The sequence below is a fragment of the Schistocerca gregaria genome, chromosome 10 (assembly GCF_023897955.1).
Source record: "Schistocerca gregaria isolate iqSchGreg1 chromosome 10, iqSchGreg1.2, whole genome shotgun sequence".
Taxonomy (NCBI): Eukaryota; Metazoa; Arthropoda; class Insecta; order Orthoptera; family Acrididae; genus Schistocerca; species Schistocerca gregaria.
The window spans coordinates 1,339,779-1,411,867 of record NC_064929.1 but is presented as its reverse complement, the minus strand read 5'-3'; positions in this window follow the sequence as shown (position 1 = coordinate 1,411,867).

Below are 72,089 nucleotides of genomic sequence, written 5' to 3'. Positions count from 1 at the left end.
CCCATGGAGAAAAGTCCGCATGGTGCATATTGTGTTCAATTCCGATGCAATTTTTGTATTTCATCAACACTCTGAAGGTCCACAGATTACTGAATGCATCCAGATGTGCTTCGGAAACTAGTACTATCTTCCAGGGTACGATCAAAGCGGAGACATTTTATGACATTACTGACATGGAGAAAAGTGTGCATGGTGCTTATTGTGTTCAATGCAGATGCAATTTTTGTGTTTCATCATCACTCTGAAGGTCCACAGATTACAGAATGCATCCAGATGTGCTTCGGAAACTACTACTATCTTCCAGTGTACGATCAAAGCGGAGACATTTGAAGACATTACTCCCATGGAGAAAAGTCCGCATGGTGCTTATTGTGTTCAATGCCGATGCAATATTTGTGTTTCATCAACACTCTGAAGGTCCACAGGTTACAGAATGCATCCAGATGTGCTTCAGAAACTACTACTAGTCTTCCAACGTACAATCAAAGTGTAGACATTTTAAGACATTACTCCCATGGAGAAAGGCCGCATGGTGCTTATTGTGTTCAATGCCGATGCAATGTTTGTGTCTCATCATCACTCTGAAGGGGCAAAGATTACAGAATGCCTCCAAATGTGCTTCGGAAACTACTACTAGTCTTCCAGTGTACGACCAAAGCGTAGACAGTTATGACATTACTCCCATGGAGAGAAGTCCACATGGTGCTTAATGTGTTCAATGCCGATGCAATTTTTGTGTTTCATCATCACTCTGAATGTCCATAGATTACAGAATGCATCCAGATGTGCTTCGGAAACTACTACTAGTCTTCCACTGTACGATCAAAGCGTACACAGTTTAAGACATTACTCCCATATAGAGAAATCCGCATGTTGCTTATTGTGTTCAATGCCCATGCAATTTTTGTGTTTCATCAACACTATGAAGGTCCACAGATTACAGAATGCCTCCAGATGTGCTTCGGAAACTACTACTAGTCTTCCAGTGTACGACCAAAGCGTAGACAGTTTAAGACTTTACTCCCATGGAGAAAAGTCCGCATGGTCCATATTGTGTTCAATGCCGATGCAATTTTTGTGTTTCATCAACACTCTGAAGGTCCACAGATTACAGAATGACTCCAGATGTGCTTCGGAAACTACTACTAGTCTTCCAGTGTACGATCAAAGCGTAGACATTTTAAGACATTACTCCCATGAGGAAAAGTCTGCATGGTCCTTATTGTGTTCAATGCGGATGCAATTTTTGTGTTTCATCAACACTCTGAAGGTCCACAGATAACAGAATGCCTCCAGATGTTCTTCAGAAACTACTACTAGTCGTCCAGTGTACGATCAAAGCATAGACAGTTTAAGACATTCCTCCCATGGGGAGAAGTCCGCATGGCCAATATTGTGTTGAATGCCGATGCAATATTTGTGTTTCATTAACACTCTGAAGGTTCACAGATTACAGAATGCTACCAGATGTGCTTCGGAAACTACTATCAGTCTTCCAGTGTACGTCCAAAAACGTAGACAGTTTAAGACATTACTCCCATGGAGAGAAGTCCGCATGGCCCTTATTGTGTTCAATGCCGATGCAATATTTGTGTTTCATCAACACTCTGAAGGTCCATAGATTACAGAATGCCTCCAGATGTGCTTCGGAAACTACTACTAGTCTTCCAGTGTACGATCAAAGCGTAAACAGTTTAAGACATTACTCCCATGGAGAAGAGTCCGAATTGGAGCTTATTGTGTTCTATGCCGATGCAATTTTTGTGTTTCATCAACACTCTGAAGGTCCACAGAATACAGACTGCCTCAAGATGTACTTCGGAAACTACTACTAGTCTTCCAGGGAACGATCAAAGCGTAGACAGTTTAAGACATTACTCCCATGGAGAAAAGTCCGCATGGTGCTTATTGGGTTCAATGCCGATGCAATATTTGTGTTTCATCAACACTCTGAAGGTCCACAGATTACAGAATGCATCCAGATGTGCTTCAGAAACTACTACTAGTCTTCCAGTGTACAATCAAAGCGTAGACAGATTAAGACATTACTCCCATGGAAAAAAGTCCGCATGGTGCTTATTGTGTTCAATGCCGATGCAATGTTTGTGTCTCATCATCACTCTGAAAGTGCAAAGATTACAGAATGCCTCCAAATATGATTCGGAAACTACTACTAGTCTTCCAGTGTACGATCAAAGCGTAGACAGTTTAATACATTTCACCCATGGAGAAAAGTCCACATGGTGCTTATTGTGTTCAATGCCGATGCAATTCTTGTGTTTCATCAACACTACGAAGGTCCACAGACTACAGAATGCATCCAGATGTGCCATGGAAACTACTACTAGTCTTCCAGTGTACGACCAAAGCGTAGACAGTTTAAGACATTACTCCCATGGAGAGAAGTCCGCATGGTGCTTATTGTGTTAATTGCGGATGGAATTTTTGTGTTTTATCAACACTCTGAAGGTTCACAGATTGCAGAATGAATCCAGATGTGCTTCGGAAACTACTACTAGTTTCCATTGTACAATCAAAGCGTAGACAGTTTAAGACATTACTACCATGGAGAAAATTCCGCATGGTGCTTATTGTGTTCAATGCCGATGCAATTTTTGTGTTTCATCAACACTCTGAATGTTCACAGATTACAGTTGCATCCATATGTGCTTCGGAAACTACGACTAGTCTTCCAGTGTACGATCAAAGCGTAGACAGTTTAAGACATTACTCCCATGGAGAAAAGTCCACATGTTGCATATTGTGTTCAATGCCGATGCAATTTTTGTGTTTCACACACACTCTGCAGGTCCACAGATTACAGAATGCCTCCAGATGTGCTTCGGAAACTACTACTAGTCTTCCGGTGTACGATGAAAGCGTAGACAGTTTAAGACATTACTCACATGGAGAAAAGTCCACATGGTGCTTATTGTGTTCAATGCCGATGCAATTTTTGTGTTTCATCAACACTCTGAAGGTCCACAGATTACAGAATGCTTCCAAATATGCTTCGGAAATTACTGCTAATCTTGCAGTGTACGATCAAAGCGTAGACAGTTTAAGACATTACTCCCAAAGAGAAAAGTCCGCATGGTGCTTAATGTGATCAATGCCGATGCAATTTTTGTGTTTCATCAACACTCTGAAGTTCCACAGATTGCAGAATGCCTCCAGATGTGTTTCGAAAACTACTGCTAGCCTTCCGGTGTACGATCAAAGCGTAGACAGTTTAAGACATTACTCCCATGGAGAAAAGTCCACATGGTGCTTAATGTGTTCAATGCCGATGCAATTTTTGTGTTTCATCATCACTCTGAATGTCCACAGATTACAGAATGCATCCAGATGTGCTTCGGAAACTACTACTAGTTTTCCACTGTACGATCAAAGCGTACACAGTTTAACACACTACTCCCATGGTGAAAAGTCCGCATGGTGCTTATTGTGTCCAATGCCGAAGCAATTTTTGTGTTTCATCAACACTCTGAAGGTCCACAGATTACAAAATGCCTCCAGATGTGCTTCGGAAACTACTACTAGTCTTCCAGTGTACGACCAAAGCGTAGACAGTTTAAGACTTTACTCCCATTGAGAAAAGTCCGCATGGTCCATATTGTGTTCAATGCCGATGCAATTTTTGTGTTTCATCAACACTTTGAAGGACCACAGATTACAGAATGGTTCCAGATGTGCTTCGGAAGCTACTGCTACTCTTCCAGAGTATGATCAAAGCGTAGACAGTTTAAGACACTACTCCCATGGTGAAAAGTCCGCATGGTGCTTATTGTGTCAAATGCCGATGCAATTTTTGTGTTTCGTCAACACTCTGAAGGTCCACAGATTACAAAATGCCTCCAGATGTGCTTCGGAAACTACTACTAGTCTTCCAGTGTACGACCAAAGCGTAGACAGTTTAAGACTTTACTCCCATGGAGAAAAGTCCGCATGGTCCATATTGTGTTCAATGCCGATGCAATTTTTGTGTTTCATCAACACTCTGAAGGTCCACAGATTACAGAATGCCTCCAGATGTGCTTGGGAAACTACTACTAGTCTTCCAGTGTACGATCGAAGCGTAGACAGTTTAAGACATTAGTCCCATGGAGAGAAATCCGCATGGTGCTTATTGTGTTCAATGCCGATGCAATTTTTGTGTTTCATCAACACTTTGAAGGTTCACAGATTACAGAATGGTCCAGATGTGCTTCGGAAACTACCACTAGTCTTCCAGTGTACGATCAAAGCGTAGACAGTTTAAGACATTACTCCCATGGGGAGAAGTCCGCATGGCCATTATTGTGTTCAATGCCGATGCAATATTTGTGTTTCATTAACACTCTGAAGGTCCACAGATTACAGAATGCCTCCAGAAGTGCTTCGGAAACTAATAATAGTCTTTCAGTGTACGACCAAAGACGTAGACAGTTTAAGACATTACTAACAAAGAGAAAAGTCGGCATGGCCCTTATTGTGTTCAATGCCGATGCAATATTTGTGTTTCATCAACACTCTGAATGTCCACGGATTACAGAATGCATCCAGATGTGCTTCGGAAACTACTACTAGCCTTCCAGTGTCCGATCAAAGTGTAGACAGTTTAAGACATTAGTCCCATGGAGAGAAATCCGCAAGGTGCTTATTGTGTTCAATGCCGATGCAATTTTTGTGTTTCATCAACACTATGAAGGTCCACAGAGTACAGTATGCCTCCAGATGTGCTTCGGAAACTACTACTAGTCTTCCAGTGTACGACCAAAGCGTAGACAGTTTAAGACTTTACTCCCATGGAGAAATGTCCGCGTGGAGCTTATTGTGTTCAATGCCGATGAAATTCTTGTGTTTCATCAACACTCTGAAGTTCCACAGATTGCAGAATGCCTCCAGATGTGTTTCGGAAACTACTGCTAGCCTTCCGGTGTACGATCAAAGCGTAGACAGTTTAAGACATTACTCCCATGGAGAAAAGTCCACATGGTGCTTAATGTGTTCAATGCCGATGCAATTTTTGTGTTTCATCATCACTCTGAATGTCCACAGATTACAGAATGCATCCAGATGTGCTTCGGAAACTACTACTAGTCTTCCACTGTACGATCAAAGCGTACACAGTTTAAGACACTACTCCCATGGTGAAAAGTCCGCATGGTGCTTATTGTGTCCAATGCCGATGCAATTTTTGTGTTTCATCAACACTCTGAAGGTCCACAGATTACAAAATGCCTCCAGATGTGCTTCGGAAACTACTACTAGTCTTCCAGTGTACGACCAAAGCGTAGACAGTTTAAGACTTTACTCCCATTGAGAAAAGTCCGCATGGTCCATATTGTGTTCAATGCCGATGCAATTTTTGTGTTTCATCAACACTTTGAAGGACCACAGATTACAGAATGGTTCCAGATGTGCTTCGTAAGCTACTGCTACTCTTCCAGAGTATGATCAAAGCGTAGACAGTTTAAGACACTACTCCCATGGAGAAAAGTCCGCATGGTGCTTATTGTGTCCAATGCCGATGCAATTTTTGTGTTTCATCAACACTCTGAAGGTCCACAGATTACAAAATGCCTCCAGATGTGCTTCGGAAACTACTACTAGTCTTCCAGTGTCCGATCAAAGCGTAGACAGTTTAAGACATTACTCCCAAAGAGAAAAGTCCGCATGGTGCTTAATGTGATCAATGCCGATGCAATTTTTGTGTTTCATCAACACTCTGAAGTTCCACAGATTGCAGAATGCCTCCAGATGTGTTTCGAAAACTACTGCTAGCCTTCCGGTGTACGATCAAAGCGTAGACAGTTTAAGACATTACTCCCATGGAGAAAAGTCCACATGGTGCTTAATGTGTTCAATGCCGATGCAATTTTTGTGTTTCATCATCACTCTGAATGTCCACAGATTACAGAATGCATCCAGATGTGCTTCGGAAACTACTACTAGTTTTCCACTGTACGATCAAAGCGTACACAGTTTAAGAAACTACTCCCATGGTGAAAAGTCCGCATGGTGCTTATTGTGTCCAATGCCGAAGCAATTTTTGTGTTTCATCAACACTCTGAAGGTCCACAGATTACAAAATGCCTCCAGATGTGCTTCGGAAACTACTACTAGTCTTCCAGTGTACGACCAAAGCGTAGACAGTTTAAGACTTTACTCCCATTGAGAAAAGTCCGCATGGTCCATATTGTGTTCAATGCCGATGCAATTTTTGTGTTTCATCAACACTTTGAAGGACCACAGATTACAGAATGGTTCCAGATGTGCTTCGGAAGCTACTGCTACTCTTCCAGAGTATGATCAAAGCGTAGACAGTTTAAGACACTACTCCCATGGTGAAAAGTCCGCATGGTGCTTATTGTGTCAAATGCCGATGCAATTTTTGTGTTTCATCAACACTCTGAAGGTCCACAGATTACAAAATGCCTCCAGATGTGCTTCGGAAACTACTACTAGTCTTCCAGTGTACGACCAAAGCGTAGATAGTTTAAGACTTTACTCCCATGGAGAAAAGTCCGCATGGTCCATATTGTGTTCAATGCCGATGCAATTTTTGTGTTTCATCATCACTCTGAATGTCCACAGATTACAAAATGCCTCCAGATGTGCTTCGGAAACTACTACTAGTCTTCCAGTGTACGACCAAAGCGTAGACAGTTTAAGACTTTACTCCCATTGAGAAAAGTCCGCATGGTCCATATTGTGTTCAATGCCGATGCAATTTTTGTGTTTCATCAACACTTTGAAGGACCACAGATTACAGAATGGTTCCAGATGTGCTTCGGAAGCTACTGCTACTCTTCCAGAGTATGATCAAAGCGTAGACAGTTTAAGACACTACTCCCATGGTGAAAAGTCCGCATGGTGCTTATTGTGTCCAATGCCGATGCAATTTTTGTGTTTCATCAACACTCTGAAGGTCCACAGATTACAAAATGCCTCCAGATGTGCTTCGGAAACTACTACTAGTCTTCCAGTGTACGACCAAAGCGTAGACAGTTTAAGACTTTACTCCCATGGAGAAAAGTCCGCATGGTCCATATTGTGTTCAATGCCGATGCAATTTTTGTGTTTCATCAACACTCTGAAGGTCCACAGATTACAGAATGCCTCCAGATGTGCTTGGGAAACTACTACTAGTCTTCCAGTGTACGATCGAAGCGTAGACAGTTTAAGACATTAGTCCCATGGAGAGAAATCCGCATGGTGCTTATTGTGTTCAATGCCGATGCAATTTTTGTGTTTCATCAACACTTTGAAGGTTCACAGATTACAGAATGGTCCAGATGTGCTTCGGAAACTACCACTAGTCTTCCAGTGTACGATCAAAGCGTAGACAGTTTAAGACATTACTCCCATGGGGAGAAGTCCGCATGGCCATTATTGTGTTCAATGCCGATGCAATATTTGTGTTTCATCAACACTCTGAAGGTCCACAGATTACAGAATGCCTCCAGAAGTGCTTCGGAAACTAATAATAGTCTTTCAGTGTACGACCAAAGACGTAGACAGTTTAAGACATTACTAACAAAGAGAAAAGTCGGCATGGCCCTTATTGTGTTCAATGCCGATGCAATATTTGTGTTTCATCAACACTCTGAATGTCCACGGATTACAGAATGCATCCAGATGTGCTTCGGAAACTACTACTAGCCTTCCAGTGTCCGATCAAAGTGTAGACAGTTTAAGACATTAGTCCCATGGAGAGAAATCCGCAAGGTGCTTATTGTGTTCAATGCCGATGCAATTTTTGTGTTTCATCAACACTATGAAGGTCCACAGAGTACAGTATGCCTCCAGATGTGCTTCGGAAACTACTACTAGTCTTCCAGTGTACGACCAAAGCGTAGACAGTTTAAGACTTTACTCCCATGGAGAAATGTCCGCGTGGTGCTTATTGTGTTCAATGCCGATGAAATTCTTGTGTTTCATCAACACTCTGAAGTTCCACAGATTGCAGAATGCCTCCAGATGTGTTTCGGAAACTACTGCTAGCCTTCCGGTGTACGATCAAAGCGTAGACAGTTTAAGACATTACTCCCATGGAGAAAAGTCCACATGGTGCTTAATGTGTTCAATGCCGATGCAATTTTTGTGTTTCATCATCACTCTGAATGTCCACAGATTACAGAATGCATCCAGATGTGCTTCGGAAACTACTACTAGTCTTCCACTGTACGATCAAAGCGTACACAGTTTAAGACACTACTCCCATGGTGAAAAGTCCGCATGGTGCTTATTGTGTCCAATGCCGATGCAATTTTTGTGTTTCATCAACACTCTGAAGGTCCACAGATTACAAAATGCCTCCAGATGTGCTTCGGAAACTACTACTAGTCTTCCAGTGTACGACCAAAGCGTAGACAGTTTAAGACTTTACTCCCATTGAGAAAAGTCCGCATGGTCCATATTGTGTTCAATGCCGATGCAATTTTTGTGTTTCATCAACACTTTGAAGGACCACAGATTACAGAATGGTTCCAGATGTGCTTCGTAAGCTACTGCTACTCTTCCAGAGTATGATCAAAGCGTAGACAGTTTAAGACACTACTCCCATGGAGAAAAGTCCGCATGGTGCTTATTGTGTCCAATGCCGATGCAATTTTTGTGTTTCATCAACACTCTGAAGGTCCACAGATTACAAAATGCCTCCAGATGTGCTTCGGAAACTACTACTAGTCTTCCAGTGTACGACCAAAGCGTAGACAGTTTAAGACTTTACTCCCATGGAGAAAAGTCCGCATGGTCCATATTGTGTTCAATGCCGATGCAATATTTGTGTTTCATCAACACTCTGAATGTCCACGGATTACAGAATGCATCCAGATGTGCTTCGGAAACTACTACTAGCCTTCCAGTGTCCGATCAAAGTGTAGACAGTTTAAGACATTAGTCCCATGGAGAGAAATCCGCATGGTGCTTATTGTGTTCAATGCCGATGCAATTTTTGTGTTTCATCAACACTATGAAGGTCCACAGAGTACAGTAAGCCTCCAGATGTGCTTCGGAAACTACTACTAGTCTTCCAGTGTACGACCAAAGCGTAGACAGTTTAAGACTTTACTCCCATGGAGAAATGTCCGCGTGGTGCTTATTGTGTTCAATGCCGATGCAATTCTTGTGTTTCATCAACACTCTGAAGGTCCACAGATTACAGAATGCTTCCAACTGTGCTTTGGAAACTACTGCTAGTCTTGCAGTGTACGATCAAAGCGTAGACAGTTTAAGACATTACTCCCAAAGAGAAAAGTCCGCATGGTGCTTATTGTGTTCAATGCCGATGCAATTTTTGTGTTTCATCAACACTCTGAAGGTTCGCAGATTACAGTTGCATCCAGATGTGCTTCAGAAACTACTACCGGTCTTCCTGTGTACGATCAATGCGTAGACAGTTTAAGACTTTACTCCCATGGAGAAAAGTCCGCATGGTGCATATTGTGTTCAATTCCGATGCAATTTTTGTATTTCATCAACACTCTGAAGGTCCACAGATTACTGAATGCATCCAGATGTGCTTCGGAAACTAGTACTATCTTCCAGGGTACGATCAAAGCGGAGACAGTTTAAGACATTACTCCCATGGAGAAAATTCCACATGGTGCTTATTGTGTTCAATGCCGATGCAATTTTTGTGTTTCATCATCACTCTGAAGGTCCACAGATTACAGAATGCATCCAGATGTGCTTCGGAAACTACTACTATCTTCCAGTGTACGATCAAAGCGGAGACATTTGAAGACATTACTCCCATGGAGAAAAGTCCGCATGCTGCTTATTGTGTTCAATGCGGATGCAATTTTTGTGTTTCATCAACACTCTGAAGGTCCACAGATAACAGAATGCCTCCAGATGTGCTTCGGAAACTACTACTAGTCTTACAGTGTACGATCAAATCGTAGAAAGTTTAAGACATTACTCCCATGGAGAAGAGTACGCATGGAGCTTATTGTGTTCTATGCCGATGCAATTTTTGTGTTTCATCAACACTCTGAAGGTCCACAGAATACAGATTGCCTCCAGATGTGCTTCGGAAACTACTACTAGTCTTCCAGGGAACGATCAAAGCGTAGACAGTTTAAGACATTACTCCCATGGAGAAAAGTCCGCATGGTGCTTATTGGGTTCAATGCCGATGCAATATTTGTGTTTCATCAACACTCTGAAGGTCCACAGGTTACAGAATGCATCCAGTTGTGCTTCAGAAACTACTACTAGTCTTCCAGTGTACAATCAAAGCGTAGACATTTTAAAACATTACTCCGATGGCGAAAAGTCCGCATGGTGCTTATTGTGTTCAATGCCGATGCAATGTTTGTGTCTCATCATCACTCTGAAGGTGCAAAGATTACAGAATGCCTCCAAATGTGCTTCGGAAACTACTACTAGTCTTCCAGTGTACGACCAAAGCGTAGACAGTTTAAGACATTACTCCCATGGAGAAAAGTCCGCATGGTGCTTATTGTGTTCAATGCCGATGCAATATTTGTGTTTCATCAACACTCTGAAGGTCCACAGGTTACAGAATGCATCCAGTTGTGCTTCAGAAACTACTACTAGTCTTCCAGTGTACAATCAAAGCGTAGACATTTTAAGACATTACTCCGATGGCGAAAAGTCCACATGGTGCTTATTGTGTTCAATGCCGATGCAATGTTTGTGTCTCATCATCACTCTGAAGGTGCAAAGATAACAGAATGCCTCCAAATGTGCATCGGAAACTACTACTAGTCTTCCAGTGTACGACCAAAGCGTAGACAGTTTAAGACATTACTCCCATGGAGAAAAGTCCGCATGGTGCTTATTGTGTTCAATGCCGATGCAATTTTTGTGTTTCATCATCACTCTGAATGTCCACAGATTACAGAATGCATCCAGATGTGCTTCGGAAACTAGTACTATCTTCCAGGGTACGATCAAAGCGGAGACATTTTATGACATTACTGACATGGAGAAAAGTGTGCATGGTGTATATTGTGTTCAATGCAGATTCAATTTTTGTGTTTCATCATCACTCTGAAGGTCCACAGATTACAGAATGCATCCAGATGTGCTTCGGAAACTACTACTATCTTCCAGTGTACGATCAAAGCGGAGACATTTGAAGACATTACTCCCATGGAGAAAAGTCCGCATGGTGCTTATTGTGTTCAATGCCGATGCAATATTTGTGTTTCATCAACACTCTGAAGGTCCACAGGTTACAGAATGCATCCAGATGTGCTTCAGAAACTACTACTAGTCTTCCAACGTACAATCAAAGTGTAGACATTTTAAGACATTACTCCCATGGAGAAAAGTCCGCATGGTGCTTATTGTGTTCAATGCCGATGCAATGTTTGTGTCTCATCATCACTCTGAAGGTGCAAAGATTACAGAATGCCTCCAAATGTGCTTCGGAAACTACTACTAGTCTTCCAGTGTACGACCAAAGCGTAGACAGTTATGACATTACTCCCTTGGAGAGAAGTCCACATGGTGCTTAATGTGTTCAATGCCGATGCAATTTTTGTGTTTCATCATCACTCTGAATGTCCATAGATTACAGAATGCATCCAGATGTGCTTCGGAAACTACTACTAGTCTTCCACTGTACGATCAAAGCGTACACAGTTTAAGACATTACTCCCATATAGAGAAATCCGCATGTTGCTTATTGTGTTCAATGCCCATGCAATTTTTGTGTTTCATCAACACTATGAAGGTCCACAGATTACAGTATGCCTCCAGATGTGCTTCGGAAACTACTACTAGTCTTCCAGTGTACGACCAAAGCGTAGACAGTTTAAGACTTTACTCCCATGGAGAAAAGTCCGCATGGTCCATATTGTGTTCAATGCCGATGCAATTTTTGTGTTTCATCAACACTCTGAAGGTCCACAGATTACAGAATGATTCCAGATGTGCTTCGGAAACTACTACTAGTCTTCCAGTGTACGATCAAAGCGTAGACATTTTAAGACATTACTCCCATGAGGAAAAGTCTGCATGGTCCTTATTGTGTTCAATGCGGATGCAATTTTTGTGTTTCATCAACACTCTGAAGGTCCACAGATTACAGAATGCCTCCAGATATTCTTCAGAAACTACTACTAGTCGTCCAGTGTACGATCAAAGCATAGACAGTTTAAGACATTCCTCCCATGGGGAGAAGTCCGCATGGCCAATATTGTGTTGAATGCCGATGCAATATTTGTGTTTCATTAACACTCTGAAGGTTCACAGATTACAGAATGCTACCAGATGTGCTTCGGAAACTACTATCAGTCTTCCAGTGTACGTCCAAAAACGTAGACAGCTTAAGACATTACTCCCATGGAGAGAAGTCCGCATGGCCCTTATTGTGTTCAATGCCGATGCAATATTTGTGTTTCATCAACACTCTGAAGGTCCATAGATTACAGAATGCCTCCAGATGTGCTTCGGAAACTACTACTAGTCTTCCAGTGTACGATCAAAGCGTAAACAGTTTAAGACATTACTCCCATGGAGAAGAGTCCGAATTGGAGCTTATTGTGTTCTATGCCGATGCAATTTTTGTGTTTCATCAACACTCTGAAGGTCCACAGAATACAGACTGCCTCAAGATGTACTTCGGAAACTACTACTAGTCTTCCAGGGAACGATCAAAGCGTAGACAGTTTAAGACATTACTCCCATGGAGAAAAGTCCGCATGGTGCTTATTGTGTTCAATGCCGATGCAATGTTTGTGTCTCATCATCACTCTGAAAGTGCAAAGATTACAGAATGCCTCCAAATATGATTCGGAAACTACTACTAGTCTTCCAGTGTACGATCAAAGCGTAGACAGTTTAATACATTTCACCCATGGAGAAAAGTCCACATGGTGCTTATTGTGTTCAATGCCGATGCAATTCTTGTGTTTCATCAACACTACGAAGGTCCACAGGCTACAGAATGCATCCAGATGTGCCATGGAAACTACTACTAGTCTTCCAGTGTACGACCAAAGCGTAGACAGTTTAAGACATTACTCCCATGGAGAGAAGTCCGCATGGTGCTTATTGTGTTAATTGCGGATGGAATTTTTGTGTTTCATCAACACTCTGAAGGTTCACAGATTGCAGAATGAATCCAGATGTGCTTCGGAAACTACTACTAGTTTCCATTGTACAATCAAAGCGTAGACAGTTTAAGACATTACTACCATGGAGAAAATTCCGCATGGTGCTTATTGTGTTCAATGCCGATGCAATTTTTGTGTTTCATCAACACTCTGAATGTTCACAGATTACAGTTGCATCCATATGTGCTTCGGAAACTACGACTAGTCTTCCAGTGTACGATCAAAGCGTAGACAGTTTAAGACATTACTCCCATGGAGAAAAGTCCACATGTTGCATATGGTGTTCAATGCCGATGCAATTTTTGTGTTTCACACACACTCTGCAGGTCCACAGATTACAGAATGCCTCCAGATGTGCTTCGGAAACTACTACTAGTCTTCCGGTGTACGATGAAAGCGTAGACAGTTTAAGACATTACTCACATGGAGAAAAGTCCACATGGTGCTTATTGTGTTCAATGCCGATGCAATTTTTGTGTTTCATCAACACTCTGAAGGTCCACAGATTACAGAATGCTTCCAAATATGCTTCGGAAATTACTGCTAATCTTGCAGTGTACGATCAAAGCGTAGACAGTTTAAGACATTACTCCCAAAGAGAAAAGTCCGCATGGTGCTTAATGTGATCAATGCCGATGCAATTTTTGTGTTTCATCAACACTCTGAAGTTCCACAGATTGCAGAATGCCTCCAGATGTGTTTCGGAAACTACTGCTAGCCTTCCGGTGTACGATCAAAGCGTAGACAGTTTAAGACATTACTCCCATGGAGAAAAGTCCACATGGTGCTTAATGTGTTCAATGCCGATGCAATTTTTGTGTTTCATCATCACTCTGAATGTCCACAGATTACAGAATGCATCCAGATGTGCTTCGGAAACTACTACTAGTTTTCCACTGTACGATCAAAGCGTACACAGTTTAAGACACTACTCCCATGGTGAAAAGTCCGCATGGTGCTTATTGTGTCCAATGCCGAAGCAATTTTTGTGTTTCATCAACACTCTGAAGGTCCACAGATTACAAAATGCCTCCAGATGTGCTTCGGAAACTACTACTAGTCTTCCAGTGTACGACCAAAGCGTAGACAGTTTAAGACTTTACTCCCATTGAGAAAAGTCCGCATGGTCCATATTGTGTTCAATGCCGATGCAATTTTTGTGTTTCATCAACACTTTGAAGGACCACAGATTACAGAATGGTTCCAGATGTGCTTCGGAAGCTACTGCTACTCTTCCAGAGTATGATCAAAGCGTAGACAGTTTAAGACACTACTCCCATGGTGAAAAGTCCACATGGTGCTTATTGTGTCAAATGCCGATGCAATTTTTGTGTTTCATCAACACTCTGAAGGTCCACAGATTACAAAATGCCTCCAGATGTGCTTCGGAAACTACTACTAGTCTTCCAGTGTACGACCAAAGCGTAGATAGTTTAAGACTTTACTCCCATGGAGAAAAGTCCGCATGGTCCATATTGTGTTCAATGCCGATGCAATTTTTGTGATTCATCATCACTCTGAATGTCCACAGATTACAAAATGCCTCCAGATGTGCTTCGGAAACTACTACTAGTCTTCCAGTGTACGACCAAAGCGTAGACAGTTTAAGACTTTACTCCCATTGAGAAAAGTCCGCATGGTCCATATTGTGTTCAATGCCGATGCAATTTTTGTGTTTCATCAACACTTTGAAGGACCACAGATTACAGAATGGTTCCAGATGTGCTTCGGAAGCTACTGCTACTCTTCCAGAGTATGATCAAAGCGTAGACAGTTTAAGACACTACTCCCATGGTGAAAAGTCCGCATGGTGCTTATTGTGTCCAATGCCGATGCAATTTTTGTGTTTCATCAACACTCTGAAGGTCCACAGATTACAAAATGCCTCCAGATGTGCTTCGGAAACTACTACTAGTCTTCCAGTGTACGACCAAAGCGTAGACAGTTTAAGACTTTACTCCCATGGAGAAAAGTCCGCATGGTCCATATTGTGTTCAATGCCGATGCAATTTTTGTGTTTCATCAACACTCTGAAGGTCCACAGATTACAGAATGCCTCCAGATGTGCTTGGGAAACTACTACTAGTCTTCCAGTGTACGATCGAAGCGTAGACAGTTTAAGACATTAGTCCCATGGAGAGAAATCCGCATGGTGCTTATTGTGTTCAATGCCGATGCAATTTTTGTGTTTCATCAACACTTTGAAGGTTCACAGATTACAGAATGGTCCAGATGTGCTTCGGAAACTACCACTAGTCTTCCAGTGTACGATCAAAGCGTAGACAGTTTAAGACATTACTCCCATGGGGAGAAGTCCGCATGGCCATTATTGTGTTCAATGCCGATGCAATATTTGTGTTTCATTAACACTCTGAAGGTCCACAGATTACAGAATGCCTCCGGAAGTGCTTCGGAAACTAATAATAGTCTTTCAGTGTACGACCAAAGACGTAGACAGTTTAAGACATTACTAACAAAGAGAAAAGTCGGCATGGCCCTTATTGTGTTCAATGCCGATGCAATATTTGTGTTTCATCAACACTCTGAATGTCCACGGATTACAGAATGCATCCAGATGTGCTTCGGAAACTACTACTAGCCTTCCAGTGTCCGATCAAAGTGTAGACAGTTTAAGACATTAGTCCCATGGAGAGAAATCCGCAAGGTGCTTATTGTGTTCAATGCCGATGCAATTTTTGTGTTTCATCAACACTATGAAGGTCCACAGAGTACAGTATGCCTCCAGATGTGCTTCGGAAACTACTACTAGTCTTCCAGTGTACGACCAAAGCGTAGACAGTTTAAGACTTTACTCCCATGGAGAAATGTCCGCGTGGTGCTTATTGTGTTCAATGCCGATGAAATTCTTGTGTTTCATCAACACTCTGAAGTTCCACAGATTGCAGAATGCCTCCAGATGTGTTTCGGAAACTACTGCTAGCCTTCCGGTGTACGATCAAAGCGTAGACAGTTTAAGACATTACTCCCATGGAGAAAAGTCCACATGGTGCTTAATGTGTTCAATGCCGATGCAATTTTTGTGTTTCATCATCACTCTGAATGTCCACAGATTACAGAATGCATCCAGATGTGCTTCGGAAACTACTACTAGTCTTCCACTGTACGATCAAAGCGTACACAGTTTAAGACACTACTCCCATGGTGAAAAGTCCGCATGGTGCTTATTGTGTCAAATGCCGATGCAATTTTTGTGTTTCATCAACACTCTGAAGGTCCACAGATTACAAAATGCCTCCAGATGTGCTTCGGAAACTACTACTAGTCTTCCAGTGTACGACCAAAGCGTAGACAGTTTAAGACTTTACTCCCATTGAGAAAAGTCCGCATGGTCCATATTGTGTTCAATGCCGATGCAATTTTTGTGTTTCATCAACACTTTGAAGGACCACAGATTACAGAATGGTTCCAGATGTGCTTCGGAAGCTACTGCTACTCTTCCAGAGTATGATCAAAGCGTAGACAGTTTAAGACACTACTCTCATGGAGAAAAGTCCGCATGGTGCTTATTGTGTCCAATGCCGATGCAATTTTTGTGTTTCATCAACACTCTGAAGGTCCACAGATTACAAAATGCCTCCAGATGTGCTTCGGAAACTACTACTAGTCTTCCAGTGTACGACCAAAGCGTAGACAGTTTAAGACTTTACTCCCATGGAGAAAAGTCCGCATGGTCCATATTGTGTTCAATGCCGATGCAATATTTGTGTTTCATTAACACTCTGAAGGTCCACAGATTACAGAATGCCTCCAGAAGTGCTTCGGAAACTACTAATAGTCTTTCAGTGTACGACCAAAGACGTAGACAGTTTAAGACATTACTAACAAAGAGAAAAGTCGGCATGGCCCTTATTGTGTTCAATGCCGATGCAATATTTGTGTTTCATCAACACTCTGAATGTCCACGGATTACAGAATGCATCCAGATGTGCTTCGGAAACTACTACTAGCCTTCCAGTGTCCGATCAAAGTGTAGACAGTTTAAGACATTAGTCCCATGGAGAGAAATCCGCATGGTGCTTATTGTGTTCAATGCCGATGCAATTTTTGTGTTTCATCAACACTAAGAAGGTCCACAGAGTACAGTACGCCTCCAGATGTGCTTCGGAAACTACTACTAGTCTTCCAGTGTACGACCAAAGCGTAGACAGTTTAAGACTTTACTCCCATGGAGAAATGTCCGCGTGGTGCTTATTGTGTTCAATGCCGATGCAATTCTTGTGTTTCATCAACACTCTGAAGGTCCACAGATTACAGAATGCTTCCAACTGTGCTTTGGAAACTACTGCTAGTCTTGCAGTGTACGATCAAAGCGTAGACAGTTTAAGACATTACTCCCAAAGAGAAAAGTCCGCATGGTGCTTATTGTGTTCAATGCCGATGCAATTTTTGTGTTTCATCAACACTCTGAAGGTTCGCAGATTACAGTTGCATCCAGATGTGCTTCAGAAACTACTACCGGTCTTCCTGTGTACGATCAATGCGTAGACAGTTTAAGACTTTACTCCCATGGAGAAAAGTCCGCATGGTGCATATTGTGTTCAATTCCGATGCAATTTTTGTATTTCATCAACACTCTGAAGGTCCACAGATTACTGAATGCATCCAGATGTGCTTCGGAAACTAGTACTATCTTCCAGGGTACGATCAAAGCGGAGACAGTTTAAGACATTACTCCCATGGAGAAAAGTCCACATGGTGCTTATTGTGTTCAATGCCGATGCAATTTTTGTGTTTCATCATCACTCTGAAGGTCCACAGATTACAGAATGCATCCAGATGTGCTTCGGAAACTACTACTATCTTCCAGTGTACGATCAAAGCGGAGACATTTGAAGACATTACTCCCATGGAGAAAAGTCCGCATGCTGCTTATTGTGTTCAATGCGGATGCAATTTTTGTGTTTCATCAACACTCTGAAGGTCCACAGATAACAGAATGCCTCCAGATGTGCTTCGGAAACTACTACTAGTCTTACAGTGTACGATCAAATCGTAGAAAGTTTAAGACATTACCCCCATGGAGAAGAGTACGCATGGAGCTTATTGTGTTCTATGCCGATGCAATTTTTGTGTTTCATCAACACTCTGAAGGTCCACAGAATACAGATTGCCTCCAGATGTGCTTCGGAAACTACTACTAGTCTTCCAGGGAACGATCAAAGCATAGACAGTTTAAGACATTACTCCCATGGAGAAAAGTCCGCATGGTGCTTATTGGGTTCAATGCCGATGCAATATTTGTGTTTCATCAACACTCTGAAGGTCCACAGGTTACAGAATGCATCCAGTTGTGCTTCAGAAACTACTACTAGTCTTCCAGTGTACAATCAAAGCGTAGACATTTTAAGACATTACTCCGATGGCGAAAAGTCCGCATGGTGCTTATTGTGTTCAATGCCGATGCAATGTTTGTGTCTCATCATCACTCTGAAGGTGCAAAGATTACAGAATGCCTCCAAATGTGCTTCGGAAACTACTACTAGTCTTCCAGTGTACGACCAAAGCGTAGACAGTTTAAGACATTACTCCCATGGAGAAAAGTCCGCATGGTGCTTATTGTGTTCAATGCCGATGCAATATTTGTGTTTCATCAACACTCTGAAGGTCCACAGGTTACAGAATGCATCCAGTTGTGCTTCAGAAACTACTACTAGTCTTCCAGTGTACAATCAAAGCGTAGACATTTTAAGACATTACTCCGATGGCGAAAAGTCCGCATGGTGCTTATTGTGTTCAATGCCGATGCAATGTTTGTGTCTCATCATCACTCTGAAGGTGCAAAGATTACAGAATGCCTCCAAATGTGCATCGGAAACTACTACTAGTCTTCCAGTGTACGACCAAAGCGTAGACAGTTTAAGACATTACTCCCATGGAGAAAAGTCCGCATGGTGCTTATTGTGTTCAATGCCGATGCAATTTTTGTGTTTCATCATCACTCTGAATGTCCACAGATTACAGAATGCATCCAGATGTGCTTCGGAAACTACTACTAGTCTTCCACTGTACGATCAAAGCGTACACAGTTTAAGACATTACTCCCATATAGAGAAATCCGCATGTTGCTTAATGTGTTCAATGCCCATGCAATTTTTGTGTTTCATCAACACTATGAAGGTCCACAGATTACAGTATGCCTCCAGATGTGCTTCGGAAACTACTACTAGTCTTCCAGTGTACGACCAAAGCGTAGACAGTTTGAAACTTTACTCCCATGGAGAAAAGTCCGCATGGTCCATATTGTGTTCAATGCCGATGCAATTTTTGTGTTTCATCAACACTCTGAAGGTCCACAGATTACAGAATGGTTCCAGATGTGCTTCGGAAACTACTACTAGTCTTCCAGTGTACGATCAAAGCGTAGACATTTTAAGACATTACTCCCATGAGGAAAAGTCTGCATGGTCCTTATTGTGTTCAATGCGGATGCAATTTTTGTGATTCATCAACACTCTGAAGGTTCACAGATTACAGAATGCTACCAGATGTGCTTCGGAAACTACTATCAGTCTTCCAGTGTACGTCCAAAAACGTAGACAGTTTAAGACATTACTCCCATGGAGAGAAGTCCGCATGGCCCTTATTGTGTTCAATGCCGATGCAATATTTGTGTTTCATCAACACTCTGAAGGTCCATAGATTACAGAATGCCTCCAGATGTGCTTCGGAAACTACTACTAGTCTTCCAGTGTACGATCAAAGCGTAAACAGTTTAAGACATTACTCCCATGGAGAAGAGTCCGAATTGGAGCTTATTGTGTTCTATGCCGATGCAATTTTTGTGTTTCATCAACACTCTGAAGGTCCACAGAATACAGACTGCCTCAAGATGTACTTCGGAAACTACTACTAGTCTTCCAGGGAACGATCAAAGCGTAGACAGTTTAAGACATTACTCCCATGGAGAAAAGTTCGCATGGTGCTTATTGGGTTCAATGCCGATGCAATATTTGTGTTTCATCAACACTCTGAAGTTCCACAGATTACAAAATGCCTCCAGATGTGCTTCGGAAACTACTACTAGTCTTCCAGTGTACGACCAAAGCGTAGACAGTTTAAGACTTTACTCCCATTGAGAAAAGTCCGCATGGTCCATATTGTGTTCAATGCCGATGCAATTTTTGTGTTTCATCAACACTTTGAAGGACCACAGATTACAGAATGCCTCCAGAAGTGCTTCGGAAACTACTAATAGTCTTTCAGTGTACGACCAAAGACGTAGACAGTTTAAGACATTACTAACAAAGAGAAAAGTCGGCATGGCCCTTATTGTGTTCAATGCCGATGCAATATTTGTGTTTCATCAACACTCTGAATGTCCACGGATTACAGAATGCATCCAGATGTGCTTCGGAAACTACTACTAGCCTTCCAGTGTCCGATCAAAGTGTAGACAGTTTAAGACATTAGTCCCATGGAGAGAAATCCGCATGGTGCTTATTGTGTTCAATGCCGATGCAATTTTTGTGTTTCATCAACACTATGAAGGGCCACAGAGTACAGTATGCCTCCAGATGTGCTTCGGAAACTACTACTAGTCTTCCAGTGTACGACCAAAGCGTAGACAGTTTAAGACATTACTCCCATGGAGAAAAGTCCGCATGGTGCTTATTGTGTTCAATGCCGATGCAATATTTGTGTTTCATCAACACTCTGAAGGTCCACAGGTTACAGAATGCATCCAGTTGTGCTTCAGAAACTACTACTAGTCTTCCAGTGTACAATCAAAGCGTAGACATTTTAAGACATTACTCCGATGGCGAAAAGTCCGCATGGTGCTTATTGTGTTCAATGCCGATGCAATGTTTGTGTCTCATCATCACTCTGAAGGTGCAAAGATTACAGAATGCCTCCAAATGTGCTTCGGAAACTACTACTAGTCTTCCAGTGTACGACCAAAGCGTAGACAGTTTAAGACATTACTCCCATGGAGAAAAGTCCGCATGGTGCTTATTGTGTTCAATGCCGATGCAATATTTGTGTTTCATCAACACTCTGAAGGTCCACAGGTTACAGAATGCATCCAGTTGTGCTTCAGAAACTACTACTAGTCTTCCAGTGTACAATCAAAGCGTAGACATTTTAAGACATTACTCCGATGGCGAAGAGTCCGCATGGTGCTTATTGTGTTCAATGCCGATGCAATGTTTGTGTCTCATCATCACTCTGAAGGTGCAAAGATTACAGAATGCCTCCAAATGTGCTTCGGAAACTACTACTAGTCTTCCAGTGTACGACCAAAGCGTAGACAGTTTAAGGCATTACTCCCATGGAGAAAAGTCCGCATGGTGCTTATTGTGTTCAATGCCGATGCAATTTTTGTGTTTCATCATCACTCTGAATGTCCACAGATTACAGAATGCATCCAGATGTGCTTCGGAAACTACTACTAGTCTTCCACTGTACGATCAAAGCGTACACAGTTTAAGACATTACTCCCATATAGAGAAATCCGCATGTTGCTTATTGTGTTCAATGCCCATGCAATTTTTGTGTTTCATCAACACTATGAAGGTCCACAGATTACAGTATGCCTCCAGATGTGCTTCGGAAACTACTACTAGTCTTCCAGTGTACGACCAAAGCGTAGACAGTTTAAGACTTTACTCCCATGGAGAAAAGTCCGCATGGTCCATATTGTGTTCAATGCCGATGCAATTTTTGTGTTTCATCAACACTCTGAAGGTCCACAGATTACAGAATGGTTCCAGATGTGCTTCGGAAACTACTACTAGTCTTCCAGTGTACGATCAAAGCGTAGACATTTTAAGACATTACTCCCATGAGGAAAAGTCTGCATGGTCCTTATTGTGTTCAATGCGGATGCAATTTTTGTGATTCATCAACACTCTGAAGGTCCACAGATTACAGAATGCCTCCAGATGTTCTTCAGAAACTACTACTAGTCGTCTAGTGTACGATCAAAGCATAGACAGTTTAAGACATTCCTCCCATGGGGAGAAGTCCGCATGGCCAATATTGTGTTCAATGCCGATGCAATATTTGTGTTTCATTAACACTCTGAAGGTTCACAGATTACAGAATGCTACCAGATGTGCTTCGGAAACTACTATCAGTCTTCCAGTGTACGTCCAAAAACGTAGACAGTTTAAGACATTACTCCCATGGAGAGAAGTCCGCATGGCCCTTATTGTGTTCAATGCCGATGCAATATTTGTGTTTCATCAACACTCTGAAGGTCCATAGATTACAGAATGCCTCCAGATGTGCTTCGGAAACTACTACTAGTCTTCCAGTGTACGATCAAAGCGTAAACAGTTTAAGACATTACTCCCATGGAGAAGAGTCCGAATTGGAGCTTATTGTGTTCTATGCCGATGCAATTTTTGTGTTTCATCAACACTCTGAAGGTCCACAGAATACAGACTGCCTCAAGATGTACTTCGGAAACTACTACTAGTCTTCCAGGGAACGATCAAAGCGTAGACAGTTTAAGACATTACTCCCATGGAGAAAAGTCCGCATGGTGCTTATTGGGTTCAATGCCGATGCAATATTTGTGTTTCATCAACACTCTGAAGGTCCACAGATTACAGAATGCAACCAGATGTGCTTCAGAAACTACTACTAGTCTTCCAGTGTACAATCAAAGCGTAGACAGATTAAGACATTACTCCCATGGAAAAAAGTCCGCATGGTGCTTATTGTGTTCAATGCCGATGCAATGTTTGTGTCTCATCATCACTCTGAAAGTGCAAAGATTACAGAATGCCTCCAAATATGATTCGGAAACTACTACTAGTCTTCCAGTGTACGATCAAAGCGTAGACAGTTTAATACATTTCACCCATGGAGAAAAGTCCACATGGTACTTATTGTGTTCAATGCCGATGCAATTGTTGTGCTTCATCAACACTACGAAGGTCCACAGACTACAGAATGCATCCAGATGTGCCTTGGAAACTACTACTAGTCTTCCAGTGTACGACCAAAGCGTAGACAGTTTAAGACATTACTCCCATGGAGAGAAGTCCTCATGGTGCTTATTGTGTTAATTGCGGATGCAATTTTTGTGTTTCATCAACACTCTGAATGTTCACAGATTACAGTTGCATCCATATGTGCTTCGGAAACTACGACTAGTCTTCCAGTGTACGATCAAAGCGGAGACAGTTTAAGACATTACTCCCATGGAGAAAAGTCCACATGGTGCTTAATGTGTTCAATGCCGATGCAATTTTTGTGTTTCATCATCACTCTGAATGTCCACAGATTACAGAATGCATCCAGATGTGCTTCGGAAACTACTACTAGTCTTCCACTGTACGATCAAAGCGTACACAGTTTAAGACACTACTCCCATGGTGAAAAGTCCGCATGGTGCTTATTGTGTCCAATGCCGATGCAATTTTTGTGTTTCATCAACACTCTGAAGGTCCACAGATTACAAAATGCCTCCAGATGTGCTTCGGAAACTACTACTAGTCTTCCAGTGTACGACCAAAGCGTAGACAGTTTAAGACTTTACTCCCATTGAGAAAAGTCCGCATGGTCCATATTGTGTTCAATGCCGATGCAATTTTTGTGTTTCATCAACACTTTAAAGGACCACAGATTACAGAATGGTTCCAGATGTGCTTCGGAAGCTACTGCTACTCTTCCAGAGTATGATCAAGGCGTAGACAGTTTAAGACACTACTCCCATGGTGAAAGGTCCGCATGGTGCTTATTGTGTCCAATGCCGATGCAATTTTTGTGTTTCATCAAAACTCTGAAGGTCCACAGATTACAAAATGCCTCCAGATGTGCTTCGGAAACTACTACTAGTCTTCCAGTGTACGACCAAAGCGTAGCCAGTTTAAGACTTTACTCCCATGGAGAAAAGTCCGCATGGTCCATATTGTGTTCAATGCCGATGCAATTTTTGTGTTTCATCAACACTCTGAAGGTCCACAGATTACAGAATGCCTCCAGATGTGCTTGGGAAACTACTACTAGTCTTCCAGTGTACAATCGAAGCGTAGACAGTTTAAGACATTAGTCCCATGGAGAGAAATCCGCATGGTGCTTATTGTGTTCAATGCCGATGCAATTTTTGTGTTTCATCAAAACTTTGAAGGTTCACAGATTACAGAATGGTCCAGATGTGCTCCGGAAACTACCACTAGTCTTCCAGTGTACGATCAAAGCGTAGACAGTTTAAGACATTACTCCCATGGGGAGAAGTCCGCATGGCCATTATTGTGTTCAATGCCGATGCAATATTTGTGTTTCATTAACACTCTGAAGGTCCACAGATTACAGAATGCCTCCAGAAGTGCTTCAGAAACTACTAATAGTCTTTCAGTGTACGACCAAAGACGTAGACAGTTTAAGACATTACTAACAAAGAGAAAAGTCGGCATGGCCCTTATTGTGTTCAATGCCGATGCAATATTTGTGTTTCATCAACACTCTGAATGTCCACGGATTACAGAATGCATCCAGATGTGCTTCGGAAACTACTACTAGCCTTCCAGTGTCCGATCAAAGTGTAGACAGTTTAAGACATTAGTCCCATGGAGAGAAATCCGCATGGTGCTTATTGTGTTCAATGCCGATGCAATTTTTGTGTTTCATCAACACTATGAAGGGCCACAGAGTACAGTATGCCTCCAGATGCGCTTCGGAAACTACTACTAGTCTTCCAGTGTACGACCAAAGCGTAGACAGTTTAAGACTTTACTCCCATGGAGAAATGTCCGCGTGGTGCTTATTGTGTTCAATGCCGATGCAATTCTTGTGTTTCATCAACACTCTGAAGGTCGACAGATTACAGAATGCTTCCAACTGTGCTTTGGAAACTACTGCTAGTCTTGCAGTGTACGATCAAAGCGTAGACAGTTTAAGACATTACTCCCAAAGAGAAAAGTCCGCATGGTGCTTATTGTGTTCAATGCCGATGCAATTTTTGTGTTTCATCAACACTCTGAAGGTCCGCAGATTACAGTTGCATCCAGATGTGCTTCAGAAACTACTACCGGTCTTCCTGTGTACGATCAATGCGTAGACAGTTTAAGACATTACTGACATGGAGAAAAGTGTGCATGGTGCTTATTGTGTTCAATGCCGATGCAATTTCTGTGTTTCTTCAACACTCTGAAGGTCCACAGATTACAGAATGCCTCCAGATGTGCTTCGGAAACTACTACTAGTCTTACAGTATACGATCAAATCGTAGAAAGTTTAAGACATTACTCCCATGGAGAAGAGTACGCATGGAGCTTATTGTGTTCTATGCCGATGCAATTTTTGTGTTTCATCAACACTCTGAAGGTCCACAGAATACAGATTGCCTCCAGATGTGCTTCAGAAACTACTACTAGTCTTCCAGTGTACAATCAAAGCGTAGACATTTTAAGACATTACTCCGATGGCGAAAAGTCCGCATGGTGCTTATTGTGTTCAATGCCGATGCAAAGTTTGTGTCTCATCATCACTCTGAAGCTGCAAAGATTACAGAATGCCTCCAAATGTGCTTCGGAAACTACTACTAGTCTTCCAGTGTACGACCAAAGCGTAGACAGTTTAAGACATTACTCCCATGGAGAAAAGTCCGCATGGTGCTTATTGTGTTCAATGCCGATGCAATATTTGTGTTTCATCAACACTCTGAAGGTCCACAGGTTACAGAATGCATCCAGATGTGCTTCAGAAACTACTACTAGTCTTCCAGTGTACAATCAAAGTGTAGACATTTTAAGACATTACTCCCATGGAGAAAAGTCCGCATGGTGCTTATTGTGTTCAATGCCGATGCAATGTTTGTGTCTCATCATCACTCTGAAGGTGCAAAGATTACAGAGTGCCTCCAAATGTGCTTCGGAAACTACTACTAGTCTTCCAGTGTACGACCAAAGCGTAGACAGTTTAAGACATTACTCCCATGGAGAAAAGTCCACATGGTGCTTAATGTGTTCAATGCCGATGCAATTTTTGTGTTTCATCATCACTCTGAATGTCCACAGATTACAGAATGCATCCAGATGTGCTTCGGAAACTACTACTAGTCTTCCACTGTACGATCAAAGCGTACACAGTTTAAGACATCACTCCCATATAGAGAAATCCGCATGTTGCTTATTGTGTTCAATGCCCATGCAATTTTTGTGTTTCATCAACACTATGAAGGTCCACAGATTACAGTATGCCTCCAGATGTTCTTCAGAAACTACTACTAGTCGTCCAGTGTACGATCAAAGCGTAGACAGTTTAAGACATTCCTCCCATGGGGAGAAGTCCGCATGGCCAATATTGTGTTCAATGCCGATTCAATATTTGTGTTTCATTAACACTCTGAACTTTCACAGATTACAGAATGCTTCCAGATGTGCTTCGGAAACTACTAACAGTCTTCCAGTGTACGTCCAAAAACGTAGACAGTTTAAGACATTACTCCCATGGAGAGAAGTCCGCATGGCCCTTATTGTGTTCAATGCCGATGCAATATTTGTGTTTCATCAACACTCTGAAGGTCCATAGATTACAGAATGCCTCCAGATGTGCTTCGGAAACTACTACTAGTCTTCCAGTGTACGATCAAAGCGTAAACAGTTTAAGACATTACTCCCATGGAGAAGAGTCCGAATTGGAGCTTATTGTGTTCTATGCCGATGCAATTTTTGTGTTTCATCAACACTCTGAAGGTCCACAGAATACAGACTGCCTCAAGATGTACTTCGGAAACTACTACTAGTCTTCCAGGGAACGATCAAAGCGTAGACAGTTTAAGACATTACTCCCATGGAGAAAAGTCCGCATGGTGCTTATTGGGTTCAATGCCGATGCAATATTTGTGTTTCATCAACACTCTGAAGGTCCACAGATTACAGAATGCATCCAGATGTGCTTCAGAAACTACTACTAGTCTTCCAGTGTACAATCAAAGCGTAGACAGATTAAGACATTACTCCCATGGAAAAAAGTCCGCATGGTGCTTATTGTGTTCAATGCCGATGCAATGTTTGTGTCTCATCATCACTCTGAAAGTGCAAAGATTACAGAATGCCTCCAAATATGATTCGGAAACTACCACTAGTCTTCCAGTGTACGATCAAAGCGTAGACAGTTTAATACATTTCACCCATGGAGAAAAGTCCACATGGTGCTTATTGTGTTCAATGCCGATGCAATTGTTGTGTTTCATCAACACTATGAAGGTCCACAGACTACAGAATGCCTCCAGATGTGCTTTGGAAACTACTACTAGTCTTCCAGTGTACGACCAAAGCGTAGACAGTTTAAGACATTACTCCCATGGAGAGAAGTCCGCATGGTGCTTATTGTGTTAATTGCGGATGGAATTTTTGTGTTTCATCAACACTTTGAAGTTCCACAGATTGCAGAATGCCTCCAGATGTGTTTCGGAAACTACTGCTAGCCTTCCGGTGTACGATCAAAGCGTAGACAGTTTAAGACATTACTCCCATGGAGAAAAGTCCACATGGTGCTTAATGTGTTCAATGCCGATGCAATTTTTGTGTTTCATTATCACTCTGAATGTCCACATATTACAGAATGCATCCAGATGTGCTTCGGAAACTACTACTAGTCTTCCACTGTACGATCAAAGCGTACACAGTTTAAGACACTACTCCCTTGCTGAAAAGTCCGCATGGTGCTTATTGTGTCCAATGCCGATGCAATTTTTGGGTTTCATCAACACTCTGAAGGTCCACAGATTACAAAATACCTCCAGATGTGCTTCGGAAACTACTACTAGTCTTCCGGTGTACGATGAAAGCGTAGACAGTTTAAGACATTACTCACATGGAGAAAAGTCCACATGGTGCTTATTGTGTTCAATGCCGATGCAATTTTTGGGTTTCATCAAGATTCTGAAGGTCCACAGATTACAGAAGGTCTCCAGATGTGCTTCGGAAACTACTACTAGTCTTCCAGTGTTCGTCAAAGCGTAGACAGTTTAAGACATTACTCCAATCGAGAAAAGTCCGCATGGTGCTTATTGTGTTCAATGCCGATGCAATTTTTGTGTTTCATCAACACTCTGAAGGTCCACAGAATACAGATTGCCTCCAGATGTGCTTCGGAAACTACTACTAGTCTTCCAGGGAACGATCAAAGCGTAAACATTTTAAGACATTACTCCCATGGAGAAAAGTCCGCATGGTGCTTATTGGGTTCAATGCCGATGCAATATTTGTGTTTCATCAACACTCTGAAGGTCCACAGATTACAGAATGCATCCAGATGTGCTTCAGAAACTACTACTAGTCTTCCAGTGTACAATCAAAGCGTAGACATTTTAAGACATTACTCCCATGGAGAAAAGTCCGCATGGTGCTTATTGTGTTCAATGCCGATGCAATGTTTGTGTCTCATCATCACTCTGAAGGCGCAAAGATTACAGAATGCCTCCAGATGTGCTTCGGAAACTACTACTAGACTTCCAGTGTACCACCAAAGCGTAGACAGTTTAAGACATTACTCCCATGGAGAAAAGTCCGCATGGTGCTTATTGTGTTCAATGCCGATGCAATTTTTGTGTTTCATCAACACTCTGAAGGTCCACAGATTACAGAATGCTTCCAAATATGCTTCGGAAATTACTGCTAATCTTGCAGTGTACGATCAAAGCGTAGACAGTTTAAGACATTACTCCCAAAGAGAAAAGTCCGCATGGTGCTTAATGTGTTCAATGCCGATGCAATTTTTGTGTTTCATCAACACTTTGAAGTTCCACAGATTGCAGAATGCCTCCAGATGTGTTTCGGAAACTACTGCTAGCCTTCCGGTGTACGATCAAAGCGTAGACAGTTTAAGACATTACTCCCATGGAGAAAAGTCCACATGGTGCTTAATGTGTTCAATGCCGATGCAATTTTTGTGTTTCATCATCACTCTGAATGTCCACATATTACAGAATGCATCCAGATGTGCTTCGGAAACTACTACTAGTCTTCCACTGTACGATCAAAGCGTACACAGTTTAAGACACTACTCCCATGCTGAAAAGTCCGCATGGTGCTTATTGTGTCCAATGCCGATGCAATTTTTGGGTTTCATCAACACTCTGAAGGTCCACAGATTACAAAATACCTCCAGATGTGCTTCGGAAACTACTACTAGTCTTCCAGTGTACGACCAAAGCGTAGACAGTTTAAGACTTTACTCCCATGGAGAAAAGTCCGCATGGTCCATATTGTGTTCAATGCCGATGAAATTTTTGTGTTTCATCAACACTTTGAAGGACCACAGATTACAGAATGGTTCCAGATGTGCTTCGGAAGCTACTGCTACTCTTCCAGAGTATGATCAAAGCGTAGACAGTTTAAGACACTACTCCCATGGTGAAAAGTCCGCATGGTGCTTATTGTGTCCAATGCCGATGCAATTTTTGTGTTTCATCAACACTCTGAAGGTCCACAGATTACAAAATGCCTCCAGATGTGCTTCGGAAACTACTACTAGTCTTCCAGTGTACGACCAAAGCGTAGACAGTTTAAGACTTTACTCCCATGGAGAAAAGTCCGCATGGTCCATATTGTGTTCAATGCCGATGCAATTTTTGTGTTTCATCAACACTCTGAAGGTTCACAGATTACAGTTGCATCCAGATGTGCATCGGAAACTACTACTAGTCTTCCAGTGTACGATCAAAGCGTAGACAGTTTAAGACATTACTCCCATGAGGAAAAGTCTGCATGGTCCTTATTTTGTTCAATGCGGATGCAATTTTTGTGCTTCATCAACACTCTGAAGTTCCACAGATTACAGAATGCCTCCAGATGTTCTTCAGAAACTACTACTAGTCTTCCAGTGTACGATCAATGCGTAGACAGTTTAAGACATTCCTCCCATGGGGAGAAGTCCGCATGGCCAATATTGTGTTCAATGCCGATGCAATATTTGTGTTTCATTAACACTCTGAAGGTTCACAGATTGCAGAATGCTTCCAGATGTGCTTCGGAAACTACTAACAGTCTTCCAGTGTATGACCAAAAACGTAGACAGTTTAAGACATTACTCCCGTGGAGAAAAGTCCGCATGGTGCTTATTGGGTTCAATGCCGATGCAATATTTGTGTTTCATCAACACTCTGAAGGTCCACAGATTACAGAATGCATCCAGATGTGCTTCAGAAACTACTACTAGTCTTCCAGTGTACAATCAAAGCGTAGACAGATTAAGACATTACTCCCATGGAGAAAAGTCCGCATGGTGCTTATTGTGTTCAATGCCGATGCAATTTTTGTGTTTCATCAACACTCTGAAGGTTTACAGATTACAGTTGCATCCAGATGTGCTTCGGAAACTACGACTAGTCTTCCGGTGTACGATGAAAGCGTAGACAGTTTAAGACATTACTCACATGGAGAAAAGTCCACATGGTGCTTATTGTGTTCAATGCCGATGCAATTTTTGGGTTTCATCAACACTCTGAAGGTCCACAGATTACAGAAGGTCTCCAGGTGTGCTTCGGAAACTACTACAAGTCTTCCAGTGTACGTCAATGCGTAGACAGTTTAAGACATTACTCCAATGGAGAAAAATCTGCATGGTGCTTATTGTGTTCAATGCCGATGCAATTTTTGTGTTTCATCAACACTCTGAAGGTCCAAAGATTACAGAATGCATCCAGTTGTGCTTCAGAAACTACTACTAGTCTTCCAGTGTACGATCAAAGCGTAGACAGTTTAAGACCTTACTCCCATGGAGAAAAATCCACATGGTGCTTATTGTGTTCAATGCCGATGCAATTTTGGTGTTTCACCAACACTCTGAAGGTCCACAGATTACAGAATGCCTCCAGTTGTGCTTTGGAAACTACTACTAGTCTTCCAATGTACGATCAAGGCGTAGACAGTTTAAGACATTACTCCCATGGTAAAAAGTCCGCATGGTGCTTATTGTGTTCAATGCCGATGCAATTTTTGCGTTTCATCAACACTCTGAAGGTCTACAGATTACAGAATGCCTCCAGATGTGCTTCGGAAACTACTACTAGTCTTCCAGTGTACGATCAAAGCGTAGACAGTTTAAGACATTACTCCCATGGAGAGAAGTCCGCATGGTGCTTATTGTGTTCAATGCCGATGCAATTTTTGTGTTTTATCAACACTCTAAAGGTCAACAGATTTCAGAATGCCTCCAGATGTGCTTCGGATACTACTACTAGGCTTCAAAGGAACGATCAAAGCATAGACAGTTTGAGACATTACTCTCATTGAGAAAAGTCCGTATGGGGCTTATTGTGTTCAATGCCGATGCATGTTTTCTGTTTCATCAACACTCTGAAAGTCAACAGATTACAGAATGAAACCAGATGTGCTTCGGAAATACTACTAGTCTTACAGTGTACGATCAAATCGTAGACAGTTCAAGACATTACTCCCATGGAGAAAAGTCCACATGGTGCTTAATGTGTTCAATGCCGATGCAATTTTTGTGTTTCATCATCACTCTGAATGTCCACATATTACAGAATGCATCCAGATGTGCTTCGGAAACTACTACTAGTCTTCCACTGTACGATCAAAGCGTACACAGTTTAAGACACTACTCCCATGCTGAAAAGTCCGCATGGTGCTTATTGTGTCCAATGCCGATGCAATATTTGTGTTTCATCAACACTCTGAAGGTCCACAGATTACAGAATGCATCCAGATGTGCTTCAGAAACTACTACTAGTCTTCCAGTGTACAATCAAAGCGTAGACAGATTAAGACATTACTCCCATGGAAAAAAGTCCGCATGGTGCTTATTGTGTTCAATGCCGATACAATGTTTGTGTCTCATAACCACTCTGAAAGTGCAAAGATTACAGAATGCCTCCAAATGTGATTCGGAAACTACTACTAGTCTTCCAGTGTACGATCAAAGCGTAGACAGTTTAAGACATTACCCCCATGGAGAAAAGTCCGCATGGTGCTTATTGTGTTCAATGCCGATGCAATTTTTGTGTTTCATCAACACTCTGAAGGTTTACAGATTACAGTTGCATCCAGATGTGCTTCGGAAACTACGACTAGTCTTCCGGTGTACGATGAAAGCGTAGACAGTTTAAGACATTACTCACATGGAGAAAAGTCCACATGGTGCTTATTGTGTTCAATGCCGATGCAATTTTTGGGTTTCATCAACACTCTGAAGGTCCACAGATTACAGAAGGTCTCCAGGTGTGCTTCGGAAACTACTACAAGTCTTCCAGTGTACGTCAATGCGTAGACAGTTTAAGACATTACTCCAATGGAGAAAAATCTGCATGGTGCTTATTGTGTTCAATGCCGATGCAATTTTTGTGTTTCATCAACACTCTGAAGGTCCAAAGATTACAGAATGCATCCAGTTGTGCTTCAGAAACTACTACTAGTCTTCCAGTGTACGATCAAAGCGTAGACAGTTTAAGACCTTACTCCCATGGAGAAAAATCCACATGGTGCTTATTGTGTTCAATGCCGATGCAATTTTGGTGTTTTACCAACACTCTGAAGGTCCACAGATTACAGAATGCCTCCAGTTGTGCTTTGGAAACTACTACTAGTCTTCCAATGTACGATCAAGGCGTAGACAGTTTAAGACATTACTCCCATGGTAAAAAGTCTGCATGGTGCTTATTGTGTTCAATGCCGATGCAATTTTTGCGTTTCATCAACACTCTGAAGGTCTACAGATTACAGAATGCCTCCAGATGTGCTTCGGAAACTACTACTAGTCTTCCAGTGTACGATCAAAGCGTAGACAGTTTAAGACATTACTCCCATGGAGAGAAGTCCGCATGGTGCTTATTGTGTTCAATGCCGATGCAATTTTTGTGTTTTATCAACACTCTAAAGGTCAACAGATTTCAGAATGCCTCCAGATGTGCTTCGGATACTACTACTAGGCTTCAAAGGAACGATCAAAGCATAGACAGTTTGAGACATTACTCTCATTGAGAAAAGTCCGCATGGTGCTCATTGTGTTCATTGCCGATGCATGTTTTCTGTTTCATCAACACTCTGAAGGTCCACAGATTACAGAATGCCTCCAGATGTGCTTCGGAAACTACTACTAGTCTTCCAGTGTACGACCAAAGCGTAGACAGTTTAAGACATTACTCCCATGGAGAAAAGCCCGCATGGTGCTTATTGTGTTCATTGCCGATGCAATTCTTGTGTTTCATCAACACTCTGAAAGTCCACAGATGCAGAATGCCTCCAGATGTGTTTCGGAAACTACTACTAGTCTTCCAGTGTACGATCAAAGCGTAGACAGTTTAAGACATTACTCCCATGGAGAAAAGTCCACATGGTGCTTAATGTGTTCAATGCCGATGCAATTTTTGTGTTTCATCATCACTCTGAATGTCCACATATTACAGAATGCATCCAGATGTGCTTCGGAAACTACTACTAGTCTTCCACTGTACGATCAAAGCGTACACAGTTTAAGACACTACTCCCATGCTGAAAAGTCCGCATGGTGCTTATTGTGTCCAATGCCGATGCAATTTTTGGGTTTCATCAACACTCTGAAGGTCCACAGATTACAAAATGCCTCCAGATGTGCTTCGGAAACTACTACTAGTCTTCCAGTGTACGACCAAAGCGTAGACAGTTTAAGACTTTACTCCCATGGAGAAAAGTCCGCATGGTCCATATTGTGTTCAATGCCGATGAAATTTTTGTGTTTCATCAACACTTTGAAGGACCACAGATTACAGAATGGTTCCAGATGTGCTTCGGAAGCTACTGCTACTCTTCCAGAGTATGATCAAAGCGTAGACAGTTTAAGACACTACTCCCATGGTGAAAAGTCCGCATGGTGCTTATTGTGTCCAATGCCGATGCAATTTTTGTGTTTCATCAACACTCTGAAGGTCCACAGATTACAAAATGCCTCCAGATGTGCTTCGGAAACTACTACTAGTCATCCAGTGTACGACCAAAGCGTAGACAGTTTAAGACTTTACTCCCATGGAGAAAAGTCCGCATGGTCCATATTGTGTTCAATGCCGATGCAATTTTTGTGTTTCATCAACACTCTGAAGGTTCACAGATTACAGTTGCATCCAGATGTGCATCGGAAACTACTACTAGTCTTCCAGTGTACGATCAAAGCGTAGACAGTTTAAGACATTACTCCCATGAGGAAAAGTCTGCATGGTCCTTATTTTGTTCAATGCGGATGCAATTTTTGTGCTTCATCAACACTCTGAAGTTCCACAGATTACAGAATGCCTCCAGATGTTCTTCAGAAACTACTACTAGTCTTCCAGTGTACGATCAAAGCGTAGACAGTTTAAGACATTCCTCCCATGGGGAGAAGTCCGCATGGCCAATATTGTGTTCAATGCCGATGCAATATTTGTGTTTCATTAACACTCTGAAGGTTCACAGATTGCAGAATGCTTCCAGATGTGCTTCGGAAACTACTAACAGTCTTCCAGTGTATGACCAAAAACGTAGACAGTTTAAGACATTACTCCCGTGGAGAAAAGTCCGCATGGTGCTTATTGGGTTCAATGCCGATGCAATATTTGTGTTTCATCAACACTCTGAAGGTCCACAGATTACAGAATGCATCCAGATGTGCTTCAGAAACTACTACTAGTCTTCCAGTGTACAATCAAAGCGTAGACAGATTAAGACATTACTCCCATGGAAAAAAGTCCGCATGGTGCTTATTGTGTTCAATGCCGATACAATGTTTGTGTCTCATAACCACTCTGAAAGTGCAAAGATTACAGAATGCCTCCAAATGTGATTCGGAAACTACTACTAGTCTTCCAGTGTACGATCAAAGCGTAGACAGTTTAAGACATTACCCCCATGGAGAAAAGTCCGCATGGTGCTTATTGTGTTCAATGCCGATGCAATTTTTGTGTTTCATCAACACTCTGAAGGTTTACAGATTACAGTTGCATCCAGATGTGCTTCGGAAACTACGACTAGTCTTCCGGTGTACGATGAAAGCGTAGACAGTTTAAGACATTACTCACATGGAGAAAGGTCCACATGGTGCTTATTGTGTTCAATGCCGATGCAATTTTTGGGTTTCATCAACACTCTGAAGGTCCACAGATTACAGAAGGTCTCCAGGTGTGCTTCGGAAACTACTACAAGTCTTCCAGTGTACGTCAATGCGTAGACAGTTTAAGACATTACTCCAATGGAGAAAAATCTGCATGGTGCTTATTGTGTTCAATGCGGATGCAATTTTTGTGTTTCATCAACACTCTGAAGGTCCAAAGATTACAGAATGCATCCAGTTGTGCTTCAGAAACTACTACTAGTCTTCCAGTGTACGATCAAAGCGTAGACAGTTTAAGACCTTACTCCCATGGAGAAAAATCCACATGGTGCTTATTGTGTTCAATGCCGATGCAATTTTGGTGTTTCACCAACACTCTGAAGGTCCACAGATTACAGAATGCCTCCAGTTGTGCTTTGGAAACTACTACTAGTCTTCCAATGTACGATCAAGGCGTAGACAGTTTAAGACATTACTCCCATGGTAAAAAGTCCGCATGGTGCTTATCGTGTTCAATGCCGATGCAATTTTTGCGTTTCATCAACACTCTGAAGGTCTACAGATTACAGAATGCCTCCAGATGTGCTTCGGAAACTACTACTAGTCTTCCAGTGTACGATCAAAGCGTAGACAGTTTAAGACATTACTCCCATGGAGAGAAGTCCGCATGGTGCTTATTGTGTTCAATGCCGATGCAATTTTTGTGTTTTATCAACACTCTAAAGGTCAACAGATTTCAGAATGCCTCCAGATGTGCTTCGGATACTACTACTAGGCTTCAAAGGAACGATCAAAGCATAGACAGTTTGAGACATTACTCTCATTGAGAAAAGTCCGCATGGTGCTCATTGTGTTCAATGCCGATGCATGTTTTCTGTTTCATCAACACTCTGAAGGTCCACAGATTACAGAATGCCTCCAGATGTGCTTCGGAAACTACTACTAGTCTTCCAGTGTACGACCAAAGCGTAGACAGTTTAAGACATTACTCCCATGGAGAAAAGCCCGCATGGTGCTTATTGTGTTCATTGCCGATGCAATTTTTGTGTTTCATCAACACTCTGAAAGTCCACAGATGCAGAATGCCTCCAGATGTGTTTCGGAAACTACTACTAGTCTTCCAGTGTACGATCAAAGCGTAGACAGTTTAAGACATTACTCCCATGGTGAAGAGTCTGCATGGTGCTTATTGTGTTCAATGCCGATGCAATTTTTGTGGTTCATCAACACTCTGAAGGTCCACAGATTACTGAATGCCTCCAGATGTGCTTCGGAAACTACTACTAGTCATCCAGTGTACGATCGAAGCGTAGACAGTTTAAGACATTACTCCCATATAGAGAAATCCGCATGGTGCTTATTGTGTTCAATGCCCATGCAATTTTTGTGTTTCATCAACACTATGAAGGTCCACAGATTACAGTATGCCTCCAGATGTGCTTCGGAAACTACTACTAGCCTTCCAGTGTACGACCAAACGTAGACAGTTTAAGACTTTACTCCCATGTAGAAAAGTCCGCATAGTCCATATTGTGTTCAATGCCGATGCAATTTTTGTGTTTCATCAACACTCTGAAGGTCCACAGATTACAGAATGGTTCCAGATGTGCTTCGGAAGCTACTGCTACTCTTCCAGAGTATGATCATAGCGTAGACAGTTTAAGACATTACTCCCATGGAGAAAAGTCTACAAGGTGCTTATTGTGTTCAATGCCGATGCAATTTTTGTGTTTCATCAACACTCTGAAGGTCCACAGATTTCAGAATGCATCCAGATGTGCATCGGAAACTACTACTAGTCTTCCAGTGTACGATCAAAGCGTAGACAGTTTAAGACATTACTCCCGTGAGGAAAGGTCTGCATGGTTCTTATTGTGTTCAATGCAGATGCAATTTTTGTGTTTCATCAACACTCTGAAGGTCCACAGATTACAGGATGCCTCCAGATGTTCTTCAGAAACTACTACTTGTCTTCCAGTGTACGATCAAAGCGTAGACAGTTTAAGACATTCCTCCCATGGGGAGAAGTCCGCATGGCCAATATTGTGTTCAATGCCGATGCAATATTTGTGTTTCATTAATACTCGGAATGTTCACAGATTACAGAATGCTTCCAGATGTGATTCGGAAACTACTAACAGTCTTCCAGTGTACGACCAAAAACGTAGACAATTTAAGACATTACTCCCATGGAGAGAAGTCGGCATGGCCCTTATTTTGTTCAATGTCGATGCAATACTTGTGTTTCATCAACACTCTGAAGGTCCATAGATTACAGAATGCCTCCAGATGTGCTTCGGAAACTACTACTAGTCTTCCAGTGTACGATCAAAGCGTAAACAGTTTGAGACATTACTCCCATGGAGAAGAGTCCAAATTGGAGCTTATTGTGTTCTATGCCGATGCAATTTTTGTGTTTCATCAACACTCTGAAGGTCCACAGAATACAGACTGCCTCAAGATGTGCTTCGGAAACTACTACTAGTCTTCCAGGGAACGATCAAAGCGTAGACAGTTTAAGACATTACTCCCATGGAGAAAAGTCCGCATGGTGCTTATTGGGTTCAATGCCGATGCAATATTTGTGTTTCATCAACACTCTGAAGGTCCACAGATTACAGAATGCATACAGATGTGCTTCAGAAACTATTACTAGTCTTCCAGTGTACAATCAAAGCGTAGACAGATTATGACATTACTCCCATGGAAAAAAGTCCGCATGGTGCTTATTGTGTTCAATGCCGATGCAATGTTTGTGTCTCATCATCACTCTGAAAGTGCAAAGATTACAGAATGCCTCCAAATGTGATTCGGAAACTACTACTAGTTTCCAGTGTACAATCAAAGCGTAGACAGTTTAAGACATTACTCCCATGGAGAAAAGTCCGCATGGTGCTTATTGGGTTCAATGCCGATGCAATATTTGTGTTTCATCAACACTCTGAAGGTCCACAGGTTACAGAATGCATCCAGTTGTGCTTCAGAAACTACTACTAGTCTTCCAGTGTACAATCAAAGCGTAGACAGTTTAATACATTTCACCCATGGAGAAAAGTCCACATGGTGCTTATTGTGTTAAATGCCGATGCAATTGTTGTGTTTCATCAACACTATGAAGGTCCACAGACTACAGAATGCATCCAGATGTGCTTTGGAAACTACTACTAATCTTCCAGTGTACGACCAAAGCGTAGACAGTTTAAGACATTACTCCCATGCAGAAAAGTCCGCATGGTGCTTATTGTGTTCATTGCGGATGCAATTTTTGTGTTTCATCAACACTCTGAAGGTCCACAGATTGCAGAATGCCTCCAGATGTGCTTCGGAAACTACTACTAGTTTCCAGTGTACAATCAAAGCGTAGACAGTTTAAGACATTACTCCCATGGAGAAAAGTCCGCATGGTGCTTATTGTGTTCAATGACGATGCAATTTTTGTGTTTCATCAACACTCTGAAGGTTCACAGATTACAGTTGCATCCAGATGTGCTTCGGAAACTACGACTAGTCTTCCAGTGTACGATCAAAGCGTAGACAGTTTAAGACATTACTCCCATGGAGAAAAGTCCACATGGTGCATATTGTGTTCAATGCCGATGCAATTTTTGTGTTTCACGCACACTCTGCAGGTCCACAGATTACAGAATGCCTCCAGATGTGCTTGGGAAACTACTACTAGTCTTCCGGTGTACGATGAAAGCGTAGACAGTTTAAGACATTACTCACATGGAGTAAAGTCCACATGGTGCTTATTGTGTTCAATGCCGATGCAATTTTTGGGTTTCATCAACACTCTGAAGGTCCACAGATTACAGAAGGTCTCCAGATGTGCTTCGGAAACTACTACTAGTCTTCCAGTGTACGATCAAAGCGTAGACAGTTTAAAAAAATTACTCCAATGGAGAAAAGTGCGCATGGTGCTTATTGTGTTCAATGCCGATGCAATTTTTGTGTTTCATCAACACTCTGAAGGTCCACAGATTACAGAATGCATCCAGATGTGCTTCAGAAACTACTACTAGACTTCCAGTGTACGATCAAAGCTTAGACAGTTTAAGACATTACTCCCATGGAGAAAAATCCACATGGTGCTTATTGTGTTCAATGCCGATGCAATTTTGGTGTTTCACCAACACTCTGAAGGTCCACAGATTACAGAATGCCTCCAGATGTGCTTTTTGAAACTACTACTAGTCTTCCAATGTACGATCAAGGCGTAGACAGTTTAAGACATTATTCCCATGGTAAAAAGTGAGCATGGTGCTTATTGTGTTCAATGCCGATGCAATTTTTGCGTTTCATCAACACTCTGAAGGTCCACAGCTTACAGAATGCCTCAAGATGTGCTTCGGAAACTACTACTAGTCTTCCAGTGTACGACCAAAGCGTAGACAGTTTAAGACATTACTCCCATGTAGAAAAGTCCGAATGGTGCTTATTGTGTTCATTGCCGATGCAATTTTTGTGTTTCATCAACACTCTGGAAGTCCACAGATTGCAGAATGCCTCCAGATGTGTTTCGGAAACTACTACTAGTCCTCCAGTGTACGATCAAAGCGTAGACAGTTTAAGACATTACTCCCATGGTGAAGAGTCTGCATGGTGCTTATTGTGTTCAATGCCGATGCAATTTTTGTGGTTCATCAACACTCTGAAGGTCCAAAGATTACTGAATGCCTCCAGATGTGCTTCGGAAACTACTACTAGTCTTCCAGTGTACGATCAAAGCGTAGACAAATTAAGACATTACTCCCATGGAGAAAAGTCCACATGGTGCTTATTGTGTTCAATGCCGATTCAATTTCTGTGTTTCATCAAAACACTGAAGGTCCACAGATTACAGAATGCCTCCAGATGTGCTTCGGAATCTACTACTAGTCTTCCAGTGTACGATCAAAGCGTCGACAGTTTAAGAAATTACTCCCATGGAGGAAGGTTCGCATGGTGCTTATTGTGTTCAATGCCGACGTAATTTTTGTGTTTCATCAACACTCTAAAGGTCCACAGATTACAGAATGCCTCCAGATGTGCTTCGGAAACTACTACTAGTCTTCCAGGGAACGATCAAGGCATAGACAGTTTGAGACATTACTCTCATGGAGAAAAGTCCGCATGATGCTTATTGTGTTCAGTGCCGATGAATTTTTTGCGTTTCATCAACACTCTGAAGGTCCACAGATTACGGAATGCATCCAGATGTGCTTCGGAAACTACTACTAGTCTTCCAGTGTACGACCAAAGCGTAGACAGTTTAAGACATTACTCCCACGGAGAAAAGTCCGCATGGCCCTTATTGTGTTCAATGCCGATGCAATTTCTGTGTTTTATCAACACTCTGAGGGTCCAGAGATTACAGAATGCCTCCAGATGTGCTTCGGAAACTACTACTAGTCTTCCAGTGTACGACCAAAGCGTAGACAGTTTATGACATTTTTCCCATGGAGAAAAGTCCACATGTTGCGTATTGTGTTCAATGCCGATGCAATTTTTGTGTTTCACACACACTCTGCAGGTAAACAGATTACAGAATGCCTCCAGATGTGCTTCGGAAACTACTACTAGTCTTCCGGTGTACGATGAAAGCGTAGACAGTTTAAGACATTACTCACATGGAGAAAAGTCCACATGGTGCTTATTGTGTTCAATGCCGATTCAATTTCTGTGTTTCATCAAAACACTGAAGGTCCACAGATTACAGAATGCCTCCAGATGTGCTTCGGAATCTACTACTAGTCTTCCAGTGTACGATCAAAGCGTCGACAGTTTAAGAAATTACTCCCATGGAGGAAGGTTCGCATGGTGCTTATTGTGTTCAATGCCGACGTAATTTTTGTGTTTCATCAACACTCTGAAGGTCCACAGGTTACAGAATGCATCCAGTTGTGCTTCAGAAACTACTACTAGTCTTCCAGTGTACAATCAAAGCGTAGACAGTTTAATACATTTCACCCATGGAGAAAAGTCCACATGGTGCTTATTGTGTTAAATGCCGATGCAATTGTTGTGTTTCATCAACACTATGAAGGTCCACAGACTACAGAATGCATCCAGATGTGCTTTGGAAACTACTACTAATCTTCCAGTGTACGACCAAAGCGTAGACAGTTTAAGACATTACTCCCATGCAGAAAAGTCCGCATGGTGCTTATTGTGTTCATTGCGGATGCAATTTTTGTGTTTCATCAACACTCTGAAGGTCCACAGATTGCAGAATGCCTCCAGATGTGCTTCGGAAACTACTACTAGTTTCCAGTGTACAATCAAAGCGTAGACAGTTTAAGACATTACTCCCATGGAGAAAAGTCCGCATGGTGCTTATTGTGTTCAATGACGATGCAATTTTTGTGTTTCATCAACACTCTGAAGGTTCACAGATTACAGTTGCATCCAGATGTGCTTCGGAAACTACGACTAGTCTTCCAGTGTACGATCAAAGCGTAGACAGTTTAAGACATTACTCCCATGGAGAAAAGTCCACATGGTGCATATTGTGTTCAATGCCGATGCAATTTTTGTGTTTCACGCACACTCTGCAGGTCCACAGATTACAGAATGCCTCCAGATGTGCTTGGGAAACTACTACTAGTCTTCCGGTGTACGATGAAAGCGTAGACAGTTTAAGACATTACTCACATGGAGTAAAGTCCACATGGTGCTTATTGTGTTCAATGCCGATGCAATTTTTGGGTTTCATCAACACTCTGAAGGTCCACAGATTACAGAAGGTCTCCAGATGTGCTTCGGAAACTACTACTAGTCTTCCAGTGTACGATCAAAGCGTAGACAGTTTAAAAAAATTACTCCAATGGAGAAAAGTGCGCATGGTGCTTATTGTGTTCAATGCCGATGCAATTTTTGTGTTTCATCAACACTCTGAAGGTCCACAGATTACAGAATGCATCCAGATGTGCTTCAGAAACTACTACTAGACTTCCAGTGTACGATCAAAGCTTAGACAGTTTAAGACATTACTCCCATGGAGAAAAATCCACATGGTGCTTATTGTGTTCAATGCCGATGCAATTTTGGTGTTTCACCAACACTCTGAAGGTCCACAGATTACAGAATGCCTCCAGATGTGCTTTTTGAAACTACTACTAGTCTTCCAATGTACGATCAAGGCGTAGACAGTTTAAGACATTATTCCCATGGTAAAAAGTGAGCATGGTGCTTATTGTGTTCAATGCCGATGCAATTTTTGCGTTTCATCAACACTCTGAAGGTCCACAGCTTACAGAATGCCTCAAGATGTGCTTCGGAAACTACTACTAGTCTTCCAGTGTACGACCAAAGCGTAGACAGTTTAAGACATTACTCCCATGTAGAAAAGTCCGAATGGTGCTTATTGTGTTCATTGCCGATGCAATTTTTGTGTTTCATCAACACTCTGGAAGTCCACAGATTGCAGAATGCCTCCAGATGTGTTTCGGAAACTACTACTAGTCCTCCAGTGTACGATCAAAGCGTAGACAGTTTAAGACATTACTCCCATGGTGAAGAGTCTGCATGGTGCTTATTGTGTTCAATGCCGATGCAATTTTTGTGGTTCATCAACACTCTGAAGGTCCAAAGATTACTGAATGCCTCCAGATGTGCTTCGGAAACTACTACTAGTCTTCCAGTGTACGATCAAAGCGTAGACAAATTAAGACATTACTCCCATGGAGAAAAGTCCACATGGTGCTTATTGTGTTCAATGCCGATTCAATTTCTGTGTTTCATCAAAACACTGAAGGTCCACAGATTACAGAATGCCTCCAGATGTGCTTCGGAATCTACTACTAGTCTTCCAGTGTACGATCAAAGCGTCGACAGTTTAAGAAATTACTCCCATGGAGGAAGGTTCGCATGGTGCTTATTGTGTTCAATGCCGACGTAATTTTTGTGTTTCATCAACACTCTAAAGGTCCACAGATTACAGAATGCCTCCAGATGTGCTTCGGAAACTACTACTAGTCTTCCAGGGAACGATCAAGGCATAGACAGTTTGAGACATTACTCTCATGGAGAAAAGTCCGCATGATGCTTATTGTGTTCAGTGCCGATGAATTTTTTGCGTTTCATCAACACTCTGAAGGTCCACAGATTACGGAATGCATCCAGATGTGCTTCGGAAACTACTACTAGTCTTCCAGTGTACGACCAAAGCGTAGACAGTTTAAGACATTACTCCCACGGAGAAAAGTCCGCATGGCCCTTATTGTGTTCAATGCCGATGCAATTTCTGTGTTTTATCAACACTCTGAGGGTCCAGAGATTACAGAATGCCTCCAGATGTGCTTCGGAAACTACTACTAGTCTTCCAGTGTACGACCAAAGCGTAGACAGTTTATGACATTTTTCCCATGGAGAAAAGTCCACATGTTGCGTATTGTGTTCAATGCCGATGCAATTTTTGTGTTTCACACACACTCTGCAGGTAAACAGATTACAGAATGCCTCCAGATGTGCTTCGGAAACTACTACTAGTCTTCCGGTGTACGATGAAAGCGTAGACAGTTTAAGACATTACTCACATGGAGAAAAGTCCACATGGTGCTTATTGTGTTCAATGCCGATGCAATTTTTGGGTTTCATCAACACTCTGAAGGTCCACAGATTACAGAAGGTCTCCAGATGTGCTTCGGAAATTACTACTAGTCTTCCAGTGTTCGTCAAAGCGTAGACAGTTTAAGACATTACTCCAATCGAGAAAAGTCCGCATGGTGCTTATTGTGTTCAATGCCGATGCAATTTTTGTGTTTCATCAACACTCTGAAGGTCCACAGAATACAGATTGCCTCCAGATGTGCTTCGGAAACTACTACTAGTCTTCCAGGGAACGATCAAAGCGTAGACAGTTTAAGACATTACTCCCATCGAGAAAAGTCCGCATGGTGCTTATTGGGTTCAATGCCGATGCAATATTTGTGTTTCATCAACACTCTGAAGGTCCACAGATTACAGAATGCATCCAGATGTGCTTCAGAAACTACTACTAGTCTTCCAGTGTACAATCAAAGCGTAGACATTTTAAGACATTACTCCCATGGAGAAAAGTCCGCATGGTGCTTATTGTGTTCAATGCCGATGCAATGTTTGTGTCTCATCATCACTCTGAAGGCGCAAAGATTACAGAATGCCTCCAGATGTGCTTCGGAAACTACTACTAGACTTCCAGTGTACCACCAAAGCGTAGACAGTTTAAGACATTACTCCCATGGAGAAAAGTCCGCATGGTGCTTATTGTGTTCAATGCCGATGCAATTTTTGTGTTTCATCAACACTCTGAAGGTCCCCAGATTACAGAATGCTTCCAAATATGCTTCGGAAATTACTGCTAATCTTGCAGTGTACGATCAAAGCGTAGACAGTTTAAGACATTACTCCCAAAGAGAAAAGTCCGCATGGTGCTTAATGTGTTCAATGCCGATGCAATTTTTGTGTTTCATCAACACTCTGAAGTTCCACAGATTGCAGAATGCCTCCAGATGTGTTTCGGAAACTACTGCTAGCCTTCCGGTGTACGATCAAAGCGTAGACAGTTTAAGACATTACTCCCATGGAGAAAAGTCCACATGGTGCTTAATGTGTTCAATGCCGATGCAATTTTTGTGTTTCATCATCACTCTGAATGTCCACAGATTACAGAATGCATCCAGATGTGCTTCGGAAACTACTACTAGTCTTCCACTGTACGATCAAAGCGTACACAGTTTAAGACACTACTCCCATGCTGAAAAGTCCGCATGGTGCTTATTGTGTCCAATGCCGATGCAATTTTTGTGTTTCATCAACACTCTGAAGGTCCACAGATTACAAAATGCCTCCAGATGTGCTTCGGAAACTACTACTAGTATTCCAGTGTACGACCAAAGCGTAGACAGTTTAAGACTTTACTCCCATGGAGAAAAGTCCGCATGGTCCATATTGTGTTCAATGCCGATGCAATTTTTGTGTTTCATCAACACTTTGAAGGACCACAGATTACAGAATGGTTCCAGATGTGCTTCGGAAGCTACTGCTACTCTTCCAGAGTATGATCAAAGCGTAGACAGTTTAAGACACTACTCCCATGGTGAAAAGTCCGCATGGTGCTTATTGTGTCCAATGCCGATGCAATTTTTGTGTTTCATCAACACTCTGAAGGTCCACAGATTACAAAATGCCTCCAGATGTGCTTCGGAAACTACTACTAGTCTTCCAGTGTACGACCAAAGCGTAGACAGTTTAAGACTTTACTCCCATGGAGAAAAGTCCGCATGGTCCATATTGTGTTCAATGCCGATGCAATTTTTGTGTTTCATCAACACTCTGAAGGTTCACAGATTACAGTTGCATCCAGATGTGCTTCGGAAACTACTAACAGTCTTCCAGTGTATGACCAAAAACGTAGACAGTTTAAGACATTACTCCCATGGAGAAAAGTCCGCATGGTGCTTATTGGGTTCAATGCCGATGCAATATTTGTGTTTCATCAACACTCTGAAGGTCCACAGATTACAGAATGCATCCAGATGTGCTTCAGAACCTACTACTAGTCTTCCAGTGTACAATCAAAGCGTAGACAGATTAAGACATTACTCCCATGGAAAAAAGTCCGCATGGTGTTTATTGTGTTCAATGCCGATACAATGTTTGTGTCTCATAATCACTCTGAAAGTGCAAAGATTACAGAATGCCTCCAAATGTGATTCGGAAACTACTACTAGTCTTCCAGTGTACGATCAAAGCGTAGACAGTTTAAGACATTACCCCCATGGAGAAAAGTCCGCATGGTGCTTATTGTGTTCAATGCCGATGCAATTTTTTGTGTTTCATCAACACTCTGAAGGTTTACAGATTACAGTTGCATCCAGATGTGCTTCGGAAACTACTACTAGTCTTCCAGTGTACGATCAAAGCGTAGACAGTTTAAGACATTACTCCCATGGAGAGAAGTCCTCATGGTGCTTATTGTGTTCAATGCCGATGCAATTTTTGTGTTTCATCAACACTCTAAAGGTCCACAGATTACAGAATGCCTCCAGATGTGCTTCGGATACTACTACTAGGCTTCAAAGGAACGATCAAAGCATAGACAGTTTGAGACATTACTCTTATTGAGAAAAGTCCGCATGGTGCTCATTGTGTTCAATGCCGATGCATGTTTTCTGTTTCATCAACACTCTGAAGGTCCACAGATTACAGAATGCATCCAGATGTGTTTTTCGGAAACTACTACTAGTCTTCCAGTGTATTATCAAAGCGTACCCAGTTTAAGACATTACTCCCATGGAGAAAAGTCCACAAGGTGCTTATTGTGTTCAATGCCGATGCAATTTTTGTGTTTCATCAACACTCTGAAGGTCCACAGATTTCAGAATGCACCCAGATGTGCATCGGAAACTACTACTAGTCTTCCAGTGTACGATCAAAGCGTAGACAGTTTAAGACATTACTCCCGTGAGGAAAAGTCTGCATGGTCCTTATTGTGTTCAATGCAGATGCAATTTTTGTGTTTCATCAACACTCTGAAGGTCCACAGATTACAGGATGCCTCCAGATGTTCTTCAGAAACTACTACTTGTCTTCCAGTGTACGATCAAAACGTAGACAGTTTAAGACATTCCTCCCATGGGGAGAAGTCCGCATGGCCAATATTGTGTTCAATGCCGATGCAATATTTGTGTTTCATTAACACTCGGAATGTTCACAGATTACAGAATGCTTCCAGATGTGCTTCGGAAACTACTAACAGTCTTCCAGTGTACGACCAAAAACGTAGACAATTTAAGACATTACTCCCATGGAGAGAAGTCCGCATGGCCCTTATTTTGTTCAATGCCGATGCAATTTTTGTGTTTCATCAACACTCTGAAGGTCCACAGATTTCAGAATGCACCCAGATGTGCATCGGAAACTACTACTAGTCTTCCAGTGTACGATCAAAGCGTAAACAGTTTAAGACATTACTCCCATGGAGAAGAGTCCAAATTGGAGCTTATTGTGTTCTATGCCGATGCAATTTTTGTGTTTCATCAACACTCTGAAGGTCCACAGAATACAGACTGCCTCAAGATGTGCTTCGGAAACTACTACTAGTCTTCCAGGGAACGATCAAAGCGTAGACAGTTTAAGACATTACTCCCATGGAGAAAAGTCCGCATGGTGCTTATTGGGTTCAATGCCGATGCAATATTTGTGTTTCATCAACACTCTGAAGGTCCACAGATTACAGAATGCATACAGATGTGCTTCAGAAACTACTACTAGTCTTCCAGTGTACAATCAAAGCGTAGACAGATTAAGACATTACTCCCATGGAAAAAAGTCCGCATGGTGCTTATTGTGTTCAATGCCGATGCAATGTTTGTGTCTCATCATCACTCTGAAAGTGCAAAGATTACAGAATGCCTCCAAATGTGATTCGGAAACTACTACTAGTCTTCCAGTGTACGATCAAAGCGTAGACAGTTTAATACATTTCACCCATGGAGAAAAGTCCACATGGTGCTTATTGTGTTAAATGCCGATGCAATTGTTGTGTTTCATCAACACTATGAAGGTCCACAGACTACAGAATGCATCCAGATGTGCTTTGGAAACTACTACTAATCTTCCAGTGTACGACCAAAGCGTAGACAGTTTAAGACATTACTCCCATGGAGAAAAGTCCGCATGGTGCTTATTGTGTTCAATGCCGATGCAATTTTGGTGTTTCCCCAACACTCTGAAGGTCCACAGATTACAGAATGCCTCCAGATGTGCTTTTTGAAACTACTACTAGTCTTCCAATGTACGATCAAGGCGTAGACAGTTTAAGACATTACTCCCATGGAGAAAAGTCCGTTTGGTGCTTTTTGTGTTCTATGCCGATGCAATTTTTGTGTTTCATCAACACTCTGAAGGTCCACAGATTACAAAATGGTTCCAGATGTGCTTCGGAAGCTACTGCTACTCTTCCAGTGTATGATCACAGTGCAGACAGTTTGAGACATTACTCCCATGGAGAAAAGTCCACAAGGTGCTTATTGTGTTCAATGCCGATGCAATTTCTGTGTTTCATCAACACTCTGAAGGTACAAAGATTTCAGAATGCATCCAGATGTGCTTCGGAAACTACTACTAGTCTTCCAGTGTACGATCAAAGCGTAGACAGTTTAAGACATTACTCCCATGGAGAAAAGTCTGCATGGTCCTTATTGTGTTCAATGCGGATGCAATTTTTGTGTTTCATCAACACTCTGAAGGTCCACAGATTATAGAATGCTTCCAGATGTGCTTCGGAAACTACTACTAGTCTTCCAGTGTACGATCAAAGCGTAGACAGTTTAAGACATTACTCCCATGGAGAAAGTCCACATGGTGCATATTGTGTTCAATGCCGATGCAATTTTTGTGTTTCACACACACTCTGAAAGTCCACAGATTACAGAATGCATCCAGAAGTGCTTCGGAAACTACTACTAGTCTTCCAGTGTACGATCAAAGCGTAGACAGTTTAAGACATTACTCCCATGAAGAAAAGTCTGCATGGTCCTTATTGTGTTCAATGCGGATGCAATTTTTGTGTTTCATCAACACTCTGCAGGTCCACAGATTACAGAATGCCTAAAGATGTTCTTCAGAAACTACTACTAGAATTCCAGTGTACGATCAAAGCGTAGACAGTTTAAGACATTACTCCCATGGGTAATAGTCCGCATGGTGCTTATTGTGTTCAATGCCGATGCAATGTTTGTGTCTCATTAACACCCTGAAGGTCCACAGATTACAGAACGCCTCCAGATGTGCTTCGGAAACTACTAATAGTCTTCCAGTGTACGACCAAAAACGTAGATAGCTTAAGACATTACTCCCATGGAGAGAAGTCCGCATGGTCCTTATTGTGTTCAATGGCGATGCAATTTTTGTGTTTCACGCACACTCTGCAGGTCCACAGATTACAGAATGCCTCCAGATGTGCTTCGGAAACTACTACTAGTCTTCCGGTGTACGATGAAAGCGTAGACAGTTTAAGACATTACTCACATATAGTAAAGTCCACATGGTGCTTATTGTGTTCAATGCCGATGCAATTTTTGGGTTTCATCAACACTCCGAAGGTCCACAGATTACAGAAGGTCTCCAGATGTGCTTCGGAAACTACTACTAGTCTTCCAGTGTACGATCAAAGCGTAGACAGTTTAAAAAAATTACTCCAATGGAGAAAAGTCCGCATGGTGCTTATTGTGTTAAATGCCGATGCAATTTTTGTGTTTCATCAACACTCTGAAGGTCCACAGATTACAGAATGCATCCAGATGTGCTTCAGAAACTACTACTAGACTTCCAGTGTACGATCAAAGCGTAGACAGTTTAAGACATTACTCCCATGGAGAAAAATCCACATGGTGCTTATTGTGTTCAATGCCGATGCCATTTTGGTGTTTCACCAACACTCTGAAGGTCCACAGATTACAGAATGCCTCCAGATGTGCTTTTTGAAACTACTACTAGTCTTCCAATGTACGATCAAGGCGTAGACAGTTTAAGACATTACTCCCATGGTAAAAAGTGAGCATGGTGCTTATTGTGTTCAATGCCGATGCAATTTTTGCGTTTCATCAACACTCTGAAGGTCCACAGAATACAGAATGCCTCCAGATGTGCTTCGGAAACTACTACTAGTCTTCCAGTGTACGATCAAAGCGTAGACAGTTTAAGACATTACTCCCATGGAGAGAAGTCCGCATGGTGCTTATTGTGTTCAATGCCGATGCAATTTTTGTGTTTCATCAACACTCTAAAGGTCCACAGATTACAGAATGCCTCCAGATGTGCTTCGGATACTACTACTAGGCTTCAAGGGAACGATCAAAGCATAGACAGTTTGAGACATTACTCTCATTGAGAAAAGTCCGCATGGTGCTCATTGTGTTCAATGCCGATGCATGTTCTCTGTTTCATCAACACTCTGAAGGTCCACAGATTACAGAATGCCTCAAGATATGCTTCGGAAACTACTACTCGTCTTCCAGTGTACGACCAAAGCGTAGACAGTTTAAGACATTACTCCCATGTAGGAAAGTCCGAATGGTGCTTATTGTGTTCATTGCCGATGCAATTTTTGTGTTTCATCAACACTCTGAAAGTCCACAGATTGCAGAATGCCTCCAGATGTGTTTCGGAAACTACTACTAGTCTTCCAGTGTACGATCAAAGCGTAGACAGTTTAAGACATTACTCCCATGGTGAAGAGTCTGCATGGTGCTTATTGTGTTCAATGCCGATGCAATTTTTGTGGTTCATCAACACTCTGAAGGTCCACAGGTTACTGAATGCCTCTTGATGTGCTTCGGAAACTACTACTAGTCTTCCAGTGTACGATCAAAGCGTAGACAGTTTAAGACATTACTCCCATGGAGAAAAGTCCACATGGTACTTATTGTGTTCAATGCCGATTCAATTTCTGTGTTTCATCAACACACTGAAGGTCCACAGATTACAGAATGCCTCCAGATGTGCTTCGGAAACTACTACTAGTCTTCCAGTGTACGAACAAAGCGTAGACAGTTTAAGACATTATTCCCATGGAGAAAAGTCCGCATGGTGTTTATTGTGTTCATTGCGGATGCAATTTTTGTGTTTCATCAACACTCTGAAGGTCCACAGATTACAGAATGCCTCCAGATGTGCTGCGGAAACTACTACTAGCTTCCAGTGTACAATCAAATCGCAGACAGTTTAAGACATTACTCCCATGGAGAAAAGTCCGCATGGTGCTTATTGTGTTCATTGCGGATGCAATTTTTGTGTTTCATCAACACTCTGAAGGTCCACAGATTATAGAATGCTTCCAGATGTGCTTCGTAAGCTACTGCTAGTCTTCCAGTGTACGACCAAACATAGACAGTTTAAGACATTACTCCCATGGAGAAAAGTCCGGAAGGTGCTTATTGTGTTCAATGCCGATGCAATTTTTGTGTTTCATCAACACTCTGAAGGTCCACAGACTACAGAATGCATCCTGATGTGCTTTAGAAACTACTACTAGTCTTCCAGTGTACGAACAAAGCGTAGACAGTTTAAGACATTATTCCCATGGAGAAAAGTCCGCATGGTGCTTATTGTGTTCATTTCGGATGCAATTTTTGTGTTTCATCAACACTCTGAAGGTCCACAGATTACAGAATGCCTCCAGATGTGCTGCGGAAACTACTACTAGCTTCCAGTGTACAATCAAAGCGCAGACAGTTTAAGACATTACTCCCATGGAGAAAAGTCCGCATGGTGCTTATTGTGTTTAATGCCGATGCAGTGTTTGTGTCTCATCAACACTCTGAAGGTGCATAGATTACAGAATGCCTCCAGATGTTCTTCGGAAACTACTAGTAGTCTTCCAGTGTACGACCAAAGCGTAGACAGTTTAAGACATTACTCCCATGGAGAAAAATCCACATGGTGCTTATTGTGTTCAATGCCGATGTAATTTTGATGTTTCATCAACACTCTGAAAGTCCACAGATTACAGAATGCTTCCAGATGTGCTTCGGAAACTACTGCTAGTCTTGCAGTGTACGATCAAAGCGTAGACTGTTTAAGACATTACTCCCATGGGGAAAAGTCCGCATGGTGCTAATTTTGTTCAATGCCGATGCAATTTTTGTGTTTCATCAACACTCTGAAGGTTCAAAGATTACAGTTGCATCCAGATGTGCTTCGGAAACTACTACCGGTCTTCCAGTGTACGATCAATGCGTAGACAGTTTAAGACATTACTGACATGGAGAAAAGTCTGCATGGTGCTTATTGTGTTCAATGCCGATGCAATTTTTGTGTTTCATCAACACTCTGAAGGTCCACAGTTTGCAGAATGCCTCCAGATGTGTTTCGGAAACTACTACTAGTCTTCCGGTGTACTATGAAAGCGTAGACAGTTTAAGACATTACTCACATGGATTAAAGTCCACATGGTGCTTATTGTGTTCAATGCCGATGCAATTTTTGGGTTTCATCAACACTCTGAAGGTCCACAGATTACAGAATGGTTCCAGATGTGCTTCGGAAGCTACTGCTACTCTTCCAGTGTATGATCAAAGTGCAGACAGTTTGAGACATTACTCCCATGGAGAAAAGTCCACAAGGTGATTATTGTGTTCAATGCCGATGCAATTTCTGTGTTTCATCAACACTCTGAATGTACAAAGATTTCAGAATGCATCCAGATGTGCTTCGGAAACTACTACTAGTCTTCCAGTGTACGATCAAAGCGTAGACAGTTTAAGACATTACTCCCATGAAGAAAAGTCTGCATGGTCCTTATTGTGTTCAATGCGGATGCAATTTTAGTGTTTCATCAACACTCTGCAGGTCCACAGATTACAGAATGCCTAAAGATGTTCTTCAGAAACTACTACTAGAATTCCAGTGTACGATCAAAGCGTAGACAGTTTAAGACATTACTCCCATGGGTAATAGTCCGCATGGTGCTTATTGTGTTCAATGCCGATGCAATGTTTGTGTCTCATTAACACTCTGAAGGTCCACAGATTACAGAATGCCTCCAGATGTGCTTCGGAAACTACTAATAGTCTTCCAGTGTACGACCAAAAACGTAGATAGCTTAAGACATTACTCCCATGGAGAGAAGTCCGCATGGTACTTATTGTGTTCAATGGCGATGCAATTTTAGTGTTTCATCAACACTCTGAAGGTCCACAGATAATAGAATGCTTCCAGATGTGCTTCGTAAGCTACTGCTAGTCTTCCAGTGTACGACCAAAGCATAGACAGTTTAAGACATTACTCCCATGGAGAAAAGTCCGGAAGGTGCTTATTGTGTTCAATGCCGATGCAATTTTTGTGTTTCATCAACACTCTGAAGGTCCGCAGATTACATAATGCATCCAGATGTGCTTCGGAAACTACTACTAGTCTTCCAGTGTACGATCAAAGCTTAGACAGTTTAAGACATTACTCCCATGGAGAAAGTCCACATGGTGCATATTGTGTTCAATGCCGATGCAATTTTTGTGTTTCACACACACTCTGAAAGTCCACAGATTACATAATGCCTCCAGATGTGCTTCGGAAACTACTACTAGTCTTCCAGTGTACGATCAAAGCGTAGACAGTTTAAGACATTACTCCCATGGAGAAAAGTCGGCATGGTGCTTATTGTGTTCTATGCCGATGCAATATTTGTGTTTCATCAACACTCTGAAGGTCCACAGTTTGCAGAATGCCTCCAGATGTGTTTCGGAAACTACTACTAGTCTTCCGGTGTACTATGAAAGCGTAGACAGTTTAAGACATTACTCACATGGAGGAAAGTCCACATGGTGCTTATTGTGTTCAATGCCGATACAATTTTTGGGTTTCATCAACACTCTGAAGGTCCACAGATTACAGAATGGTTCCAGATGTGCTTCGGAAGCTACTGCTACTCTTCCAGTGTATGATCAAAGTGCAGACAGTTTGAGACATTACTCCCATGGAGAAAAGTCCACAAGGTGATTATTGTGTTCAATGCCGATGCAATTTCTGTGTTTCATCAACACTCTGAAGGTACAAAGATTTCAGAATGCATCCAGATGTGCTTCGGAAACTACTACTAGTCTTCCAGTGTACGATCAAAGCGTAGACAGTTTAAGACATTACTCCCATGGAGAAAAGTCTGCATGGTCCTTATTGTGTTCAATGCGGATGCAATTTTTGTGTTTCATCAACACTCTGAAGGTCCACAGATTATAGAATGCTTCCAGATGTGCTTCGTAAGCTACTGCTAGTCTTCCAGTGTACGACCAAACATAGACAGTTTAAGACATTACTCCCATGGAGAAAAGTCCGGAAGGTGCTTATTGTGTTCAATGCCGATGCAATTTTTGTGTTTCATCAACACTCTGAAGGTCCACAGACTACAGAATGCATCCTGATGTGCTTTAGAAACTACTACTAGTCTTCCAGTGCACGAACATAGCGTAGACAGTTTAAGACATTATTCCCATGGAGAAAAGTCCGCATGGTGCTTATTGTGTTCATTGCGGATGCAATTTTTGTGTTTCATCAACACTCTGAAGGTCCACAGATTACAGAATGCCTCCAGATGTGCTGCGGAAACTACTACTAGCTTCCAGTGTACAATCAAAGCGCAGACAGTTTAAGACATTACTCCCATGGAGAAAAGTCCGCATGGTGCTTATTGTGTTTAATGCCGATGCAATGTTTGTGTCTCATCAACACTCTGAAGGTGCACAGATTACAGAATGCCTCCAGATGTTCTTCGGAAACTACTACTAGTCTTCCAGTGTACGACCAAAGCGTAGACAGTTTAAGACATTACTCCCATGGAGAAAAATCCACATGGTGCTTATTGTGTTCAATGCCGATGTAATTTTGATGTTTCATCAACACTCTGAAGGTCCACAGATTACAGAATGCTTCCAGATGTGCTTCGGAAACTACTGCTAGTCTTGCAGTGTACGATCAAAGCGTAGACCGTTTAAGACATTACTCCCATGGAGAAAAGTCCGCATGGTGCTTATTTTGTTCAATGCCGATGCAATTTTTGTGTTTCATCAACACTCTGAAGGTTCACAGATTACAGTTGCATCCAGATGTGCTTCGGAAGCTACTACCGGTCTTCCAGTGTACGATCAATGCGTAGAGAGTTTAAGATATTACTGACATGGAGAAAAGTCAGCATGGTGCTTATTGTGTTCAATGCCGATGCAATTTCTGTTTTTCATTAACACTCTGAAGGTCCACAGACTACAGAATGCATCCAGATGTGCTTCGGAAACTACTACTAGTCTTCCAGTGTACGATCAAAGCTTAGACAGTTTACGACATTACTCCCATGGAGAAAGTCCACATGTTGCATATTGTGTTCAATGCCGATGCAATTTTTGTGTTTCACACACACTCTGAAAGTCCACAGATTAGAGAATGCCTCCAGATGTGCTTCGGAAACTACTACTAGTCTTCCAGTGTACGATCAAAGCGTAGACAGTTTAAGACATTACTCCCATGGAGAAAAGTCGGCATGGTGCTTATTGTGTTCTATGCCGATGCAATATTTGTGTTTCATCAACACTCTGAAGGTCCACAGTTTGCAGAATGCCTCCAGATGTGTTTCGGAAACTACTACTAGTCTTCCGGTGTACTATGAAAGCGTAGACAGTTTAAGACATTACTCACATGGAGTAAAGTCCACATGGTGCTTATTGTGTTCAATGCCGATGCAATTTTTGGGTTTCATCAACACTCTGCAGGTCCACAGATTACAGAATGCCTAAAGATGTTCTTCAGAAACTACTACTAGAATTCCAGTGTACGATCAAAGCGTAGACAGTTTAAGACATTACTCCCATGGGTAATAGTCCGCATGGTGCTTATTGTGTTCAATGCCGATGCAATATTTGTGTTTCATCAACACTCTGAAGGTCCACAGATTGCGGAATGCATCCAGATGTGCTTCGTAAACTACTAATAGTCTTCCAGTGTACGACCAAAGACGTAGATAGTTTAAGACATTACTACCATGGAGAGAAGTCCGCATGGCCGTTATTGTGTTCAATGCCGATGCAATATTTGTGTTTCATCAACACTCTGAAGGTCCACAGATTTCAGAATGCCTCCAGATGTGCTTCAGAAACTACTACTAGTCTTCCAGTGTACGACCAAATCGTAGACAGTTTAAGACATTACTCCTATGGAGGAAAGTCCGCATGGTCCTTATTGTGTTCAATGCCGATGCAATTTTAGTGTTTCATCAACACTCTGAACGTCCACAGATTACAGAAGGTCTCCAGATGTGCTTGGGAAACTACTACTAGTCTTCCAGTGTACGATCAAAGCGTAGACAGTTTAAGACATTACTCCAATGGAGAAAAGTCCGCATGGTGCATATTGTGTTCAATGCCGATGCAATTTTTGTGTTTCTTCAACACTCTGAAGGTCCACAGACTACAGAATGCATCCAGATGTGCTTCGGAAACTACTACTAGTCTTCCAGTGTACGATCAAAGCTTAGACAGTTTAAGACATTACTCCCATGGAGAAAAGTCCACATGGTGCATATTGTGTTCAATGCCGATGCAATTTTTGTGTTTCACACACACTCTGAAGGTCCACAGATTACAGAGTGCCTCCAGATGTGCTTCGGAAACTACTACTAGTCTTCCAGTGTACGATCAAAGCGTAGACAGTTTAAGACATTACTCACATGGAGAAAAGTCGGCATGGTGCTTATTGTGTTCTATGCCGATGCAATATTTGTGTTTCATCAACACTCTGAAGGTCCACAGATTGCAGAATGCCTCCAGATGTGTTTCGGAAACTACTACTAGTCTTCCGGTGTACGATCAAAGCGTAGACAGTTTATGACATTACTCACATGGAGATAAGTCCACATGGTGCTTATTGTGTTCAATGCCGATGCAATTTTTGGGTTTCATCAACACTCTGAAGGTCCACAGATTACAGAATGCATCCAGATGTGCTTCGAAAACTACTACTAGTCTTCCAGTGTACGATCAAAGCTTAGACAGTTTAAGACATTACTCACATGGAGATAAGTCCACATGGTGCTTATTGTATTCAATGCCGATGCAATTTTTGGGTTTCATCAACACTCTGAAGGTCCACAGATTACAGAAGGCCTCCAGATGTGCTTCGGAAACTACTACTAGTCTTCCAGTGTACGATCAAATCGTAGACACTTTAAGACATTACTCCAATGGAGAAAAGTCCTCATGGTGCTTATTGTGTTCGATGCCGATGTCATTTTTGTGTTTCATCAACACTCTGAAGGTCCACAGATTACAGAATGCATCCAGATTTGCTTGGAAAACTACTACTAGTCTTCCAGTATACGATCAAAGCTTAGACAGTTTAAGACATTACACCCATGGAGAAAAATCCACATGGTGCTTATTGTGTTCAATGCCGATGCAATTTTGGTGTTTCATCAACACTCTGAAGGTCCACAGATTACAGAATGCCTCCAGATGTGCTTTGGAAACTACTACTAGTCTTATTATGTACGATGAAGGCGTAGACAGTTTAAGACATTACTCCCATGGTAAAAAGTCCGCATGGTGCATATTGTGTTCAATGCCGATGCAATTTTTGTGTTTCATCAACACTCTGAAGGTCCACAGATTACGGATTGCATCCAGATGTGCTTCGTAAACTACTAATAGTCTTCCAGTGTACGACCAAAAACGTAGATAGTTTAAGACATTACTCCCATGGAGAGGAGTCCGCATGGCCGTTATTGTGTTCAATGCCGATGCAATATTTGTGTTTCATCAACACTCTGAAGGTCCACAGATTTCAGAATGCCTCCAGATGTGCTTCAGAAACTACTACTAGTCTTCCAGTGTACGACCAAAGCGTAGACAGTTTAAGACACTACTCCAATGGAGGAAAGTCCGCATGGTCCTTATTGTGTTCAATGCCGATGCAATTTTAGTGTTTCATCAACACTCTGAACGTCCACAGATTATAGAATGCTTCCAGATGTGCTTCGTAAGCTACTGCTAGTCTTCCAGTGTACGACCAAAGCGTAGACAGTTTAAGACATTACTCCCATAGAGAAAAGTCCGGAAGATGCCTATTGTGTTCAATGCCGATGCAATATTTGTGTTTCATCAACACTCTGAAGGTCCACAGACTACAGAATGCATTTAGATGTGCTTTGGAAACTAGTACTAGTCTTCCACTGTACTATCAAAGCGTAGACAGTTTAAGACATTACTCCCATGGAGAAAAGTCCGCATGGTGCTTATTGTGTTCATTGCGGATGCAATTTTTGTGTTTCATCAACACTCTGAAGGTCCACAGATTACAGAATGCCTCCAGGTGTGCTGCGGAAACTACTACCGGTCTTCCAGTGTACGATCAATGCGTAGACAGTTTAAGTCATTACTGACATGGAGAAAAGTGTGCATGGTGCTTATTGTGTTCAATGCCGATGCAATTTTTGTGTTTCATCAACACTCTGAAGGTCCACAGATTACAGAATGCCTCCAGAAGTGCTTCGGAAACTACTACTAGTCTTCCAGTGTACGATCAAAGCGTAGACAGTTTAAGACATTACTCCCATTGAGAAAAGTCCACATGGTGCATATTGTGTTCAATGCCGATGCAATTTTTGTGTTTCACACACACTCTGAAGGTCCACAGATTACAGAATGCCTCCAGATGTGCTTCGGAAACTACTACTAGTCTTCCAGTGTACGATCAAAGTGTAGACAGTTTAAGACATTACTCCCATGGAGAAAAGCCCACATGGTGCATATTGTGTTCAATGCCGATGCAATTTTTGTGTTTCACACACACTCTGAAGGTCCACAGATCACAGAATGCCTCCAGATGTGCTGCGGAAACAACTACCGGTCTTCCAGTGTACGATCAATGCGTAGACAGTTTAAGACATTACTGACATGGAGAAAAGTGTGCATGGTGCTTATTGTGTTCAATGCCGATGCAATTTCTGTGTTTCTTCAACACTCTGAAGGTCCACAGATTACAGAATGCCTCCAGATGTGCTTCGGAAACTACTACTAGTCTTCCAGTGTACGATCAAAGCGTAGACTGTTTAAGACATTACTCCCATGGAGGAAAGCCCGCATGTTGCTTATTGTGTTCAATGCCGATGAAATTTTTGTGTTTCATCAACGCTCTAAAGGTCCACAGATTACAGAATGCCTCCAGATGTGCTTCGGAAACTACTACTAGTCTTCCAGGGAACGATCAAGGCATAGACAGTTTGAGACATTACTCTCATGGAGAAAAGTCCGCATGATGCTTATTGTGTTAAGTGCCGATGAATTTTTTGTGTTTCATCAACACTCTGAAGGTCCACTAATTACTGAATGCATCCAGATGTGCTTCGGAAAGTACTACTAGACTTCCAGTGGACGATCAAAGCGTAGACAGTTTAAGACATTACTCCCATGGAGAAAAGTCCGCAAGGTGCTTATTGTGTTCAATGCCGATGCAATTTCTGTGCTACATCAACACTCTGAAGGTCCACAGATTACTGAATGCCTCCAGATGTGCTTCGGAAACTACTACTAGTCTTCCAGTGTACGATCAAAGCGTAGACGGTTCAAGACATTTCTCCCATGGAGAAAAGTCCGCATGGTGCTTATTGTGTTCTATGCCGATGCTTTTTTTGTGTTTCATCAACACTCTGAAGGTCCACAGATTACAGAATGCATCCAGATGTCCTTCGGAAACTACTACTAGACTTCCAGGGGACGATCAAAGCGTAGACAGTTTAAGACATTACTCCCATGGAGAAAAGTCGGCATTAGGCTTATTGCGTTCAATGCCGATGCAATTTCTGTGTTTCATCAACACTCTGAAGGTCCACAGATTACAGAATGCCACCAGATGTGCTTCGGAAATACTACTAGGCTTCCAGTGAACGATCAAAGCGTAGACAGTTCAAGACATTACTTCCATGGAGAAAAGTCCGCATGGTGCTTATTGTGTTCAATGCCGATTCAATATCTGTGTTCCATCAACACTCTGAAGGTCCACAGATTACAGAATGCATCCAGATGTGCTTCGGAAACTACTACTAGTCTTCCAGAGTACGACCAAAGCGTAAACAGTTTAAGACATTACTCCCATGGAGAAAAGTCCGCATGGTGCTTATTGTGTTCAATGCCGATGCAAAATTTTGTGTTTCATCAACACTCTGAAGGTCCACATGTTACAGAATGCATCCAGATGAGCTTCGGAAACTACTACTAGACTTCCAGGGGACGATCAAAGCGTAGACAGTTTAAGATTAGATTAATACTTGTTCCAGTACAAGTATTAATCTAATCTTAAACTGTCTACGCTTTGATCGTCTCCACAGATTACAGAATGCATCCAGATGTGCTTCGGAAACTACTACTAGTCTTCCAGAGTACGACCAAAGCGTAAACAGTTTAAGACATTACTCCCATAGAGAAAAGTCCGCATGGTGCTTATTGTGTTCAATGCCGATGCAAAATTTTGTGTTTCATCAACACTCTGAAGGTCCACACGTTACAGAATGCATCCAGATGAGCTTCGGAAACTACTACTAGACTTCCAGGGGACGATCAAAGCGTAGACAGTTTAAGACATTACTCCCATGGAGAAAAGTCCGCATGGTGTTTATCGTGTTCAATGCCGATGCAATATCTGTGTTTCATCAACACTCTGAAGGTCCACAGATTACTGAATGCCTCCAGATGTGCTTCGGAAACTACTACTAGTCTTCCAGTGTACGATCAAAGCGTAGACGGTTGGAGACTTTACTCCCATGGAGAAAAGTCTGCATGGTGCTTATTGTGTTCAAAGCCGATGCATTTTTTGTGTTTCATCAATACTCTGAAGGTCCACAGATTACAGAATGCATCCAGATGTGCTTCGGACACTACTACTAGACTTCCAGGGGACGATCAAAGCGTAGACAGTTTAAGACATTACTCCCATGGAGAAAAATCCACATGGTGCTTATTGTGTTCAATGCCGATGCAATTTTGGTGTTTCATCAACACTCTGAAGGTCCACAGATTACAGAATGCCTCCAGATGTGCTTTGGAAACTACTACTAGTCTTATAATGTACGATCAAGGCGTAGACAGTTTAAGACATTACTCCCATGGTAAAAAGTCCGCATGGCCGTTATTGTGTTCAATGCCGATGCAATATTTGTGTTTCATCAACACTCTGAAGGTCCACAGATTTCAGAATGCCTCCAGATGTGCTTCAGAAACTACTACTAGTCTTCCAGTGTACGACCAAAGCGTAGACAGTTTAAGACATTACTCCCATGGAGAAAAGTCCACATGGTGCATATTGTGTTCAATGCCGATGCAATTTTAGTGTTTCATCAACACTCTGAACGTCCACAGATTATTGAATGCTTCCAGATGTGCTTCGTAAGCTACTGTTAGTCTTCCAGTGTACGACCAAATCGTAGACAGTTTAAGACATTACTCCCATGGAAAAAAGTCCGGAAGGTGCCTATTGTGTTCAATGCCGATGCAATTTTTGTGATTCATCAACACTCTGATGGTCCACAGACTACAGAATGCATCCAGATGTGCTTTGGAAACTACTACTAGTCTTCCACTGTACGATCAAAACGTAGACAGTTTAAGACATTACTCCCATGGAGAAAAGTCCGCATGGTGCTTATTGTGTTCATTGCGGATGCAATTTTTGTGTTTCATCAACACTCCGAAGGTCCACAGATTACAGAATGCCTCCAAATGTGCTGCGGAAACTACTACCGGTCTTCCAGTGTACGATCAATGCGTAGACAGTTTAAGACATTACTGACATGGAGAAAAGTCTGCATGGTGCTTATTGTGTTCAATGCCGATGCAATTTTTGTGTTTCATCAACACTCTGAAGGTCCACAGATTACAGAATGCCTCCAGATGTGCTTCGGAAGCTACTACTAGTCTTCCAGTGCGCGATCAAAGCGTAGACAGTTTAAGACATTACTCCCATGGAGAAAAGTCCACATGGTGCATATTGTGTTCAATGCCGATGCAATTTTTGTGTTTCACACACACTCTGAAGGTCCACAGATTACAGAATGCCTCCAGATGTGCTTCGGAAACTACTACTAGTCTTCCAGTGTACGATCAAAGTGTAGACAGTTTAAGACATTACTCCCATGGAGAAAAGTCCACATGGTGCATATTGTGTTCAATGCCGATGCAATTTTTGTGTTTCACACACACTCTGAAGGTCCACAGTTTGCAGAATGCCTCCAGATGTGCTTCGGAAACTACTACTAGTCTTCCAGTGTACGATCAAAGCGTAGACAGTTTAAGACATTACTCCCATGGAGAAAAGTCGGCATTGTGCTTAATGTGTTCTATGCCGATGCAATATTTGTGTTTCATCAACACTCTGAAGGTCCACAGATTGCAGAATGCCTCCAGATGTGTTTCGGAAACTACTACTAGTCTTCCGGTGTACGATGAAAGCGTAGACAGTTTAAGACATTTCTCACATTGAGAAAAGTCCACAAGGTGCCTATTGTGTTCAATGCCGATGCAATTTTTGGGTTTCATCAACACTCTGAAGGTCCACAGATTACAGAAGGTCTCCAGATGTGCTTGGGAAACTACTACTAGTCTTCCAGTGTACGATCAAAGCGTAGACTGTTTAGGACATTACTCCAATGGAGAAAAGTCCGCATGGTGCTTATTGTGTTCAATGCCGATTCAATTTCTGTGTTTCATCACCACTCTGAAGGTCCACAGATTACAGAATGCATCCAGATGTGCTTCGGAAACTACTACTAGTCTTCCAGTGTACGACAGAAGCGTAAACAGTTTAAGACAATACTCCCATGGAGAAAAGTCCGCATGGTGCTTATTGTGTTCAATGCCGATGCAAAATTTTGTGTTTCATCAACACACTGGAGGTCCACACGTTACAGAATGCATCCAGATGTGCTTCGGAAACTACTACTAGACTTCCAGGGGACGATCAAAGCGTAGACAGTTAAAGACATTACTCCCATGGAGAAAAGTCCGCATGGTGCTTACTGTGTTCAATGCCGATGAATTTTTTGTGTTTCATCAACACTCTGAAGGTCCACAGATTACAGAATGCCAACTGATGTGCTTCGGAAATACTACTAGTCTTCCAGTGTACGATAAAAGCGTAGACAGTTCAAGACATTACTCCCATGGAGAAAAGTCGGCATGGTGCATATTGTGTTAAATGCCGATGCAATTTTTGTGTTTCATCAACACTCTGAAGATCCATAGATTACAGAACGCGTCCAGATGTGCTTCCGAAACTACTACTAGTCTTCCAGTGTACCATCAAAGCGTAGACAGATTAAGACAATACTCCCATGGAGAAAAGTCCGCATGGTGCTTATTGTGTTCTTTGCCGATGCAATTTTTGTGTTTCATCAACACTCTGAAAGTCCACAGATTGCAGTATGCCTCCAGATGTGTTTCGGAAACTACTACTAGTCTTCCAGTGTACGATCAAAGCGTAGACAGTTTAAGACATTACTCCCATGGAGAAAAGTAGACATGGTTCTTATTGTGTTCAATGCCGATTCAATTTCTGTGTTTCATCAACACACTGAAAGTCCTCAGATTACAGAATGCTTCCAGCTGTGCTTCGGAAACTACTGCTAGTCTTCCAGTGTACGATCAAAGCGTCGACAGTTTAAGACATTACTCCCATGGAGGAAAGTCGGCATGGTGCTTATTGTGTTCAATGCCGATATAATTTTTGTGTTTCATCAAACCTCTGAAGGTCCACACGCTACAGAATGCATCCAGATGTGCTTCGGAAACTACTACTAGACTTCCAGGGGACGATCAAAGCGTAGACAGTTTAAGACATTACTCCCATGGAGAAAAGTCCGCATAGTGTTTATCGTGTTCAATGCCGATGCAATTTCTGTGTTTCATCAACACTCTGAAGGTCCACAGATTACTGAATGCATCCAGATGTGCTTCGGACACTACTACTAGACTTCCAGGGGACGAACAAAGCGTAGACAGTTTAAGACATTACTCCCATGGAGAAAAATCCACATGGTGCTTATTGTGTTCAATGCCGATGCAATTTTGGTGTTTCATCAACACTCTGAAGGTCCACAGATTACAGAATGCCTCCAGATGTGATTTGGAAACTACTACTAGTCTTATAATGTACGATCAAGGCGTAGACAGTTTAAGACATTACTCCCATGGTAAAAAGTCCACATGGTGCTTATTGTGTTCAATGCCGATGCAATTTTTGTGTTTCATCAACACTCTGAAGGTCCACAGATTACGGAATGCATCCAGATGTGCTTCGTAAACTACTAATAGTCTTCCAGTGCACGATCAATGCGTAGACAGTTTAAGACATTACTGACATGGAGAAAAGTCTGCATGGTGCTTATTGTGTTCAATGCCGATGCAATTTTTGTGTTTTATCAACACTCTGAAGGTCCACAGATTACAGAATGCCTCCAGATGTGCTTCGGAAACTACTACTAGTCTTCCAGTGTGCGATCAAAGCGTAGACAGTTTAAGACATTACTCCCATGGAGAAAAGTCCACATGGTGCATAATGTGTTCAATGCCGATGCAATTTTTGTGTTTCACACACACCCTGAAGGTCCACAGATTACAGAATGCCTCCAGATGTGCTTCGGAAACTACTACTAGTCTTCCAGTGTACGATCAAAGTGTAGACAGTTTAAGACATTACTCCCATGGAGAAAAGCCCACATGGTGCATATTGTGTTCAATGCCGATGCAATGTTTGTGCTTCACACACTCTGAAGGTCCACAGATTGCAGAATGGCTCCAGATGTGCTTCGGAAACTACTACTAGTCTTCCAGTGTATGATCAAAGCGTAGACAGTTTATGACATTACTCCCATGGAGAAAAGTCGGCATTGTGCTTAATGTGTTCTATGCCGATGCAATATTTGTGTTTCATCAACACTCTGAAGGACCACAGATTGCAGAATGCCTCCAGATGTGTTTCGGAAACTACTACTAGTCTTCCGGTGTACGATGAAAGCGTAGACAGTTTAAGACATTACTAACATGGAGAAAAGTCCACATGGTGCCTATTGTGTTCAATGCCGTTGCAATTTTTGGGTTTCATCAACACTCTGAAGGTCCACAGATTACAGAAGGTCTCCAGATGTGCTTGGGAAACTACTACTAGACTTCCAGTGTACGATCAAAGCGTAGACAGTTTAGGACATTACTCCAATGGTGAAAAGTCCGCATGGTGCTTATTGTGTTCAATGCCGATGCAATTTTTGTGTTTCTTCAACACTCTGAAGGTCCACAGATTACAGAATGCCTCCAGATGTGCTTTGGAAACTACTACTAGTCTTCCAATGTACGATCAAGGCGAAGACATTTTAAGACTGTACTCCCATGGTGAAGAGTCGCCATGGTGCTTATTGTGTTCAATGCCGATGCAATATTTGTGGTTCATCAACACTCTGAAGGTCCACAGATTACTGAATGGCTCCAGATGTGCTTCGGAAACTACTACTAGTCTTCCAGTGTACGATCAAAGCGTAGACAGTTTAAGACATTACTCCCATGGAGAAAAGTCCACATGGTGCTGATTGTGTTCGATGCCGATTCAATTACTGTGTTTCATCAACACACTGAAGGTCCACAGATTACAGAATGCCTCCAGATGTGCTTCGGAAACAACTACTAGTCTTCCAGTGTACGATCAAAGCGTCGACAGTTTAAGACATTATTCCCATGGAGGAAAGTCCGCATGTTGCTTATTGTGTTCAATGCCGATGTAATTTTTGTGTTTCATCAACGCTCTAAAGATCCACAGATTACAGAATGCCTCCAGATGTGCTTCAGAAACTACTACTAGTCTTCCAGGGAACGTTCAAGGCATAGACAGTTTAGACATTACTCTCATGGAGAAAAGTCCGCATGATGCTTATTGTGTTAAGTGCCGATGAATTTTTTGTGTTTCATCAACACTCTGAAGGTCCACAGAATACAGAATGCATCCAGATGTGCTTCGGAAAGTACTACTAGACTTCCAGTGGACAATCAAAGCGTAGACAGTTTAAGACATTACTCCCATGGAGAAAAGTCCGCATGGTGCTTATTGTGTTCAATGCCGATGCAATTTCTGTGCTACATCAACACTCTGAAGGTCCACAGATTACTGAATGCCTCCAGATGTGCTTCGGAAACTACTACTAGTCTTCCAGTGTACGATCAAAGCGTAGACGGTCCAAGACATTTCTCCCATGGAGAAAAGTCCGCATGGTGCTTATTGTGTTCTATGCCGATGCTTTTTTTGAGTTTCATCGACACTCTGAAGGTCCACAGATTACAGAATGCATCCAGATGTGCTTTGGAAACTACTACTAGACTCCCAGGGGACGATCAAAGCGTAGACAGTTTAAGACATTACTCCCATGGAGAAAAGTCGGCATGGGGCTTATTGTGTTCAATGCCGATGCAATTTCTGTGTTTCATCAACACTCCGAAGGTCCACAGATTACAGAATGCCACCAGATGTGCTTCGGAAATACTACTAGTCTTCCAGTGAACGATCAAAGCGTAGACAGTTCAAGACATTACTCCCATGGAGAAAAGTCCGCATGGTGCTTATTGTGGTCAATGCCGATTCAATTTCTGTGTTTCATCAACACTCTGAAGGTCCACAGATTACAGAATGCATCCAGATGTGCATCGGAAACTACTACTAGTCTTCCAGTGTACGACCAAAGCGTAAACAGTTTAAGACATTACTCCCATGGAGAAAAGTCCGCATGGTGCTTATTGTGTTCAATGCCGATGCAAAATTTTGTGTTTCATCAACACTCTGAAGGTCCACACGTTACAGAATGCATCCAGATGTGCTTCGGAAACTACTACTAGACTTCCAGGGGACGATCAAAGCGTAGACAGTTTAAGACATTACTCCCATGGAGAAAAGTCCGCATGGAGTTTATCGTGTTCAATGCCGATGCAATATCTGTGTTTCATCAACACTCTGAAGGTCCACAGATTACTGAATGCCTCCAGATGTGCTTCGGAAACTACTACTAGTCTTCCAGTGTACGATCAAAGCGTAGACGGTTGGAGACTTTACTCCCATGGGAAAAAGTCCGCATGGTGCTTATTGTGTTCAATGCCGATGCATTTTTTGTGTTTCATCAACACTCTGAAGGTCCACAGAGTACAGAATGCCACCCGATGTGCTTCGGAAATACTACTAGTCTTCCAGTGTACGATCAAAGCGTAGACAGTTTAAGACATTACTCCCATGGAGAAGAGTCCACATGGTGCATATTGTGTTCAATGCCGATGCAATTTTTGTGTTTCACACACACTCTGAAGGTCCACAGATTACAGAATGCCTCCAGATGTGCTTCGGAAACTACTACTAGTCTTCCAGTGTACGATCAAAGTGTAGACAGTTTAAGACATTACTCCCATGGAGAAAAGTCCACATGGTGCATATTGTGTTCAATGCCGATGCAATTTTTGTGTTTCACACACACTCTGAAGGTTCACAGATTACAGAATGCCTCCAGATGTGCTTCGGAAACTACTACTAGTCTTCCAGTGTACGATCAAAGCGTAGACAGTTTAAGACATTACTCCCATGGAGAAAAGTCGGCATTGTGCTTAATGTGTTCTATGCCGATGCAATATTTGTGTTTCATCAACACTCTGAAGGTCCACAGATTGCAGAATGCCTCCAGATGTGTTTCGGAAACTACTACTAGTCTTCCGGCGTACGATGAAAGCGTAGACAGTTTAAGACATTACTCACATGGAGAAAAGTCCACATGGTGCCTATTGTGTTCAATGCCGATGCAATTTTTGGGTTTCATCAACACTCTGAAGGTCCACAGATTACAGAAAGTCTCCAGATGTGCTTGGGAAACTACTACTAGTCTTCCAGTGTACGATCAAAGCGTAGACAGTTTAAGACATTACTCCAATGGAAAAAAGTCCGCATGGTGCTTATTGTGTTCAATGCCGATGCAATTTTTGGGTTTCTTCAACACTCTGAAGGTCCACAGATTACAGAATGCCTCCAGATGTGCTTTGGAAACAACTACTAGTCTTCCAATGTACGATCAAGGCGTAGACATTTTAAGACATTACTCCCATGGTGAAGAGTCGCCATGGTGCTTATTGTGTTCAATGCCGATGCAATATTTGTGGTTCATCAACACTCTGAAGGTCCACAGATTACTGAATGGCTCCAGATGTGCTTCGGAAACTACTACTAGTCTTCCAGTATACGATCAAAGCGTAGACAGTTTAAGACATTACTCCCATGGAGAAAAGTCCACATGGTGCTTATTGTGTTCATGCCGATGTAATTTTTGTGTTTCATCAACGCTCTAAAGGTCCACAGATTACAGAATGCCTCCAGATGTGCTTCGGAAACTACTACTAGTCTTCCAGGGAACGATCAAGGCATAGAGAGTTTAGACATTACTCTCATGGAGAAAAGTCCGCATGATGCTTATTGTGTTAAGTGCCGATGAATTTTTTGTGTTTCATCAACACTCTGAAGGTCCACAGAATACAGAATGCATCCAGATGTGCTTCGGAAAGTACTACTAGACTTCCAGTGGACAATCAAAGCGTAGACAGTTTAAGACATTACTCCCATGGAGAAAAGTCCGCATGGTGCTTATTGTGTTCAATGCCGATGCAATTTCTGTGCTACATCAACACTCTGAAGGTCCACAGATTACTGAATGCCTCCAGATGTGCTTCGGAAACTACTACTAGTCTTCCAGTGTACGATCAAAGCGTAGACGGTTCATACATTTCTCCCATGGAGAAAAGTCCGCATGGTGCTTATTGTGTTCTATGCCGATGCTTTTTTTGAGTTTCATCGACACTCTGAAGGTCCATAGATTACAGAATGCATCCAGATGTGCTTCGGAAACTACTACTAGACTTCCAGGGGACGATCAAAGCGTAGACAGTTTAAGACATTACTCCCATGGAGAAAAGTCGGCATGGGGCTTATTGTGTTCAATGCCGATGCAATTTCTGTGTTTCATCAACACTCTGAAGGTCCACAGATTACAGAATGCATCCAGATGTGCTTCGGAAACTACTACTAGACATCCAGGGGACGATCAAAGCGTAGACAGCTTAAGACATTACTCCCATGGAGGAAAGTCCGCATGTTGCTTATTGTGTTCAATGCCGATGTAATTTTTGTGTTTCATCAACGCTCTAAAGGTCCACAGATTACAGAATGCCTCCATATGTGCTTCGGAATCTACTACTAGTCTTCCAGGGAACGATCAAGGCATAGACAGTTTAGACATTACTCTCATGGAGAAAAGTCCGCATGATGCTTATTGTGTTAAGTGCCGATGAATTTTTTGTGTTTCATCAACACTCTGAAGGTCCACAGAATACAGAATGCATCCAGATGTGCTTCGGAAAGTACTACTAGACTTCCAGTGGACAATCAAAGCGTAGACAGTTTAAGACATTACTCCCATGGAGAAAAGTCCGCATGGTGCTTATTGTGTTCAATGCCGATGCAATTTCTGTGCTACATCAACACTCTGAAGGTCCACAGATTACAGAATGCATTCAGATGTGCTTCGGAAACTACTACTAGACTTCCAGGGGACGATCAAAGCGTAGACAGTTTAAGACATTACTCTCATAGAGAAAAGTCCGCATGGAGTTTATCGTGTTCAATGCCGATGCAATATCTGTGTTTCATCAACACTCTGAAGGTCCACAGATTACTGAATGCCTCCAGATGTGCTTCGGAAACTACTACTAGTCTTCCAGTGTACGATCAAAGCGTAGACGGTTGGAGACTTTACTCCCATGGAGAAAAGTCCGCATGGTGCTTATTGTGTTCAATGCCGATGCATTTTTTGTGTTTCATCAACACTCTGAAGGTCCACAGATTACAGAATGCCACCAGATGTGCTTCGGAAATACTACTAGTCTTCCAGTGTACGATCAAAGCGTAGACAGTTCAAGACATTACTCCCATGGAGAAAAGTCGGCATGGTGCATATTGTGTTCAATGCCGATGCAATTTTTGTGTTTCATCATCACTCTAAAGGTCCATAAATTAGAGAATGCGTCAAGATGTGCTTCCGAAACTACTACTAGTCTTCCAGTGTACCATCAAAGCGTAGACAGATTAAGACATTACTCCCATGGAGAAAAGTCCGCATGGTGCTTATTGTGTTCTTTGCCGATGCAATTTTTGTGTTTCATCAACACTCTGAAAGTCCACAGATTGCAGAATGCCTCCAGATGTGTTTCGGAAACTACTACTAGTCTTCCAGTGTACGATCAAAGCGTAGACAGTTTAAGACATTACTCCCATGGAGAAAAGTAGACATGGTTCTTATTGTGTTCAATGCCGATTCAATTTCTGTGTTTCATCAACACACTGAATGTCCTAAGATTACAGAAAGCTTCCAGCTTTACTTCGGAAACTACTGCTAGTCTTCCAGTGTACGATCGAAGCGTCGACAGTTTAAGACATTACTCCCATGGAGGAAAGTCGGCATGGTGCTTATTGTGTTCAATGCCGATATAATTTTTGTGTTTCATCAACACTCCAAAGGTCCACAGATTACAGAATGCCTCCAGATGTGCTTCGGAAACTACTACTAGTCTTCCAGGGAACGATCAAAGCATAGACAGTTTGAGACATTACTCTCATGGAGAAAAGTCCGCATGGTGCTTATTGTGTTTAATGCCGATGAAATTTTTGTGTTTCATCAACACTCTGATGGTCCACACGTTACAGAATGCATCCAGATGTGCTTCGGAAACTACTACTAGACTTCCAGGTGACGATCATAGCGTAGACAGTTTAAGACATTACTCCCATGGTGAAAAGTAAGCATGGTGCTTATCGTGTTCAATGCCGATGCAATTTCTGTGTTTCATCAACACTCTGAAGGTCCCCAGATTACTGAATGCCTCCAGATGTGCTTCGGAGACTACTACTAGTCTTCCAGTGTACGATCAAAGGGTAGACGGTTGGAGACTTTACTCCCATGGAGAAAAGTCCGCATGGTGCTTATTGTGTTAAATGCCGATGCAATTTCTGTGCTACATCAACACTCTGAAGGTCCACAGATTACTGAATGCCTCCAGATGTGCTTCGGAAACTACTACTAGTCTTCCAGTGTACGATCAAAGCGTAGACGGTTCAAGACATTTCTCCCATGGAGGAAAGTCCGCATGGTGCTTATTGTGTTCTATGCCGATGCTTTTTTTGAGTTACATCGACACTCTGAAGGTCCACAGATTACAGAATGCATCGAGATGTGCTTCGGAAACTACTACTAGTCTTCCAGTGTACGATCAAAGCGTCGACAATTTAAGACATTACTCCCATGGAGGAAAGTCCGCATGTTGCTTATTGTGTTCAATGCCGATGTAATTTTTGTGTTTCATCAACGCTCTAAAGGTCCACAGATTACAGAATGCCTCCAGATGTGCTTCGGAAACTACTACTAGTCTTCCAGTGTACGATCAAAGCGTAGACGGTTAAAGACATTTCTCCCATGGAGAAAAGTCCGCATGGTGCTTATTGTGTTCTATGCCGATGCTTTTTTTGAGTTTCATCGACACTCTGAAGGTCCACAGATTACAGAATGGTTCCAGATGTGCTTCGGAAGCTACTGCTACTCTTCCAGAGTATGATCAAAGCGTAGACAGTTTAAGACACTACTCCCATGGTGAAAAGTCCGCATGGAGCTTATTGTGTCCAATGCCGATGCAATTTTTGTGTTTCATCAACACTCTGAAGGTCCACAGATTACAAAATGCCTCCAGATGTGCTTCGGAAACTACTACTAGTCTTCCAGTGTACGATCAAAGCGTAGACAGTTTAAGACATTACTCCCATGGAGAAAAGTAGACATGGTTCTTATTGTGTTCAATGCCGATTCAATTTCTGTGTTTCATCAACACACAGAATGTCCTCAGATTACAGAATGCTTCCAGCTGTATTTCGGAAACTACTGCTAGTCTTCCAGTGTACGATCAAAGCGTCGAAAGTTTAAGACATTACTCCCATGGAGGAAAGTCGGCATGGTGCTTATTGTGTTCAATGCCGATTTAATTCTTGTGTTTCATCAACACTCCAAAGGTCCACAGATTACAGAATGCCTCCAGATGTGCTTCGGAAACTACTACTAGTCTTAAAGGGAACGATCAAAGCATAGACAGTTTGAGACATTACTCTCATGGGGAAAAGTCCGGATGGTGCTTATTGTGTTTAATGCCGACGAAATTTTTGTGTTTCATCAACACTCTGATGGTCCACACGTTACAGAATGCATCCAGATGTGCTTCGGAAACTACTACTAAACTTCCAGGTGACGATCATAGCGTAGACAGTTTAAGACATTACTCCCATGGAGAAAAGTAAGCATGGTGCTTATCGTGTTCAATGCCGATGCAATTTCTGTGTTTCATCAACACTCTGAAAGTCCACAGATTTCTGAATGCCTCCAGATGTGCTTCGGAAACTACTACTAGTCTTCCAGTGTACGAT